We start from the raw sequence: 72,089 nt of genomic DNA, 5'->3' as shown, positions 1-72,089 counted from the left end.
AACCGGTGAGTAAGAAGAAGTTCGTGGTGATTGCTGGTCTGTAGGATTCTATGTGCTTTAATGTGTGTTTTGTTTCATGACCTCATGGAATGCCTTTCGAATCCACTCGGTTGGGTTTGAACTGCTTATTGGTTCGTTTTACTATGGCTCGCTGGCTTTAGGTGATGCGGCTGGTGGTGGTAATGAAAGATTGAAGCGCCAAAGCCCGTGGTTGTGTTTTATGCAGAAGGTTAATGTTTACTGCTACCACATGTTCTTTTAGCTAATGTGGATGTGAACCCTATATGTGTAGTCACAGGGTGTGTAATTTTTATCAATGTACAATTTCCTTTGTGTGAGCTACAGTTAATTAGAGAAAGTGCTTGTTTTCACCAGGAAATATAGTTTATGTTTTTCTTCATATTAAAATTAAGTTTCGTAACGCTTCAAACCGATCTAATAGCAGATGGAAGGTTCTTTGGTTTTAACCATATGGAACATTGTCAAGAAGTTGCGACTCACCCAGTCAGACTAGACGGTATGGGGTCGTCCTCCGGCGCCGCACCACCTGCCCACCCCCTCAGGCCCGTCACCGTTTTCAACGGCTTCCTGCAGCAATACTAATCAGGTTTGATTTCGACGTTCACGATTCTTGTTCGTTTTTCTGAACGATTTTGATTTTTTCGTTCAGTAGTTCACGATTCGTGTTCTTATCTGCACATTATGTTGTTCGACAAGAATTTAGGGTTCATCTTTTTCTTAGTTTGTATTTTTGGCTCTTTTATCCAAATGCTACAATTACATATAGAATGCAAGGATCGAGACTGTATTGACACAGGTGGTTACAGATATATGTTCATAAAAGATACTCAGAAAATTATATGGAATTTGATCTTCACTAGATAAACATTTTTTTTTATATCGAGCCGGGGGTCTCACTAGAAGCAGTCTCTCTATTCCTAACGGGTAGAGGTAAGGCTGTGTACATCTTACCCTCCTCAGACCCTACCTTAGCTTTGCTATTGATGGGATTTACTGAGTATGATGATGGTGATCATGATGATGATGATAGATAAACAATTTTTTTTAAAATAGGGGAACAAATCGAGAGGAATTAACGGAATAAGAACCACTGGTATGCTTTGGAATAAGCAATGTATTCTCATAAAAATATTCAAGTTTATAAGACCATGTGTAGTGGTAATGCTTTATAATGCCCCCATCATGGGGCATTATCCGACACGTGGCATCCTAGTCACACTTGGACATTATAGCAAAAAGTGGCGTAGTGGGGCATTATGCCAATAACCCCCATTCAATCATTTCACAATCATTTCACAATTATTTTTTTTAATTTAAAACATAAAAAACTTCATTAATTTTAAAAAAAAAATTACACTACTTGAAATTAAAAAAAAAAAAACTGAAAATAAAAAAACAGAAACATAAAAACTGAAAAAATAAAAGAAAGTTAAAAAAAAAAGAACATCATCTAGAGTCCATATTTTTCTCTAATTTTTTGGCGACGCATTTGAGCAAGGATCAACGCATCGCCTTGTAGGTGGTCGATAGGTTTGGACAAAAACTCAATGTCCTTTTCCATTTGCCTCGCCTCTTGCATCTCGTTGAACTTTTTGGTTTCGGCCACTCGTTCCTTCATAATCTCATAACGTTGGTGGCCGAGGTCGCGAATGTCTTGGAGACGACGGTTCATCTCCTCGAAATCTTCCTTTAACTCGAGATCGGAAGACGACTCGACCGTTTTTTTCCCGGTTCCCTTTCTTCTACCGGTGGGTCGGACCAACTCTTCTTGAATTTCCTCGTCAACGTCCACCGCCTCATTTAAATCAACATTGCGGGCATCCGATGTCGGAGTTGACGGGTCAACGGAGGATGATGTTTTTGACCTTTTAGCTCGACGTCTACTACTAGACGCCATTGGATTAACTACCGCCCACTTTGGACTTTTTCGTAGTAGCTCCCAACACTTATAGTACGTGAAAGGGCATTTCGTCCTCTCGAACTCCTCCAAAGTTCTCGTTAAAACCCCGACGTCACTTTCACCGCTCGGACGAGTATCGTAGTTACGTTGGTAAACTTCTTGGAACGCGTGAGACTTGTTGTTGATGTCGGTCCATTTGCTAGAAATGGAATCTTTGTCCCGATGTTCGCCTTGACCCCACGTGCTAAAAAATAGTGCACGAACCCTATCCCAAAAAACGGGACCCGTTTGAAAGTTTGCTACAAATTAAAAAAATATATATATAAGTTGTATGTTAAAAAATAAAGTAACAAAATAATATATATATATATAAAATAGTTACCGGTTTCTTCGTCCTCCGAAATGTCGAGCCACGCCCGAGTCAACGTGAATTCCTCTTCCTTCGTCCATTTAATGATATTTTTTGTACGCCGAGGTTCGTCTTTTTCCTTCTTCTTATGCGACCTTTTGCCGCGTTTCGATTTATCTTGCACCGGTTCGGGTTGCGTCTCCGGCACGACTTCGACATCGGGTTCGGATTCGGGTTGTGACGGTTGAGACCCGCCGGCTTGACCATAGCCGAAAGTGGGAGGCACAAACGGAGGGGCGCCACTCAAGTAAGCCGCGTACGTTAAAAAGCTCGGGTCCATGTCTTGAAGGTTATACGGGTTTTGCGGTTGGGTTGTGTTCGGGTTCGTGAGTCTTGCGGGGACACCAAAAGGGGGTCGGAATGGATGCATGATTGTATAAAAATGTAGGAGAAAGTGGGTGTTTTTTTTATAAAAAATAGAAGAAAGTAAGAGATAAAGTGGGTTTTTTATAAAAAATGTGAGAATGTGGGGTGATATATATATAGTGGGTAATATTTTAAATTAAAAAAAATAAATAAATGCATATGACCGTTTGTCAACGGTATAATTCTCGCCCCCCATACAATTTAAGCGTTTTAATTAAAACGCCGGCTTAATTTTTTTCGAATATAACGCCCTATAACGCCGGGTGTAGTGGCTTACGGGGCGTTATAGGGCGTTTTTTTTGAAAAATTTTTAAAAAACACGCCCCACTACGGGCGGTCTATACTATCACAATTTTTAACAACTTTCATATTTTTATTATCAGAATGCATAAGATGAAATTGATATGGATGACTAGTTTAAAGAAGATGGCAATGGAGATGAAACTCGTATATTTAGATGATTATCTTACTTGTGTTGATTAACATGATTTGATCAAATAAAAAGAATTAATAAGTTGGTCAGAAAATAAGAAAAAAGACCATGCTTTATAGACCGATAAAAAAAAGTTAATTGGATAATAAATAAAAAGATTTTTTTAATAATATGTTAGTGAAAAAAGTATAATAGTTAATTATTCCATATATAAGTTTACAACTTTTTTGTGCATCATCACTTGTACATTGTGCTTTGGGTGTTTTTCAAAAAAAAAAAAGTTGATTTTTTTACTTTTAACCCAAATGTTTTTATCTTTTACAGTTTTAACCCTACTTAATTTGTTTTTTAACTTTAACCCATAACTTCTCATTATTTGCAATTTAACTTCACAACTTTTGTCACTTATACTTTTTATCTTTCGCAAATTTTTGTTTTACGTATAGTTCTAAAATTTTTCGAGTTAATACGACGCAACGTGCATGTGTGGTTTAACGTTTTTACCTTTATTTTTTCATGTTTGACAGGTTCGTCGCAACACGCATATCCTAGGTCGAGTTAGTGTTGGTGGTCGATGACGGTTGTGTGCCATTAGTACTATTTGGCACCGTTTTACGCCCCGCTGCAACGCGGGGTGTGCTTTGGGAGGTTTTCAAAGAAAAAATTGTTATACATATGGTTGTCGTGACGTTGGCTTTGGGGGTTTCCCAAAAAAAATTGATTATTTTTTACTTTTTACTTAAAAGTATTTCATAAATTACTTTTAACTCAAAACTATTTGTTTTTTTTTTACTTTTAACCCAAAACTTTTTATCTTTTGCAATCTATCCTCATAGCTTTTTTTACTTTCAACTTTGGTCCTTTATAGTTTTCATTTTCCGCAAATTTTTCGCTTTATGCTCGGTTCTAAATTTTTGTGACTTAACACATCGCAACGTGCGTCTTTGGTTTAACGTTTTTACGTTTCTTTCTAAATTTTGCGAGTTAACACGACGCAACGTGCGTGTGTGGATGAACGTTTTTACATCGTCTATTTTCCCCGTTTGACAGGTTTAATATAATGTGCGGGTTCTAGATTGACTTAGTTATAACAATAGAAATTCCCGCCGTATTGCGGCGGGTCACAAATCCTAGTTGAATAATAAATAACAAAGAAAATAATTAATAATATATCAGTTAAAAGAAAGATAAATGAAAGAACACCTATTTTGATAAATACTTTTCAAATCATCAAGTGTCAACTACACCTCTTTAGAAAAATAAAAAATTAAAAAAAAAAAAACTCAACAATATTGCATCAAAAGTTATTTCACAGAGTAAAGGTTTTTTTAGAAGGTGACAATAAATCCATTAACAACCTCAAGGTGTGCGTTTGGGATTTTTAAGGTTACGTGGAGAACTTTTTTTTTTTTTTTTTTCTGAAAAACCTTATATGTGAGTATGGAGCGGTTAACATACAAAAGCCCATATCATACTTCACATACGCGACACTCGTAACCATCAGATCAGGGCTATAATCACGCATGGAACATTTAATAACGCATGGATCCGTTGGTTTTGTGATAATGACGCATGGGAGCCAAAAAATCACGCATGGGAGCCCTTATAATCACGCATGGGAGCCCTTATCATACAAATCACGCACGTTATATATTAATCACGCACGTTGTGTTCTTGTCGCGTGCGTTAACGTACGTTAAGCCGTGAAGTACATTATACTTTCTCTCTCTCTCTCTCTCTCTCTCTCTCTATATATATATATATATATATATATATATATACATACATATATATAGAGGCCGATTATCATACAAATAACCTAATCGTACGTTATGTACGCTTCATTCACAACCGTCAGATCATCTCATTTAAACAACGTGTTTTGCTATTAAATTTATCAAATTAAAATTAATAAAAGGAAACCGCCAAGGTTAAAATCGTCAAATGCGAGATCAAAACCCCTGATAATCAGCAAACAAAACCTCAAAAATCATAACGTAAGATTCTAAAAATCAAAACCAAAATCGAAATTATAACAATTAATCAAAAATCGATCGATTCCTATTCACCAAATCCTTCTGTGAAAAATGAACTTCTGATAAATTTAGAAATTCTGAACTGAAACAAATCGATGGACTGATTATCGAAGAAGATGATGCAGGTTGTGATATCATGTGCGAATTCATGGACAATACAAATGCGTTTTCAATGAAAAAAGAATTATTTGAAATTTCATATAGTGTGCGAATTAATGATAATTTACATGCGATTCCAGTAAAAAGTAAAGTATTCATTGAAATTTCATATAGTGTGCGAATTCATGATTATGCACATGCGATTTCATTAAAATGTTAAGTATTCTTTGAAAAATCATATAATGTGCGATTTCAGCTTGCACACATGCGATATCAGAAAAAATATAATTATATTTAGTTTTCTTAAAGTTTGCGAATTTGTTTCCCATTCAAATGCGATTTTGAATAAAAACCAGTGCAAAAAAATTTTAAAATTGCTTTATCCTAAAAATGAAAAAAAAAAACAAATTACGAATATTAAGAACTAAAATTAGTAGTATTTTATATAAAAAAACCTAATTTATTACCGATGTGACTGTAATTTGACATGTAATGATCATTTTACAATAAATACTACTGAACTTACCACTCTACCTATATAATAAATTTACTATATTAATATAAAAAACCTAGATATAACTACCTTCCATATTAAGACATAGAAGACCAAAAGAAAAAAACACACACACAAAAACACAGACCAACAAAAATGGCATCTGAAGATATAGAAAAAATAAAAAACATTGCAATAATAGAGCTATTGTCAACTCGCACGTTGACAGAAATAAGCACTGATGTCACCTCTTCTCATCTGGTTCTTGATGTGCAGGGCAAAATTCTTGAACAAATCAAGAAAAATCAAGCAGTATGGGAAAAGCTACTTCGAGAACCACCATCAAGTTTTAGAGACAGAGCTTTGGATCACATAAAAGAGCAATCTCGAGCTGATGACTTAGCCTTCTCTTTCCTGACAGATGCTCTGAACACTGTGAAGGAGAAGATGGAGTTCAGCTCTTTTGAACGTGACAAAATATTTGCTTCAAGTAACTAAAATCTCTTTTTAATCGTTTTGTGTTTGTGGCTGTGTTAGACAATAACTATTATTATATTTTGGGTATATGTTTTGAACACATATTATGTTTGCTCTTAATATTAAATCGCATGAATGATATAGCCATCATTGTCACATAACAAAAACAAGATAACTCACAAATCGCATGTAATAAAAAGGAAATCGCATGTAAAAATATTGTAATTAGAAGATTATAAAATCGCATGTTTAAAATCTATAAAATCGCAAGAAAACTGATATAAACAGATGAATATAAAAATCGCATGTGTTTGGTATAAATTCACATGTCCATTTAGAAAAAAACTACTCATCCTCATCATCTTCTGAAACCTCCTCCCACTGATCTTCTTCTTCGGATCCATCGTTACTACTGTAGTCTTCAAACTCATTTTCCTCTTCGTCGTCTTCGACCTCATTGTCTTTGTCTCTTGCAACATTTTCGATCTGGACGCCCTTCTTCGTCTTTTTTTGCTGTTTACCTTGTTGTTTGGCTTTCAGCTCCTCGCACGTCCGAATGTCATGACCTTTTTCATTACATACGCTACATGTCCTTGACCTTTTCCCTTTTTGGCTGATCATTTGTTCCTTCTTAGATTTAATCCTTTTATGCGATCCGCGACCTTTGTTCCTTATACCAGCTGGCACACGGACAGTAGGAGGAGCATTGGTTACTGGTTGTTGATAACCAATCAACTTTGAAAATTGGTCAAATTTTGGATCAAGTTGCTTAGTTATTTGACTCTGATCAACTCTCTCTTTAAGTTGCATCATTTGATCCCTCACTAAAACAAGTTGATCAAGGTCAGAAATCAAATTACTAACCAAATACTCCCCTGTATGGATGATTTCACGAGCAATCCGTTTAGCCCTGTGTTTCACATTCTTGCCACCCACATTTAGATTGTACTTCACATTTAACTCATTCGGCACAACATCCTTCGTCCATCTCTTCATAACATATTTGTTTGGTATTTCCTCAACACCAAACATCTTGAAAAGAAAATAAATGTGTTTGCATAGCAGCCCATACTGCTCAAAACGCAAACAGCTACACTGTGCATTTACATCATCTTCAAGGTTCTTGAACCACACCTAGGAAAAACCAAAAAAAAAGTATATATAATAAAAATTAAAATCGCTTGAGTAACATAACAATTACGCATGCCTAAAAATAATGAAAAATGAATAGATTTTAAAAGCATGATAAAAACCAAAATCGCATATTGCAAGATGATGAACTGAAAAAGAAAATTGAAATTCGCATGTATGTTATAAACAAATCGCATGTTTTAAATAAATATGCTATAATACCTCCAATAAACCATCTCCATGGGCTTTGAAGTCCTTCAACATTATCCTGATTTGTGGACCCTCTATTTTAGTATCCATGGGCAGACATTCAGAAATTGTACCATAGATCTCTATTTGCTGATAAAATAATATAGATCATGTAGTCTTAGCAGCATCTTTTTCCAATGTAGTTTCGCTCCAATCAGCAGGTTCGGTATATCTTGAAATATGATCGTTCTTTCTATGATTAAAACATTGGACATCCATTGCACCGCCGAAATGATTCATAAACTCTACGAGAGTGAGTTGGGAATTAGCAACCTGGCAGAAAAAATGGTTCTCACTCTCTGATCTTGAGGTTGTTCTCATAAGTCCAGACATTGGCTCGTGTCGGTAAAAAGCCGGAATCCACATGGATCTCATCACAAACATATCGTCGATCCATTTGTTTTCTGTGAGACCGAACTCAATCATCACCAATTTCCACTGTCTCTCGAATTCTTCGGGCTCAATCGAATCAGTCCATACAATGTCGCACATCCTCCTTTTAAACTCATCGTTATTGCACAACTCGTGTCCAACCTAAAACAATAAATGCTTTTTATATCAGCCTATAACAAAAATACATCATATAAAAAAAACGCTAACAGAAGACAATATAGCATGCTATACTTATCTGCCACTTTTTTCATTATGTGCCACATGCACAATCTGTGTCTGCTGATATGGAAAACATCCTCAATAGCCTGTTTCATAGCAGGGTCTTGATCCGTCACTACAACCTTTGGCTGCTGACCAAATGACTTTAAAAATGAATTCAGAAGCCATTTATATGATTCAATGCTCTCCGATGCCAACAACCCAGCTCCAGGTGTTACATTTCGACAGTGGTTGTCAATACCAGTGAACGGGACAAACACCATCTTGTACCTGAACAACACATGCGAAAACACGTTGAAAACATGCGAATTACAAAAACCACATGTGAATACAAAAGGTATTCACATGCGATATAGTCAATACCACTTTTACACATGCGATATGACAAGCTCATAAACACATATAACATGCGAAAAAAGAAAATAAAAAATGTTTGTCTTCAAACACAAACCTGTTTGTCTTGAAAGTTGCATCGAAGGATATCACATCCCCAAATTCCATATAGTTAAGCTTGCATAAACCATCAGCCCAGAACAAACCAGTTAAACGTTTGTCATCATCAACAGAGTATTCAAACGAATAAACAGCTAAATACTGTTTTTTGTCAGTCATCCTATTAATCACCATGTCAGCGTCATATTCTCCTATATAGCTGTTTATTCGGTTCCTAAAATTTTTGCAATCATCAACCGTGGCACCAACGTTCTCGAAACCACCATAACGTTTCCTCATTATATGGAAAGCTTTGACAGGACCAAGGTTTAAAGTGCCTAGTTCCCAAACCAACTCCTCCTGGACATCTGACAATTGTCTGTAAGCTGGTAGCATGTGAATATCATCTTGACAAACAAACTTATGATTATGGCCATCAACAAATCTCTTTACTGTATATAATCTACCATCCACAGTGCAAATCATAAGTTGAGCTTTGCATCCCGTTCTAATAGTCCCCCTGTTCCTTGTTTTGAATTGCTTCTTTGACTTCGAATAACGATCATTAATACACAGTGGCTTATGTCCCTCTTTAGAACAAACAAAATACTTAGTTTTGATTATACCACCAGTGTGCACTTCACCACCTTTCCGAATAGAAAAACCAGCTAACTTAGCATATGCTTGGTAAAACGCATATGCTTGTTCAATAGAGATAAATTGCATTCCAACCACAGGTGTAGCTGATGCTTGAACCTCCGGAGTGTAAACCCTTTCATCTAAATGAATCAAAATCAAAAAATAAAAAACATGCGAATTATGGAACTATTTACATGCGATATATTAATAAAAGCATAGTTTCATTTTACAGAAGAACAGCATATGCGGAATCTATGGAAAAAACATGCGAAATTGATGATTTGGATTAGCCTGTTTATCTATGCAATTTATTATACCATAACATGCGAAATACTTAAGGAAAATAAACATCAAGTGCGAATTGAAAAGACTCATAACATGCGAATTTGTACATGTTGATTTGATATGAAACAAATATACTCAACATTCAAAACTTCATACAGTTACAACAATGTAAAAAAAGAAGTACGATTAAACAAAAAAGATGTATACGAACAATTTAGAGATCTGAATTAACATAATTACCATTAAAACAATCGTTTAAAGCACTTGAACTTGCAATTGGATTTGGATTTGCAGATGGCGGATTTAAAACATCCTCAATAGAAACTCTCTGATATGCAGATAATTGAGCATGATCACCGATAGGTCGACTTTCTTCAACATCAACATTTGCTCGTCCAGTGCTGCTCTGTGGATCCATCGAAAAAATAATTGAATGAAACCCTAACACAAACGAACGATAACTGCAAATTGAGAATTATGAAAATTTTGAAATTGATTCGAATGATAATTACCGGGATATTAGTGTAACAAAATTCTCGCTCGCTGATTGAATGAAGAGACGAATTTACCCTCAGATGATTGAATTAATTGACTCGTCTAACCTTATGTATGAAAAAACGAATCAGGACACGTGTATGGCTATTATGGTAGTGTATGTAATGTACGATAAGGTAATTTGTACCATACTCTTTACCTATATATATATAAGGAGCGGTAAACATACAAAATCCCTTATCATACTTCACGTACGCGACACTCGTAACCATCAGATCAGGACTATAATCACGCATGGAACAGTTAATAACGCATGGATCCGTTGGTTTTGTGATAATCACGCATGGGAGCCAAAAAAATCACGCATGGGAGCCAAAAATCACGCATGGGAGCCCTTATCATACAAATCACGCACGTTATATATTAATCACGCACGTTGTGTTCTTGTCGCGTACGTTAACGTACATTAAGCCGTGAAGTACATTATACTTTCTCTATGTGAGTATTAGACACGTATTGTTTGGAAAACCTTGGGTGAATAGAGCTCTTCCTTTGACTTTTTTCTTTTTTGTCTTTTTTTTGTGTTTTTTATACTTTTACCTCTCACTTTCGGCATTGTCACTTACAACCTCTTAACTTTCTAAAAAATTTATAATCGAGTTTTACGTGTTTGTTTTCATATACGTGTCTCGGTAGAAATTGAAGTTGATTTACGTTTGACGTAAATCTTTCCCGGAAATAAGTTGGATCAAATATAATATGTGTTTATGCTTATCACTATGTACGTTTTCAGTTGGTATACGTTTTGAAGTGATTGAGTTGTTTCTTTTTTGGACTTTATTATTTTTATTTTTTTCTTTATGTTTAATGTTTTAGTTTTAGGTTCCTTTTTCATTAAAGTTATATTTTAGATAGCGATAAAACAATAACAAATTTAAGAAATTAATATAATATATTATATATACAAATAATATATGTATATGTATAGAGCGTCTAATAACCCGTGTCCCTCTCTCTACCATTCTCCCTCTCTGAACATAGGCCCACCACCAACCACCACAAACAACCGCCACCCACCCCCTCTCTCCACATCAGTTCTCCACTGCCCCACCACACCACGCGCAACCACCACCCACCGGCCCAGATATAAGGATGAGAAAAAAGGCGGCGGCGGCCACCACCAGATCACTGGTGGGGTTGAAACGGCTCTGATTTTGTTGTTCGAGTGAATAACTGCTCTGATTTTTTTGTTCGACTGAAGAATTGATTTGAATTTGTTGTTCGACTGAATAATTGGACTGGTTATGTTGTTCGATTGAATAATAGATCTGAATTTGTTGTTCGATTGAATAGTTGCTGTAATTTGTTGTTCGATTGAGTAAACGATCTGAAACTGTTGATAGATTGAATAAGTGATGTGAATTTATGCGATTTGATAATCGATGTGACACTATTGAATAACTGATTGAGTGAATGATAGTGTAGATGATTAAGGAAGCAATTGTGACGTTGATGGAGAGGAACATATCGAGTCAGTATGCGATAGCGAAGTTTATCGAATTGGTTTTAGATCAACCCGTCAAGTTACCCCGAGCGAATTGGTGTCCTTTATACCCCTTTTCAGCTTAGTTTAATAACATATTTGATCAGATTTACGGGAGACTACGAGGAAGATTCTGATGTATTTGGGTCTAGATTTGAATTTGAGATGTGGGATTTTTGGGATTTGATTGTTAATTGGTTGTGGGGTTTAGAGAGAAAGAGATAGGTGTATTTGATTGTAAATTGTTGCTGGTAGGTTACAGTTGGGAGAGAGAGACTGTAACGCCCTGCTTTTTCGTACTTTCCTTAATTAGAAAGTTTGTTTCGTATTCCTATTCTTGGAAATCTTGTATTCCTTGTAATCGTATTTTCGTTGTATCTCTGTAAAATCCGAGACTTGGATCATAAATAAAATTCGTTATTTTGTACAATTCATGCTTTACATATTCATACATGTTCGTACATTTGAATTCATAATACACTTGATACTTTATTCGTGATCCTTGAAATTGTGTGGTAAACTTGCAAATACGTGACATACGTGAATTATCCGCTTTCTACGCATGATTTGGACTTATACGATACTTATCCTCGATTCATATACTTAATCATACTTGTTTATACTTGTGCATATGTTATAGTTACATAATAACCCCTTATAATATGCCTTTGTGCTTAAAACACATTAAAATCTAGTTTATATAAACTTAAGGGACCAAAAGTGCCAAGTATCAAAGTTGTTTCCGGAACCACAACCCGTCGCACTGCGCGACTGGGACCTTCCACCTCGGTCGCATCTCGCGATCACCGGGAATCCGCAGAATGTTTGATCTGGTCGTCCATTGGCCATTGTTGTGTTAGTTTAATTGTGTTTTTCTCATTAAATACCACCTAACTTAACCCTAAATCTCTCCTATAAAACCCACTTCATTCTCACTGTGACAACCCGTAATCTCAATTGTCCTTGTACTGATTCCCGCTCACACCTTGGACGTTGATGTAGTCTATGTGTACGTTATTTGGTTCCATTCCCATCTTTATTAAAATCATTCTAATCTCTATTCTATTTAACCTATCATATATTTACCATCAAGAAAACGTGAACTCATAAATCAATTCTTGTTACACATTATTATTATTATGATAACAACACTTAACAACCAACGGATTACAGTTTCATCATCGAGTTATTGTTAGAACCCATTAATCAAGTCTTGTGCATACATCATGTAACAATCACACGACTCATATAATAACACACATCCCGAACATGTATATATATTACCATACCATCAGAATTAACAACCATCTAAATGATATCTTAAATCAAAGCATTATTTAATTGGTTCTGTTATTCACACTAGAAGTATTCATGTATTCATCTAAATGAAAGCATACTTAAGTGTTCTTTGGTTGCTGGGCTCGGCCCAAGACCCTTTAGAATGGTGTACTGATTTACAACCCAAACCAAGCCCAAGAACCAATCAGTCATATTATGTGTAAACGCCCGCATGCTCTCGTACACATCTTCTTCAAAACATAAAACATAAGGAAACCCTAGCACTCCTTCACCATGGCGACCGATGGTAGGAGACCCCCCTCTCTTCCGAAACTCCTTGTGCTTAAACACCTCTTCTCATCTCTCGGTTAGTACAGTCTACCATAATATAATTTCGTGTTTGCATGTGGTCGGATATAATCTATGTGATTATGTGTTGTTTGTGTTCGGATATGATCCAAGAATTTGGCAGGATTAGTGGTAAGAATTCTGCTGAAACAAAAGAATGATGATTACTGAATGATGGTTAGTGTGTTGTTTGATATCATGAACCTACTGTTTGTGCTTGGTCAAATTAAAGTGGCCCATTGAAATTGCAAACTCCAAATAATCAAGTCATAAATCAATAGTCTTTAAGGTCCAATAGATTTGCAAGTAAATGACGTAATGAAGTTGTTAACTTTGACTATAAGAAATGGCGGCCATGTGCTTGGTGTGATTGATCAATATAGATGTTTTCTTTTTGTTGTCAGTAAGCACATTAGGTGCATTAAATGTTGAGTTGAGGATATGATCACTAGATGATGATGTGGGTCGGTTATTATGAAATTAAGGGAAATTGGCATTCAGTAACCTAGAGTTCATGCTTTTTTTTAATCTTTATATTGGTAAATTAAGGTTCCCAAATTACTATGGTCATGGTTGATTATGTCTGATGTGTACAAATGTGTTAAATTTGCATGCCGTTAATTTATACTATGACACATCCGAATGGACTATTAATTCGGTAGATATATGGACCGAATAACTAGAGTAATGGATCACGGGGATTGGTTATATATGACTGAATTGTTTGTTGCTCTACGGGTTTGACATGACTTGATTATTCACTAGATTGCCTGATGTAATTAACTATCGGATCTCTGATATGAACATCATACACATGATTCGGGACTCCTTGTTTGGACCGAGTACATAAACAGATTTGATGTATACATGTTTGGGCTGATAATTGATTTAGGGAATTGTTTGGACTTATCGATTTGGGCCACATATGTTTTGAGAACCATAAAGAACCACATGAAATTGTATCATATATAATTAATCACACGAAGTCTGGTAGGTTGGTTTTAGGGGCCCGATTCAAGTCAATTGGTGAATCCGTTGAATTGGGTTAATGGGCGGGTGCATCAGTTGGGTTAAATGAATGGAACGGCCCAACCAAACGGGTTTAACGGCTGGGCCGGTTGACTTGGGAGCTATATGATGAACCGAATCTATATAACACATTGTGTGTTATTCGGAAATATGGCAACGTGGAACACTTATGATCCGAATGTGAAGTGAGTGTGATACATTAATTAGCATTGTGAATAGACTATGATCAGAGTACTTGCATGTCGTGTGTGTCAATATGTGTTACATGAATACGTTTGAACTTTATATGTGAACAAATGCGTGAATACATGGAACTAACTGCCTCTGTAAACCCGGTAGGATTTGATTGGTTAACTATTAAACAAGCACTAAGTCTAACCGAGCAAACCGAAGGTGAGTTCACTACATTCGAGCATGCGTCCCAGTGGTTGGGGACAGTCAGTGGATATCCCGTGGAGGGATAAGTCTTTTGGGTAAAAACGGGTATATTGGTTAATATTCACACCTATCATTCTTGTAAGTCCCTTATGTTGTTACCTGGAGGGTAACAGGTATTAGTTGGTAGCGCTACTTAGGTTTGGCACCCGAACACCGCTCCTAGAGAGGACGGATGTAAACTAATGACCCAGTCGGGCCCAGTACTGGATAGGAGTACGTGGGAAAGGGCAGTCATGTACTTCAGGAGCCGTCTTGTTCGGAATTGGGATATTAACAATATTACTTGCACTGGTTATTGAACTGTTTTACATTCATCTGGTAACAAATGTTTTCTTAAACTGTGGACTCGCCAGCTTTGTCTGATACACTTGTTACATGCTCGCAGGTCGTTAGGTGATTGAAACAGGAGCTTGCTGGCTGGAGAGCAAGAGTGGTCATGGTCATACCAATGGGATTATTTGTCAAATACTTAGTTATTATGATTGAATTCACATTTACCTTATGATACTTTAATGCTTCCGCTGAACTTGTGATTTTGAATAACTTATGATTGGAATTGTTATTACTTAAATGATGGAACTTTATTACAACTTGTGATTCAATGTAATTAGTGGCTCATTGCTAGTAGTCACACGCCTAACAGGGACACTCCCTAGGTGGTAATTTGAGGGTGTGACAGTTTGGTATCAGAGCCATTGGTTATAGTGAACTTGGTTTTAAAACGATTTTATAAAACCAGACTATAACTGAACAGTTCTGAAAACAAGAATACGACCATGACACTCAGCTCCAGATAGCAAGGTTCGTTTCTCGTTTACTATTGCATAGTATATCTAGTGTTTGCTTATGAATAACATCACACGTGAATGCACACTTAGCACTGCAGTATGAACTTCTATGTTACCAACCCATGTTATGTGTTTCAAGAGTGCGACTCTTCTTGAACTTTCATGATCTATGTTGTGGTGCCATCTTTTTATTGCTCGAACTCGGGGAAACTTTTAGCGCTAGTTAAGAGCACTGAGATAAACATGCAAATTGCCTTATTATTATGGGTGTACACATAATAATAAAGTGGGGTGCATGTGTGTCCCAGTGAGGCTTAGCGAGTGTGAGAGGGGTTCCGCCCTGTTAATTGATGTTATGTTAGAACTCAGCAGTCTATAGGAGTCATAGCGGTGATTGTCTCTTACTCGAACATGATCTTTTCACTCCTTTCTGAACCCTTACGAATCTCAATTGCTATCGAGTATTACTTGAACACACATCTGAACTCCTAGCGAAACGTGTAGAATGTTAGGTGCTTGCACGAACGTCCTTGAGTTGGTTTATACCCTTCTCGTTTCTCTTCGTTTGATGGAACTCTATGTATTGACGTCTTAGACTCCGAAGTATGATCACTTCTGCAACACTCTCGCCGCATACCGCGTATTACTCAATCGACTTGCTAGATCGATGGACAAAAGGGTGAGCGTAGTATTTTACCGACCTCACTAATTGGACAGCCCTGATTACCGGCAACTAACACCAGCAAATCGACTTCAATCGAATCCTTAACCCTAGTCAGCGACTTACGGGAGTCGAATCTTACGAATTAATCGGGGCATGAACGATAACAATTGACTATAGAGTGGAATGTGAAACTTCCCACGCGGTGAGTAGTGCCTTAGTACGTGACACGGAATGTGAGAGATGTACCATGTTGGTGAAAGGTCACAGGACCCCATTACAAGCAGCGACATTAGGGGAAACAGTCACGGCGGCATCGAGGCGCTCGTAATCGTAGTCTACAGTATGAAAACGAAGGTGACTCCGACAAGGAATGACTGCTGTTAAGTCAAGACGTAAACAACCCAGGGAACAATGACAGTTTTGGGAGTTCTAGTAACAGTAGCAACAACACTGGAGGTGGTACTCGTGAAGGGCATATAGGGTTGGCGTGAACGACACCAGGTATAACAGCAACATGGTAGCTTGTATAAGTAGCTAATCGCTTCGTCTCTGTTCTGTCTAACCCTGACGCTTCTTGAAGCCAAACCTCTTGTGGAATTGACTGAGAGCAAGACAATCGAAACCTCATAGGTTTGTTGGGATGCAAACTTGACCTTGTGGGACAAGTATTCAACATCGGCCTTCCTTCTACTACCCCTGATGGTTACAATGCAGTAGTTAGTGTGGATTGGTTATTCAGAAATCGCGCAGACATACCTTGTGAGGAGAAAATTTTGTGTGGAGGATCGTTATTTGTTCTAAAACAACAGAGTGGTGCAAAGGTTAGCGCCATTTCAACTATGAAGGCCCAGAAGTGTCTACGGAGGGATCACCCGCTACGTTAGCAACCGTTACTGATGTTGAGGCTAAGGAAAAGAGGATCGAGGATCCACCAATTGTTCGTGATCCCCCTCAGTGTGCTACCCGAGGAGCTTTCAGACATACCTCCACCACTGTTAGGCAGAATCTCAGTTTGACCTCACGACAGGGGCAACCCTGGTTACCCGTGCTAAATACCGTCTTGCACCAGGATGGTTGCAAGGACTATCTACAGGAACTGTTGGACAGGAGTTTTATTGGACATAGTTTTTGTTCGCTTTGGGGAGCCCCAGCTATATTCGGGAAGATAAAGGCTTTTCGTATGTGTACTGATTATCCAGAACTCAGCAAGGTGACAATCAAGAACTATTTTCCTCGACCATGTACTGACGGAAGACCAAGAGGAGAATGTTCCTACAACGACATATTAAACGCAGTGTGGCCTTTGCAAAGTTGTATTCCATGACCTTTGGTCTAATCATGACACCAGCAGCTTATTAATCACATGAATCCACCATGCTTATTGATGACGTGTCGAATCATTTCCAGGAGAAAGGAACATCATGGACGACATCTATATCATATTTTAGAGCTCCTGAGGGAGGAGCTATTGCGTGTGAAGTCTTGTTAAATGTAACATCTAGATTCGAGAGATGCAATTTGACCATGTAATCAACGAAGTGGGAGTACACGTGGATCTCGCTAAGATCCATTTTATTAGAAACTGATCGACGCCAAAGATTCCTTCGGGGATATAGCAATTTCTTGGTTTTGCTTGATACTATCGCAAATTCATCGGGGGATTTTCGAAGATAGTGCAGCTTTAACTTCATTGGCATAGCAGGGTGTTGTGCATTCGTGGGAGACAAAACGGGAGAACGTCTTTTCAGCTTTCGAACCCAAACTCTACAACACACTGAACATCGTCCTTACCCGAGGGTGCGGGTGATTTAGTGGTATATCATGATGGTTCGAATCAGAGTCCCAGTTATACGCCGATGCAACACGAGAAGGTGATAGCTTATGTAGCGGACTTATAAGAAGAATTGCACGAGTCACAACTGGCGGTGGAAGCCATAGTCCTTGGGATCAAATTGGAGGCATTTCTTGGGCGATACCAAAAGCACTACTTAGATCGACCACAAGAGCCTTCCGTGTACCCTGGTTTTGAAAGAGCTAATCAAATGATGGCCTCGCTGGATGGAACCTTCGAATGACTTCGACTACGGACCCTAAGCATGTATGAGTTTGCAGTTCGCTATCGACTCTAACTTACCTGATCAAACCCACTCTGTTCAAACTGGAGAACTAAAGGAAGAGAAATTGCAAGTTAAACCCATGCGAGGCATGGAGAAGCAACCTTTGGCAGGCCGGACGATATTCGCTACCTCGTGGAATAAACGTGGATCTCATTATACGGCAACTTTAGGGAATTTGTGTTGAGCAAAGCACACCGACTTCGACATTCTAGTCGTCTGGATTTTGATGAGAGATGTTAGGTTCTATGAATCTTGTGCTGATAATCGGGCATGAAGACCCACCTAGCAATGTATGTGTATGACGTTTGACTTGTGGGAAAGTCAAGGTGGAGTATCAGCAACCAGCAACACCCATATGGAAGATGAGAGCAGACTGGTATGGATTTCGTCGCTAATCTGCTTACAACTCGAAACGCAAACATCACTTGGGTGATCGTTAGTGGACTCCCGTTACCAGCACACTTTCTTGCAATCAAGAGAACTGACGAGTCTCCACAATTGTGAATGTTCCTCTGAGAGAGGCGACTTTTAGGCACGAGGTGCCAACTCCTGTTATCTCTGAAATTGATCTATGTCTGACAATGCACAATACCCTTGGCTCATGTCAGAACCAGAGCATTGCTTATCGTTGTTGGGCACTCAAAGACATGCTGCGAGCATGCGTGTGACTGGCTTTGGTGCAAATTGGAAGGACTCTTACCTATGGTTGAGTACTACTGCGACAGTTATCATCTTGGTAACCAGACAGCTCTGTCGAGGCATTACATAGACAATAATGCTAACCTTCTTGTTAGACTGAGATGGTTGACAACTTAATTACTGGTCCAGGACTGGTACTCGAAACTCCTGGAAAGATTGACCAGATCGGAAATCGTTTGGCGGCAACTAGTGACCGTCAGAAAAGTTGACAAGATTAGGAAACACTGGGAATTCGCTGTAGGCGATCTTGTCATGTTAAAAGTCTCACCCTGGGAGGGTGTGGCACGCTTGGGAAGCGTGGCAAGCTTAATTTACGATACGCTGAGTTATTCGGAATTCTGGAAAGAATTGGTCACGCCGCCTACAAACTCGAGTTACCCGACGGATTGGGTAATGTGCATGATATCATTTAAGTCTCGAATCTAAGGCAGTGTTTGTCAAATGAAACGCTTGTGATACCCTTATTAGAGTCTGAGGTTAACGACAAGTTGCAGTTGTTGCGGAATCTACTGAAATCATGGACTAGGACATCAAGATTTGTTAGCGTAGTCGAATTTCAAATCCTGAGAGTTCATTGGAACTCAAGACGTGGACCGGACTTCACGTAGGAACGCGATGATCGGAGTAAACTCTAGTATCCTCAGTTGTTTAAAAGGTTGTATCAACTTCTGATATCATTGACGAATTTCGGGACGAAATTTCTTTCAAGTTTGGGATGATGTGACAACCCGTAATCTCAATTGTCCTTGTACTGATTCCCGCTCACACCTTGGACGTTGATGTAGTCTATGTGTACGTTATTTGGTTCCATTCCCATCTTTATTAAAATCATTCTAATCTCTATTCTATTTAACCTATCATATATTTACCATCAAGAAAACGTGAACTCATAAATCAATTCTTGTTACACATTATTATTATTATTATGATAACAACACTTAACAACCAACGGATTACAGTTTCATCATCGAGTTATTGTTAGAACCCATTAATCAAGTCTTGTGCATACATCATGTAACAATCACACGACTCATCTAATAACACACATCCCGAACATGTATATATATTACCATACCATCAGAATTAACAACCATCTAAATGATATCTTAAATCAAAGCATTATTTAATTGGTTCTGTTATTCACACTAGAAGTATTCATGTATTCATCTAAATGAAAGCATACTTAAGTGTTCTTTGGTTGCTGGGCTCGGCCCAAGACCCTTTAGAATGGTGTACTGATTTACAACCCAAACCAAGCCCAAGAACCAATCAGTCATATTATGTGTAAACGCCCGCATGCTCTCGTACACATCTTCTTCAAAACATAAAACATAAGGAAACCCTAGCACTCCTTCACCATGGCGACCGATGGCAGGAGACCCCCCCTCTCTTCCGAAACTCCTTGTGCTTAAACACCTCTTCTCATCTCTCGGTTAGTACAGTCTACCATAATATAATTTCGTGTTTGCATGTGGTCGGATATAATCTATGTGATTATGTGTTGTTTGTGTTCGGATATGATCCAAGAATTTGGCAGGATTAGTGGTAAGAATTCTGCTGAAACAAAAGAATGATGATTACTGAATGATGGTTAGTGTGTTGTTTGATATCATGAACCTACTGTTTGTGCTTGGTCAAATTAAAGTGGCCCATTGAAATTGCAAACTCCAAATAATCAAGTCATAAATCAATAGTCTTTAAGGTCCAATAGATTTGCAAGTAAATGACGTAATGAAGTTGTTAACTTTGACTATAAGAAATGGCGGCCATGTGCTTGGTGTAATCGATCAATATAGATGTTTTCTTTTTGTTGTCAGTAAGCACATTAGGTGCATTAAATGTTGAGTTGAGGATATGATCACTAGATGATGATGTGGGTCGGTTATTATGAAATTAAGGGAAATTGGCATTCAGTAACCTAGAGTTCATGATTTTGTTTAATCTTTATATTGGTAAATTAAGGTTCCCAAATTACTATGGTCATGGTTGATTATGTCTGATGTGTACAAATGTGTTAAATTTGCATGCCGTTAATTTATACTATGACACATCCGAATGGACTATTAATTCGGTAGATATGTGGACCGAATAGCTAGAGTAATGGATCACGGGGATTGGTTATATATGACTAAATTGTTTGTTGCTCTAGGGGTTTGACATGACTTGATTATTCACTAGATTGCCCGATGTAATTAACTATCAGATCTCTGATATGAACATCATACACATGATTCGGGACTCCTTGTTTGGACCGAGTACATAAACAGATTTGATGTATACATGTTTGGGCTGATAATTGATTTAGGGAATTGTTTGGACTTATCGATTTGGGCCACATATGTTTTGAGAACCATAAAGAACCACATGAAATTGTATCATATATAATTAATCACACGAAGTCTGGTAGGTTGGTTTTAGGGGCCCGATTCAAGTCAATTGGTGAATCCGTTGAATTGGGTTAATGGGCGGGTGCATCAGTTGGGTTAAATGAATGGAACGGCCCAACCAAACGGGTTTAACGGCTGGGCCGGTTGACTTGGGAGCTATATGATGAACCGAATCTATATAACACATTGTGTGTTATTCGGAAATATGGCAACGTGGAACACTTATGATCCGAATGTGAAGTGAGTGTGATACATTAATTAGCATTGTGAATAGACTATGATCAGAGTACTTGCATGTCGTGTGTGTCAATATGTGTTACATGAATACGTTTGAACTTTATATGTGAACAAATGCGTGAATACATGGAACTAACTGCCTCTGTAAACCCGGTAGGATTTGATTGGTTAACTATTAAACAAGCACTAAGTCTAACCGAGCAAACCGAAGGTGAGTTCACTACATTCGAGCATGCGTCCCAGTGGTTGGGGACAGTCAGTGGGTATCCCGTGGAGGGATAAGTCTTTTGGGTAAAAACGGGTATATTGGTTAATATTCACACCTATCATTCTTGTAAGTCCCTTATGTTGTTTCCTGGAGGGTAACGGGTATTAGTTGGAAGCGCTACTTAGGTTTGGCACCCTCACACCACTCCTAGAGAGGACGGATGTGAACTAATGACCCAGTCGGGCCCAGTACTGGATAGGAGTACGTGGGAAAGGCAGTCATGTACTTCAGGAGCCGTCTTGTTCGGAATTGGGATATTAACAATATTACTTGCACTGGTTATTGAACTGTTTTACATTCATCTGGTAACAAACGTTTTCTTAAACTGTGGACTCGCCAGCTTTGTCTGATACACTTGTTACATGCTCGCAGGTCGTTAGGTGATTGAAACAGGAGCTTGCTGGCTGGAGAGCAAGAGTGGTCATGGTCATACCAACGGGATTATTTGTCAAATACTTAGTTATTATGATTGAATTCGCATTTACCTTATGATACTTTAATGCTTCCGCTGAACTTGTGATTTTGAATAACTTATGATTGGAATTGTTATTACTTAAATGATGGAACTTTATTACAACTTGTGATTCAATGTAATTAGTGGCTCATTGCTAGTAGTCACACGCCTAACATGGACACTCCCTAGGTGGTAATTTGAGGGTGTGACACTCACACTTTTCAATTTTGCAAACACACTAATCCCCACTCAAAACACTCTAAATCAACAGCTAAATCTCAGTTTAAAGTCTGTTTCAAGGCAGAAACTTCTAAGTGCAATAGTGAATTCAATCTCACATTTCTTCTACCTTTCTTCACTTATTCTTCCTCAACAAAGTATGGAACACTTTAGGATTGTTTCAGTTTAAAGTCTGTTTCAAGGCAGAAACTTCTAAGTGCAATAGTGAATTCAATCTCACATTTCTTCTACCTTTCTTCACTTATTCTTCCTCAACAAAGTATGGAACACTTTAGGATTGTTTTCACAAGGTTTTCCATGGAAAACCAAAGTGAAACATCCCATTTTTTAGGTCCAACTTTCTGTTTTAGAAGAAAACTTTATTAAACATTCTTTAATCTTATGTTATTCTTCAACAAACCTATGTCCTTATGCTCCTAATCAAGTCTATGATTAGTAAGCTTAAAAACAAGGTTGTTACATACAAAATCGGAGGTGTTTAGTCACTCCAAACTTTCTGTTTTGTAAAGGTTTTTACCCATAAGTGTTGTATCCTCCAAGCTTGTTCTTTTAACAAGACTTGAGATGGAAGTGTGTGATTATTTGGAAGCTTGGGCTATCCTACCTTTAATCCACCACCTCACTTGATGATTTGTCCCTTTGAGTAGTATGAACATTATATTCTTTTCATTTCCTTTCTAGTTCATTCATGACCATCCTTGTAGTCCTTGTGACAACTTGTGCATTGGTGAATATACAAAAGAGGTTTTAAAAGGAAGGTTATCCTCCTACCTCCTTGCATGACTTATATGAGATCCTTGTAATACGTTGGACTAAACTTATACAATATACACTATAGAATATATAGAACATATATAAAATATAATAACCCATCCCTCGATGATAATCAAGTGATTATCCGTCATGGTACTAGGTTACGTCATCTAAAGTACTTAATTTCTCGTTACGATTCTAATGGGTACTTAGCCCATGAAATCATTCTAACCCCTATGGGTTTTATAGTGTCAAGAACGAGTATTAAGTCTAGATGATTATTTTCTCGTATACTTACTTTTGTTATACTTTAAATTTCGAATCTATATCCCCTGTTATCATCCAAATTACTCACACACCTATGTTTCCTCGTGTAGAAGGACTCGGTGTTCTACCTCCAAACCAACAACTCTTCACGGATTAACAAGTGGAAGCTTGCAAAACCGTGAGTACACTCGACTCGTTTTCGTTTTACACTTTTTGGGTGCAATATGTTAACTTTATTAATATCACCACGCAATATTCTTTATGCAAATACACAAAACAATCCAAATACATGTAAACTACTTGTTATACTTGATACATATTCTTGGGTGATTCTTATGTGATACTATAGTCATTAGCTTCGTACGAGCCTCCATTTAACATGTGTAGCGCTATAGGATTAACGCACCACCCGTGAACGAGAGGTCATGTTAAATTTCATTCTTTATTGCGTAAACAGAGGGTTGACTTGAATATTGCATGCCATGATATGTTAATCTTGAATAACTTAGGTTGCCATGGGGATTCTTTTTAAACTTTTTATACTTATACTTATATACTTAAACTTGTGTACTCGCCAATGCATTTTTGTGTTGAACTATACTTTGTTAACATGTTGCAGGTTGATGAGGTTGATTATGACGAAATCTAGCAGAGACTACACTAGAAACGCATATCAAATTACTAGATTAGTTACTTATTTTGTTAAACTTGTTGTATCGTCTTTCATGTTGTAATTTGACAATTTGTTACGATATGAAATCGGTTTTGAATTAATTATTGTCACAAATAGTGTTATGTGTGATGAGCAATCTTTTTCGTCTCACTCCGATGATTCCGCCATCGGTTGGGGTGTGACAGAGACTTTAAATGGGTTAGGTTGGAGGTGATAGTAGTAGGTGGTGGTAAGTGGTGGTTGTAGGGTGGCGGTGGATGGTGGTGGTAGATCGTTTATGGTGGTGGCAAGTAATATGCAGAGTGGGAATGAGAGTGTAGATTTTTAGTTTAATTCATGAGTAAGCTGCCATTTTGGTCCCTGAGGTTTGGTCACTTTTGCTACTTTAGTCCAAAACTCAAACCTTTTGCATCTGGGCCCCTCTGGTTTTAGTTTTATTGTCATTTTGGTCCAAAAGTGAAATCATGTCATATCTGTCTTATAAAATTCTACAATTTTGTCCTTTTCCTCAGGGGCAAAATGATCATTTTTAATTAAAATAATAAAATAAAATCCGATCTACACCTGCCACCATTCACTTCACCCCACCACCACCACTCCATCACTACAGCCACCACCACTAGTCACAACAACCACCTCCCCCAACTCTCCCTTTCTCTCTCTCTCTCTCTCTCTCTCTCTCTCTCTCACACACACACACACACACACACAACAACAACAACAACAACAACCATATTCCCCACCACAACCACCACCGTGCACCACCACTACCATCGCCATTCACCACCATAACCACCACCAACGTTCACAACCACAACCTCCCATCTCCAACACCACCACCTCCCCCCTCATCCATCCACCACCATCACACCACAACCAACAAATAACATATAAATCACAATATAATAGAGAATATTACCTTTAAACTAAATCCCCTTCAAACGGAATTCCTATGCCAGGGACGAACCCCCTTCAAACGACCATCATCACCAGGAATCCCCTTCAAAATATGTTCTTGGTGGTGTATTTGGATCTGAAATTTTACCGCCGGCTTATCGAAATCTAAGCATTCCACAACTATCATTCTCTGTTCGTTGAAACGGTTATGGCGCTTAGATCCACCATCTTCTCCGTCTCCGATCTCAATCAAACGCTGTCGTGTCACAACCACTTCTCAACGCGAATCTCTTTGATCTCCAAACGCTTCTCAGAACGATGTGTGTAGCGGAGGTGAAGGTGCGTGGTGGACGTTGTGGTAAGAGGTAATGGTTGTGGGTGGTGTTTGTAGCGGGTGTTGCAGAGAGATGAGAGACGAATATGGAAGAAAGTTGGAGTAGCAGAGGGGTTGATTGTTGATTTGGTTTTATATAAGTCAAAGATCGAATTTTATTTAAAATAACCATTTTGCCCCTGAGGAAAAGGACAAAATAGCTGGATTTTATAGGATAAATATGACCTGACTTCACTTTTGGACCAAAATGGCAATAAAACTGAAACCACAGGGACCCAGATGCAAAATATTTGAGTTTTGGACTAAAGTGGCAAAAGTGACCAAACCTGAGGGACCAAAATGGAAGTTTACTCTTAATTCATACTTTATGTTTTTAAAGTTATATTTACATAATTAGTCCTTTTAAAGGTGTTTAATTCATACTTTATGTTTTTTAAAGTTATATTTACATAATTAGTCTTTTTAAAGGTGAATGACAAAAATGCCCTGTAAGGCACATGACCAAATTTAATAGAAAAACTCAACTGGGTTATGGTTAAAGGACATACAATGCAAGATTTTAGAAGATAAAGTATAAAAATCATCAATCTATCTATACTTTCTTGTAACACCTCGAAATTTTGTGTCCAATAATGTGTTAACACGTGTCATGAGTTTACACGTGCCATTAAATATTAAATAAAGGACTAAAGTTGACAAACCTTGAAAGTATGTAAATTCGAGGGTTATAAATGTCAACAAAGGGTAAATATACTGTATAGTAACCCAAAATGATGCTCGTACCTTCAAACGAATAAATCATGGATCGTACCGGGCGAAACGCGGGAGAAAGTGAGAGATTACAAGCTACAGGGGTTAATTGTGTCAACATGTTTAATTTATACCTCCGAGTGACCCTTTGACGAACCCGAGGCTTTGTAACAGTAAAATACGCTCACTAGAATATACTATGTAAATTTCGCGAAGTTCCGTTTTAAAACGAGAAAGTTATGATCAAATTCGTACGCGAGGGGTTAAAAGCGTCAACAATAAAAGTTAAGGCTTTTCGGATAGTAATTAAACTAACCGGGGACTTAAGAATGCGGGTAAAAGTCACGAGGCCCTTCATTGTAAATAATCGAGGGCCAAATCGCAAAGTTACCCCTTCGAAACCGAAAGGTCAGGTTAATCATTACAAAAGATTTGAAAATCTTGGAATTTAGCCCTCAGGCGGGCCGCGTTGAAGATATGCATGAGCTGATGCGGGCCGCGCGCCATCTGTAGATTTGGTTTCTGACATTAGGATCCAGGCGGCCCGCGTGTGAGTTGCTTGAATCCTAATGCAGGCCGCGTGAAAGTGCCAGATGCAGAATACTTGGACAGACTTGCTGTTTGAGCTTGTGAACGATCATTGAGGCAATTAATGAAGCATGCGCGCCCTCTACATGACCCCTAGCACCCAGGGCCACCTGCTGATCATCCATGATCCATTGTAGGGTGAGTTGTAATGATCCTAAGCCCAATTTTTCACTATAAAAGGCACTACAGTGCACACAATTGAATCACACCTCAAACTTGCATTCTAATTCACTTCTGGAGCTTCAAAGCACTCTTCTATCATCCTTAGTCGTGCACCAAGCTTCTGTAAGTATGCCAACCCTTTTATAGCTTAGTTTTTGCTTAGTTTAGCTTAAAAGTCAATCCGTCGTAATTTACGATTGACTTTGCGATAAATCACAAATGGTCCAATGGTTTGTCGAATCAAAGATAGTTGTATGTTGGTAATCATGTGGGCCTTAAACCCCTAAAAGGGCACCCTCTGATTCCCACTCTAACTAGTCCAAATGTCGAGTCAAACGTGCTTAGAAAAAGTCAACAGAAATGCTATTTTGCGATTTCTTGCATAATCAGTAATGTAGATGATATGTAACCTGTTTAAACATTCATAAAACATGATAATAAGTATATTAACTAGTCTAAGCTTGTTTGATCCGACCATTTACTGTTTTGACCCGGTTCGGAGCCGAAAGTCGCAAAAGCTTTGACTTTTGCTTTGACTTCAGTTCTGACCCGTTAAAGTATGATATAGATATGCCTTAGGACTCTCTTAGGAACAGGTTACATGATGATATAACCCTCTGTGACCGGTTCGTTGTTTGTCCGAGTCTTTTACACATTTCCATTAAATGCTTAAAAGTTGACCGTAACGTCCTTTTTGATTTAAAACGAGAATTTCGGACATGTGAAATAACCATAACCTTAGTTACTGACTTCTAAGCATGTCCCTAAAATTTCACGTCAATCTGAGGTCCAGAATAGGAGTTATGCTAAATAGCGCAAATTACGGAAACTTTAGTAATTTAAATGCGCAATTAGCATAACGCCTATCTAAACCCAGATTTCGACACCAAACCTTTTACTCACTGATGTAAAATAATATTTTGGGATTTTTAAAGATTTTTAATTATTTTTAACCTGCTCATAACCTGCGGTTATGGCAACGGTTCGGTAAATACCGAATATACCCTTTTAGGCCATAACTTGAGTTCTACAAGGTCTTTTGACCCGATTCCAATTGCTACTGATTTTAAATAATAAATAAAGTATTTTAGACATTATAAACTGTTCGGGAAACTCAGATTTCCTGTAGAACTCAGAAACCTCTTTTATGATCTTTAAAAAGACCAAAATACCCCACGGGGCATAATATGAACTTAAACTCGTTACGGGCATTATGGAAGGTATCCTACTGATACCACAACCTCTTTAAAGCATATTGACTTAGGAAACCAGTGTAGGACTCTTACAGTTACCCGTTACGCCTTTTGCGCGCACGGTCCGGCTTATGTAACTAGTTTACATAAACTAGCCGAAACGGGTCAAACCATATTGTTTTGACCCCAAAATCCAGAGTGTGATTATTATGCCCATATAAGACAAGTCTGCAAACTTGTTGGGTCAAAATCACATTCCATTCCCGGTTTTCGCCTTTCATGCGATTAAACCGTAACTATCTGTTGAAACTGACCAGTCTAAGCTACGGCTAAATTAAAGACCCGTTAGGATTCTAATAGGTTATATTTAAATCTTCGTTCCAGATTAGGAGACCAATAAAAGCTATCTGCAATTTATTTCCATTAAGGATTTATACTTGCAAAGGTAAATACTTTTAACTTTTTTTCCGTTATACGGGCTTGGGTTACGGTACATAGTATATCGCTTGATCGGGCATCAAATTCTCCACCGATTGAGTGGGTAATTGAATAAATTTGATCGGCTCGTTTAAACAGTCTTGTTACTTAAAAGCCTTTGGGGGGTTAATGACCATGTCCCAGATATCCCTGGCATCATTTTACGAAATGGCCACGACCTAAGCGCGGAGTGTAGGCGTACACTCGTCAGTGCATAAATAGATCGCTGTGGTGTGTCTATTGATCTTTAACCCGGACTTGATCCGGGCTACTGAACGCATAAGGAACATGTAATTCGTTCACAAGATTATATGTTTAAATAATTCTCCCAAGTTATAAAAGAGTTTGTTCCTTGTGCATTCAAATCAATTTTAATAAACATTTTTCAAAAGTGTCGGTTGAATGTATTTACCAGTGTAAACTGCCGTATTTTCCCAAAAAGATTAAATGCAGGTACTAAACGTAATTGGCTGGCTATATCTCCTTGGCATCTTAAAAGAGTCTCGCAAGCTTAAGGATGCCTTCGTCTGTTGAACAATACTTTTGTTATTATTATTGATCCCCTGTGGATTTTATTTCAACAATGGTGATACTTTGATATTACAGTTAATGTTGAAATATATTTATCTTTATGCTTCCGCTGTGCATTCATATATTGTGTGGTTTGACTATATTGTTGCCAACTACGTCACGATAATCCCCCACCGGGCCCACCGGTGAGACACGTGGAAATCGGGGTGTGACAGGTTGGTATCAGAGCCAACATTGAGTGAATTAAACACCATGCTTATGTGTTTAATCTCAATGACACAATTGCACATACTTGAGTCTAGACAAGAACATTGGACAAATTCGAATTGTTATTCCAGTTTGTCTTTTTATTATTTATTGTTATTTAAAGTTTTGAAAGCAGGAAATATGCCACCTGCAATCAGACGAGGAAGAGGAGGAAGAGGCAAAGGGACGATCATTACTCACAATGATCACGAGGCTGGACCTTCGAACATGCGAGCTCCTTCCAGTACAAGGAGTGAAGAACCACAAAGACGAAGAAGAAACCTCTTTGAACCTGCGAGACATTCCACCTCGCACAGTTCGACACCCTCATACCGTCATTCGTTTGGACCAGATTCGGAAAACAATCCCAATAACCCTCAACCATCCTTTATAGCTCTCCAGCGATCTGTTTCGCGCCGTTCTTATGGCGATCCTTCACCTTTCTTCGTAGGACAGTTTAACCCGGGGGATTATGTCCAAGAGCCAATAGGGTATAACCCTTCAGGACCAGAGGATCACTTTTCTGAAGATAATGCCGTGGATATGGACGAGGATACAGATCCCGTCGAGCCTGCAAGGGGTACTCCCAATCATCCAATCGAGATCTCTGATGGGTCATCCTTCCATGGAACACCCTATCAAGGTCCCGACAGCTACCAGGCGAGGTTTGACCAATGTAATTGGTACTTTACACCTTCACATCATTTCTCGCCTCACGACCAACAGCAACAACAGGATCCTTCTGAGGATTTGCGGTTTGTGGCCGTTACGCCACCGCCACCGCCACCGGTTCAACCAGTAATTCCAGATCCGCCAAGGCGTAGAAGATCAGGCGCACGGATGTCTACCCGAGGAGGGGAATTTCATTTCAGCACCCCTCGCCACTCGAGTGCAAGTCACTTTCCGTCAGTGCCTGAAGAAGAACCACAATTAGGGGAACCTTCTGGTCACCCTGCAGAGGTGAATTCTGCACCAGTTGCACCACCTCCGCCACCATTCGGATATGACAATCCGATACCAGCGTACGGCGCTTCCACCGCATACAATCCGTTTGAGCAGCCGACTCACACGCACTACAACTATAACTATGATGCCGATCCATATGTGGTAGCGGCTAATTATAATGCCCTCCATGGAACCTCTTGGAGACCAGATTACTCAGCTCATGGGTATCCAATACCTCCTAGACCTCCGATTCAGCAACCGTCGCAGCAGCCACGTTTTTCTCCACCGGAGCAAGAAGAAATACTCCACCGTTTAAACCGTGTGGAACGAGACTTCAAACAATAACGAAAGAGTAATCGTGGATTTCTCAAGGGCCTAGCAAACCTACTAAAAGGGAGGAAGAAACGAGATCATTAGTCTCCTTATGTATCATTATATTTACAATTTAGTCCCTGCGTGGACATTTATCGTATTTCAGTCCCTACGTGGACTTATCTTTTAGTCCCTGCGCGGACATCTATCTTGTATTTGGTCCCTGCGTGGATATGTTTTGCTATAAACCTCTGCGTAGGTAATTATTTATTTAAAAAAGTCCCATTTAGGGCAGCATGTAATCATATTTGAAGTTTATGGAATGTTATGTTATAAATTTCATTTTTGTTATTATTATATATGAAATAAATCAAAATCATTCCTTTTAAATTTAAATCTGCCTAAATAAAGAATCTTAAGAGTGAAACCTAGCCAGGTGTCTTTATATGATCCGGCCAAGATGGTAAGACCTGATTAAAAGATTCAGATTTCCTGTTAACCTCTGTAATCATGTTAACGTTCATGGCAGATGTGATTCGTTAAAAATCGCACGCGTCATTCTTATATAAGAATCCTTTAAGGATTCCAAAGCCCAAATTTATGATTTATAAATCATGGGTTAAATCGTCAATGAAGATGATCAATTATTAAACATCCATTAGCGATGTAGTGCCTACGGGCCAAACTTATTAAAACATCCATTAGTGGTGTAGTGCCTACGGGCCATAATTATTGTCATATAAGACAAAAGACAGTGGTAGTCTATGACTCCCTGTCAGAAAAAGGTAAAAGGACTACGGTTCAAACCTTCATGCCTTGATTCTCTGAAATCCCGGCTAATATTATAAAAACGTCCTCGTGACTAGGCTTTTATGCCACTAGCAATATTGTTTGTAATTAGGATAAGTTATATTCAAATCCTAAATAAAAGTGAGTAACAAATTAACCAGATATGGTCTCTATTTACCATGGTTAATGAATTGCCATAAAAGACAATTCCATAATAAACTCCTAAATAAAATTTTCGTTATCTTCTGTAGCAGATTCAAGTTACCATGGCTGATCCTAGTGGGGAGAATAGTCATTCGAAAGAAGACGAATACGATAACGCCCAGGTTCATTTGACGGGTGCAGAATTGAAAGCTCTTGTCGACAATGCTGTTAAGGCAGCCCTGGATCGACAATACGAGGAGTATACTGAATCCCGGAGCAGAACCATATCCAAACCACACTCAAAGCCGAAAACCCACTCAAATCTCACAGCAAACCACCGTCCAAGCCTAAAAAGGACGATGATAATCACTCGTCCAATGAAAACAGTGTCCGTCCAGAAAAAGTGTATACTGATGCATCTCGCGCCAGAGGCTGCACCTACAAGTACTTCGTATCATGCAAACCCCGAGACTTCACTGGGGAGAAAGGAGCGGTCGATTGTATGACGTGGCTAGACGAGATGGACACCGTGGTGGACATCAGTGGCTGTGCAGAAAGAGACGTGGTAAAGTTTGTTTCACAATCATTCAAGGGCGAGGCCCTGGCTTGGTGGAGGTCTTTGGTTCAGGCCTCGGGAAAGGCTGTTCTATACAGCATGACATGGGAGGAATTCATTTCTCTCATCAAAGAGAATTACTGCCCTCAACATGAGGTTGAAAAGATAGAGACTGACTTCCAGTCATTGGTGATGACAAACCTTGACTGTCAAGCTTACCTCACGAGCTTCAACACGATGTCCCGGTTGGTTCCGTATCTGGTAACCCCGGAGCCAAAGAGAATAGCTCGTTTTATCGGTGGGTTAGCCCCCGAGATAAAGGCAAGCGTAAAGGCCTCTCGGCCAGCGACCTTTAGATCTGTAGCCAATATTTCTTTGTCCCTCACTCTAGATGCGGTCCGACAAAGATCGCTGAGGAACAAAGAGGCTGAGAAGAGAAAGCGTGAAGATGATACTTCACGAAGGTCGGGCAAGAAGCACCGTGGAAACGGTGACAACAAGAGAGGGTCTGAGTCAAGGAAGGATGGGCAACAGTCCGGTGAGAAGCCCAAGTGCAAGAATTGTAAGAGACATCACTTTGGAAAGTGTAGACTCGAATCAAACTCGCAGACTCAGTCGAAGTCGTATGTTTGCGGGTTATGCAAGTCCAAGGACCACAAGACTGTGGATTGCAAAAAGATAAAGGATGCAACTTGCTACAGTTGCAACGAGAAGGGGCACATTCGAACCAACTGCCCTAACAATGCCAAGAAGCCTGAAGAGGCCAAGAAGACCAATGCAAGAGTCTTCAGGATGGAGGCGAAAGAAGCAGTGCTAGACGATAACGTGATCACAGGTACTTTCCTCGTAAATGATATCTTTGCAAGAGTACTTTTTGATTCGGGCGCTGATAAGTCTTTCGTAGATCATAAATTTTGCAAATTGCTGAATATGCCTGTCAAAACCTTAAATGTGAATTACGAGGTAGAGCTAGCAGATGGCACCATAGAAACCGTCTCCACTGTATTAGATGGATGTGTGATATCCATTAAGAACCACTCTTTTACTCTATCTCTACTTCCCTTTAAATTGGCCGGTTTTGACCTAGTATTGGGTATGGACTGGTTATCTCACAACCAGGCTCAAATCGTCTGCAACAGAAAGCAAGTGGTGATAAAGACTCCGTCTGGTGAATCACTTACCATTCGGGGGGATACCCAGTACAGATTGCCTGAGCAAGTGACTATGCTCAAGGCTTCAAAATGTCTAAAGAAGGGTTGTGTCATTTACATGGCACAGGTGATTTTTGATGAGCCTAAACCGAAGATAGAAGACATTCCCATCATTTCGGAATATCCAGAAGTTTTCCCTGAAGACCTACCTGGTTTGCCACCAGATAGGCAAGTGGAATTCAGGATCGATATCATCCCTGTAGCAGCACCTATTGCTAGAGCACCTTATAGGCTAGCACCAACCGAAATGAAGGAGTCGAGGACCCAGCTGGATGAACTGCTAGCTAAAGGTTTCATCAAGCCTAGCTCGTCTCCCTGGGGAGCACCAGTCCTGTTTGTCAAGAAGAAGGACGGATCGATGCGTCTGTGCATCGATTATCGCGAGCTTAATAAGGTCACGATAAAGAATAGATATCCCTTGTCGAGGATCGATGATTTGTTCGATCAGTTACAAGGGGCAAGTTATTTCTCGAAGATTGATTTGAGGTCAGGCTACCGTCAACTGAAAGTCAGAGATGAAAACGTACATAAAACCGCATTTAGGACTCGTTACGGTCACTATGAGTTCCTAGTGATGCCTTTTGGGCTCACTAATGCACCGGCTGCGTTCATGGATCGCATGGATCGCGTTTGCAAGCTGTACTTAGATAAATTCGTCATCGTTTTCATCGACGATATTCTTATCTACTCGAAGAACCGAGCTGACCATGAGAAACACCTTCGCTGTATTCTCAAACTCCTACATCATGAGAAACTCTATGCCAAATTCTCTAAGTGCGAATTTTGGCTTCGAGAAGTCCAATTCTTAGGACATGTTGTCAGCGAGCATGGTATCCAAGTGGATCCTGCTAAAGTTGAAGCTGTCATGAATTGGTAAGAGCCAAAGACGCCTACAGAGATTCGTAGTTTCCTGGGGTTAGCAGGATATTACAGGCGTTTCATCGAGAATTTTTCAAGGATTGCTGCACCCCTAACTTCCTTGACCAAGAAGAAAGTAAAATTCGTTTGGGGCCCTAAGCAGCAAGAGTCCTTTGATATTCTGAAACAAAGGTTGAGCAATGCTCCTGTGCTGACATTACCTGAAGGTACAGAAGAGTTCGTAGTTTACTACGATGCATCACACACTGGCATGGGATGTGTGCTCATCCAGAAAGGCAAGGTTATTGCCTATGCTTCGAGACAGTTAAAGGTGCACGAGAAGAATTACACCACCCATGACTTGGAGCTGGGTGCCGTGGTGTTCGCACTAAAACTGTGGAGGCATTATCTGTATGGTATCAAGTTTGTGATCTATTTTGATCACAAGAGCCTTCAACATATGTTTAATCAGAAGGAACTAAACATGAGGCAACGCCGTTGGATGGAGACTTTAAATGATTATGATTGTGAAATCAGATATCATCCCAGCAAGGCGAATGTAGTCGCTGATGCCCTGAGTAGAAAGGAAAGGGTAAAACCCATCCGAATCAATGCCAAGAGCATTGAAGTGAAGAATAATTTGATTGAAAGGTTGTTAGCTGCACAGAGGGAAGCTGTGTTGGAAGCTAACTATCCTAAAGAGAAGCTAGGAGTAACTGAGGAGCAGTTAACTCTTAGCAAGGACGGAATTTTATGATTAAATGGACGAATATGGGTTCCGATTTATGGAGGACTACGAGATGTTATCCTCCAGGAAGCCAATAGTTCCAAATATTCTGTTCACCCGGGAGCTGATAAGATGTATCAGGATCTAAAGGCAAATTATTGGTGGATAGGCTTGAAAAAGTCTGTAGCCGCTTATGTAGCAAAATGCTTAACTTGTGCGCAAGTGAAAGCTGAGCATCAAAAGCCATCAGGCTTGCTACAACAGCCTGAACTCCCCGAATGGAAGTGGGAATGTGTAACTATGGATTTTATTACCAAGTTACCCAAGACAAGGAAAGGAAATGACACAATATGGGTTATAGTCGATAGACTGACTAAGTCAGCTCATTTCTTACCCATCAAGGAGACTTATAGCTCCGACATGTTAGCCCAGTTATACGTTGATAAGATTGTAGCCTTACATGGCATACCTGTGTCTATTATCTCCGACAGAGATACTAGATACACGTCTCATTTCTGGAAAAGCTTCCAGCAATCTTTGGGCACACGTTTGAATTTTAGTACGGCTTACCATCCTCAGACAGACGGTCAGAGTGAGCGTACTATTCAGACGTTGGAAGACATGCTACGTGCATGTGCTATCGATTTGGGTGGTAGTTGGGATAAGAACCTACCATTAATCGAATTCTCCTACAACAATAGCTACCATACCAGCATAAAGGCTGCGCCTTTCGAGGCATTATACGGTAGAAAGTGTAGATCGCCTGTTTGTTGGGCGGAAGTTGGAGATGTCCAATTATCAGGACCAGAGATAGTCTTCGAAACGACGGACAAGATTGTCCAGATTCGAGACCGTCTCAAAGCTGCCCGAGATAGGCAGAAGAGTTACGCAGATCCAAGGCGTAAAGATTTTCACTTCGAAGTAGGTGAAAAAGTGTTACTTAAAGTATCACCCTGGAAGGGGGTGATGCGTTTCGGTAAGAAAGGCAAACTAAGCCCGAGATACATAGGACCTTTCGAGGTTATCGAACGTGTCGGGTCAGTTGCCTATAAGTTAAACTTACCGGAGGAGCTCAATGGAATTCACAATGTGTTCCACATCTGCAATCTGAAAAAGTGCTTCGCTGACGAATCACTGGTAATACCCCATACAGATGTGCATATAGATGAGAGCTTAAAATTTGTGGAAAAACCTTTGTCGATTGAAGATCGACAGGTAAAGAAGCTTCGAAGGAAGCATGTACCGATTGTAAAAGTCAAATGGGATGCCCGTAGAGGTCCCGAATTCACGTGGGAGGTTGAATCCACGATGAAAGAGAAATACCCTTATTTATTTCAGTAAATCTCGGGTCGAGATTTATTTTAAGGGGGTGAGGATGTAACACCTCGAAATTTTGTGTCCAATAATGTGTTAACACGTGTCATGAGTTTACACGTGGCATTAAATATTAAATAAAGGACTAAAGTTGACAAACCTTGAAATTATGTAAATTGAGGGTTATAAATGTCAACGAAGGGTAAATATACTGTATAGTAACCCTAAATGATGTTCGCACCTTCAAACGAATAAATCATGGATCGTACCGGGCGAAACGCGGGAGAAAGTGAGAGATTACAAGCTACAGGGGTTAATTGTGTCAACATGTTTAATTTATACCTCTGAGTGACCCTTTGACGAACCCGAGGCTTTGTAACAGTAAAATACGCTCACTAGAATATACTATGTAAATTTCGCGAAGTTCCGTTTTAAAACGAGAAAGTTATGATCAAATTCGTACGAGAGGGGTTAAAAGCGTCAACAATAAAAGTTAAGGCTTTCGGATAGTAATTAAACTAACCGGGGACTTAACAATGCGGGTAACAGTCACGAGGCCCTTCATTGTAAATAATCGAGGGCCAAATCGCAAAGTTACCCCTTCGAAACCAAAAGGTCAGCTTAATCATTACAAAAGATTTGAAAATCTTGGAATTTAGCCCTCAGGCGGGCCGCGTTGAAGATATGCATGAGCTGATGCGGGCCGCGCGCATCTGTAGATTTGGTTTCTGACATTAGGATCCAGGCGGCCCGCGTGTGAGTTGCTTGAATCCTAATGCGGGCCGCGTGAAAGTGCAAGATGCAGAATACTTGGACAGACTTGCTGTTTGAGCTTGTGAACGATCATTGAGGCAATTAATGAAGCATGGGCGCCCTCTACATGACCCCTAGCACCCAGGGCCACCTGCTGATCATCCATGATCCATTGTAGGGTGAGTTGTAATGATCCTAAGCCCAATTTTTCACTATAAAAGGCACTACAGTGCACACAATTGAATCACACCTCAAACCTGCATTCTAATTCACTTCTGGAGCTTCAAAGCACTCTTCTATCATCCTTAGTCGTGCACCAAGCTTCTGTAAGTATGCCAACCCTTTTATAGCTTAGTTTTTGCTTAGTTTAGCTTAAAAGTCAATCCGTCGTAATTTACGATTGACTTTGCGATAAATCACAAATGGTCCAATGGTTTGTCGAATCAAAGATAGTTATATGTTGGTAATCATGTGGGCCTTAAACCCCTAAAAGGGCACCCTCTGATTCCCACTCTAACTAGTCCAAATGTCGAGTCAAACGTGCTTAGAAAAAGTCAACAGAAATGCTATTTTGCGATTTCTTGCATAATCAGTAATGTAGATGATATGTAACCTGTTTAAACATTCATAAAACATGATAATAAGTATATTAACTAGTCTAAGCTTGTTTGACCGACCATTTACTGTTTTGACCCTGTTCGGAGCCGAAAGTCGCGAAAGCTTTGACTTTTGCTTTGACTTCAGTTCTGACCCGTTAAAGTATGATATAGATATGCCTTAGGACTCTCTTAGGACCAGGTTACATGATGATATAACCCTCTATGACCGGTTCGTTGTTTGTCCGAGTCTTTTACACATTTCCGTTAAATGCTTAAAAGTTGACCGTAACGCCCTTTTTGATTTAAAACGAGAATTTCGGACATATGAAAGAATCATAACCTTAGTTACTGACTTCTAAGCATGTCCCTAAAATTTCACCTCAATCCGAGGTCCAGAATAGGAGTTATGCTAAATAGCGCAAATTACGGAAACTTTAGTAATTTAATAGCGCAATTAGCATAACGCCTATCTAAACCCAGATTTCGACACCAAACCTTTTACTCACTGATGTAAAATAATATTTTGGGATTTTTAAAGATTTTTAATTATTTTTAACCTGCTCATAACCTGCGGTTATGGCAACGGTTCGGTAAATACCGAATATACCCTTTTAGGCCATAACTTGAGTTCTACAAGGTCTTTTGACCCGATTCCAATTGCTACTGATTTTAAATAATAAATAAAGTATTTTAGACTTTATAAACTGTTCGGGAAACTCAGATTTCCTGTAGAACTCAGAAACCTCTTTTATGATCTTTAAAAAGACCAAAATACCCCTACGGGGCATAATATGAACTTAAACTCGTTACGGGCATTATGGAAGGTATCCTACTGATACCACAACCTCTTTAAAGCATATTGACTTAGGAAACCAGTGTAGGACTCTTACGGTTACCCGTTACGCCTTTTGCGCGCACGGTCCGGCTTATGTAACTAGTTTACATAAACTAGCCGAAACGGGTCAAACCATATTGTTTTGACCCCAAAATCCAGAGTGTGGTTATTATACCCATATAAGACAAGTCTGCAAACTGGTTGGGTCAAAATCACATTCCATTCGTGGTTTTCGCCTTTCACGCGATTAAACCGTAACTATCCGTTGAAACTGACCGGTCTAAGCTACGGCTAAATTAAAGACCCGTTAGGATTCTAATAGGTTATATTTAAACCTTCGTTCCAGATTAGGAGACCAGTAAAAGATATCTGCAATTTATTTCGATTAAGGATTTATACTTGCAAAGGTAAATACTTTTAACTTATTTTCCGTTATACGGGCTTGGGTTACGGTACATAGTATACCGCTTGATCGGGCATCAAATTCTCCACCGATTGAGTGGGTAATTGAATAAATTTGATCAGCTCATTTAAACAGTCTTGTTACTTAAAAGCCTTTGGGGGGTTAATGACCATGCCCCGGATATCCCTGGCATCATTTTACGAAATGGCCACGACCTAAGCGCGGAGTGTAGGCGTACACTCGTCAGTGCATAAATAGATCGCTGTGGTGTGTCTATTGATCTTTAACCCGGATTTGATCCGGGATACTGAACGCATAAGGAACATGTAATTCGTTCACAAGATTATATGTTTAAATAATTCTCCCAAGTTATAAAAGAGTTTGTGCCTTGTGCATTCAAATCAATTTTAATAAACATTTTTCAAAAGTGTCGGTTGAATGTATTTACCAGTGTAAACTGACGTATTTTCCCAAAAAGATTAAATGCAGGTACTAAACGTAATTGGCTGGCTATATCTCCTTAGCATCTTAAAAGAGTCTCGCAAGCTTAAGGATGCCTTCGTCTGTTGAACAATACTTTTGTTATTATTATTGATCCCCTGTGGATTTTATTTCAACAATGGTGATACTTTGATATTACAGTTAATGTTGAAATATATTTATCTTTATGCTTCCGCTGTGCATTCATATATTGTGTGGTTTGACTATATTGTTGCCAACTACGTCACGATAATCCCCCACCGGGCCCACCGGTGAGACACGTGGAAATCGGGGTGTGACATTTCTATAAAATGAGAAATCCCAATGACATAAGAAAAGCTAATGTGTCAGCCAGAGAGGCTGTCCAACAAGGCTTTTCTTATGTCATTACTGCATCATAAACCATAATATATAAATCACTTTAAAATACATTTAATTTCAAAGCACTGTCGTGTATTCAAATGTTAAAGGTCTGGCCCACATCCAAAAGGGCAAAGCACTGCCCATCTACAAGAAAGTATAACTTAGCAGATGGTTCCTTTGGCAAACGTATACCTTAGCAGATGTTTTGAAATTGCGGGTAATTTCAAATTCAAAATGCATGGGGATATGTAATTTGCAATTAATGCATGTCACACACTCACTTCTGTCAATCATCTTCTTATATAAACTGATTTATATTCTCATTTCACTCTTTCTATTTACATTCTCGTATTCTCTTCTTTTGTATTTTCAAACCACATTTCTAATGTATCTCTCCCTCAAATCCCTTCTTCTCAATACTCGACATTTGTTCATAAAGGATAAGAGAAAACAGAAGCTCTCTCTAACCCACTTTCAGAACAAATTTTGGGGATATGTGGTTTGCCTTGATGATGGTAATGTGTTATATATGATTATGTTTGTTTTGGTTTTTGGTTTTTACTAAAGTTTTTTTATCTGAGTTATGATTAAATGATGATTGTGAATGATCTGAGCAGATGATGATGATGATTGTTCTACGGTTGTTTCTAGCATCATTGTTCCAAGATCGTTTAAAGTATGTTTTTTTTGCTGCTCTAATTTTGAAATTTTGAATTTTTAATTTTGAAGTGATATACTCTAATTCTCGCTTTATATTTCAGTCTAATCATAGTTGTTTGAAATTCATACAATCATCTGCGGGTTATTTTAGGTTTGTATTAAAGAGAAGCATAAAGTTAAACTAAACACAAAGAAAGATTATTAAATGTACATTTAAAATAATTTTTGCTTATGACTAAATGATGATTATATATGACTTGGGCAAATGATGATGATGTAGAACCCACAGTAGTTCCTACTAAACGCAAGAAAGGATCTGCTACTGCTGTAAGATAAGATTTTATTTTAATAGAGATTTGTTCTTTCCTGCCCTTTTTGTATTAAAAGAAGCGTAAAGTTTGGTTTAAAGCAGCTCTTTATGAATCAAGTTGAGGATTAAGTATATGAGGATAGGGCTACTCTTCAACAACTGAAGAAGTGTTTTCATGTACTGCATCTTGGTCTGTTCACGAGAGACTAGGTTTCCAGAAACCTGATGGTGATGCATTCAGTACTTCCATGGAGTTCATGGCGATTGTCGAAGATATACATTGAGAAGTTCGGTACTCGATGGAGTTGAAGCTAAAATCACTAAATTTTTGCTGTTAGATTCCTAAATTTCTTGGTGTTGTTAGATTTTAAAGTATCGTTGTTCAGTACTCGATGTAATTGTTGATCTTTTAATCCTCATAATTAAATTTTAATCCTATTAATGTTTGTGGAGCATTTTATTTTTACTAATTTTAAGGTGCATAAGTATTATTATGTAATTTTTAATATCATCTGATTATTGCAGATCGGTACTTTTGATGTACAAGTGAAATTGTCTCTGAGTTTAATTAGATTATGTTGATGTTGTATCAATTTCTGTTAGTGTATCTGTCAAAGTTAAAGTTTGCCAAAAGAGAACATCTGCACTAAATCATCATCTGCTGATCTAACGGCTGTTTGACTTGCTACTGTTGCCAACATCTGTTGTTGCCTAATAGTGCTTTTCGAAGAATTTCCTCCTCTCAATTGTAAATACTGATGCATTTGTTACTTTAACTCTCTGTCAAAGGTAAAGTCTGCCCAAAGAGAACATTTGTTTAGTGGTGATCTTCTGTTAATCTAACGGTTGTTTGACTTGCTACTGTTGGCAATATCTGTTGTTACCTAACAGATGTTCGCAATATCTTTGTCTGCTGGAGTTGCAAAAGCATTTGTTTACTATGTAGAGTATTGCTGGTCTTTAAATGAATAGATTTTTTATCTGGGTTATGACTAAATGATGATTGCAAATGAAGCGATTTTTTGTCTGAGATTTTTTATCTGAGTTAAAATACATTTAATTTCAAACCACTGCTCTATATTTAAATGTCAAAGGTCTGGCCCACATTCAAGAGGGCAAACCACTGCCCATCTCCAAGAAAGTATAACTTAGCAGATGTTTCCTTTGGCAAACATATACCTTAGCAGGTGTTTTGAAATTGCCGGTAATTTCAAATTCAAAATGCCTGGGGATATGTACTTTGTAATTAATGCATGTCACTCACTCAGTTTTGTCCTATGGTAAAGGCGTCTTATGGTAAATGAAGAGGTTAATTGTAATTATAATAACGTGTTTAATTTTATACTTTTCCCATCGAAACGCATTAAAAGCCTAACGAATGTCGCATCATATTCTTTCGTCTGACGATGTATTTAGTCATAACCGCCTTCATTGGGTATATAAAATACATTGGGCAGAGGTTTTCATCATTACCGTTTCCATCCATCTACTCAATCATTTTCAAAAGTTTTTTGTTTATCAATATCATTACAATTTCTTTTGCTTTCAAAGACGCATTGGTTCACCGCAAAATGGAAAACATTGGGTTTCAAGTGATTGTTGATGAAATTTTCACAAGGCTCTCTGTAGAAGATATTGGTCGTTTGAAATGTCTTTCCAAGAATTTTTATAGGGAATTGTCAAGTCATGGATTTCAGATGATGCATGGTCTCCGAAGTGGAGATTCACTACAAAAGAAACTACTCTCCTTTAAAGACACGTCAATTGTCGTTGACGACGTAGTTGCTGGTAATTTGGATGTTGTTAGAAGCAAAACCTTAAGTTTTCCTAACAATGTCCACCCTACCTTCTTACGTATTCTATCGTCATTTAATGGATTGTTGTTAGTTTGCAATGAAGGGATTTGCTGTGAGCTGATTCTTTGGAATCCAACTACCAGGCGCTATAAAGTTTTGTCTGGCGACTACTTAAATTACAATCATGATCAAAACTCTGATACTAGTGGAATTTATTTTGATCAATTCAATGATCTGAAAGTGCTGAACATCAGATGTTACCGTAATGTAGCTACTGCTCGTGTTTACTCACCACGTCGTGAGTCATGGAGAACAATAAATTTTGTTAGCGTAAATAATTATGGTTCAAGCGGTTATTCATGGTCTACAGGAGTTTATGCTGATACGACCATATATTTCATGGTTTCAAATTATTGGTATCCACTAGGTGAGAGGAACATCATTGCTTTTGATGTTCTTTCTGAGACTTTTAGAATGCTTCGTTTTCCAGAGAGTATCGTAGTCAATCCTTGCCAAGGGCATTTTTTGACCATCGCAAAGAGGCTGCATTTGATTGTTATTAGAAAGTCTGCGGAGCTAACTGCTGATTTGCTCAGATATGAAGAAGAAGGCTGGATGAAGGTGTTTGCTTTCAATAATCCTTGTGTAGTTGATTATATAGATAGGCGCCGAAGGACTAATATAATTGAAAACAACAAGTGGCTGATAACAAGCATCTGGGAGGATATGGTTGAAGTTGATCTGAGCAACGAACTTCTGAAATACCTCCAACATGTTGACAACTACAATGGTCCGAAAGGAGCTTTATTTATCGAGACTACTATTTTGCCCATTGATTAGAAATTAGTATGCTGTATTTTACTAAATGTTGTTTGCTGTTTTGCACTTTGTTTATTATATAGTTACCTCTGTTTGACACTTTCATTTTTAATATAATTAGTTGTGTTAAAATTATTAACCATGTTTGTTATTTAAATTAACTAAATGAATATTTAGGTTTGAGAGTGTAAAAGGTTGTAATATTGGCAAAGGTCTGTTTAAATGATCAAAGTTCTGTTATTGTGAACAGATGTTTGAAAATAAAACAGTGGTTGATACATCTGTTGACTTTGGTCAATAAATGGATGAAAACAGATGTTTGAAACCACTGTTGGGATAAAGCAGAGTGTTGTGGAGAAAACTGTGGTTGAAACCGCTGTTTGGTTAAAACGGTGGTTTAAAACCACTGTTGGGTTAAAATAGTGTTTTGTGGAGGTTGAAGGTGATTGAAACGACTGTTGAGTTAAAATATTATTTTTTGGAGGAGGAACATGCTTGAATGCAAATGTTATTTTGTTTACAAAAGATTAATAAATTGTATATTTTGTATTTTTTATACTGGAAATTTTAAGTATTTAAGGTTGAAGTTGAAGTTGTGGAGATATGGTTGAAGTTGATTTGTGCAATGAACTTTTGAAATACCTCCAACATGTTGACAACTACATTGATCCGAAAGGAGCTTTATTTATCGAGACTGCTGTTTCGCCCATTGATTAGAAATTATTATGCTGTATTTTATTGAATGTTGTGTGCTATTTTGAAGTTTGTTTATTATATAGTTACCTCTATTTGACACTTTCATATTTTATATAATTAGCTGTGTTAAAATTATTAACCATGTTTGTTATTTAAATTAATTAAATGAATATTTAGGTTTGAGAGTTTAAATGATGAAAGCTCTGTTGTTGTGAATAGATGTTTGAAAATAAAACAGTAGTTGATACATCTGTTGACTTTGGTCCACAGATGGATGAAAACAGATGTTTGAAACCACGGTTGGGTTAAATGTATTTGTTGTGGAGAAAACTATGGTTGAAACTGCTGTTGGGTTAAAATGGTGGTTTAAACCAGTGTTGGGTTAAAATAGTGTTTTGTGGAGGTTGAAGGAACATGTTTGAATGCAAATGTTATTTCGTTTACAAAAGTTTAATAAATTGTATATTTTTGTATTTTTTATACTCTAAACTTTAAGTATTTACCGACTGACTTATTTATTTATAAATCTATAAATATAACCATAGTCATCATTTATATTTGTTATGCATGATTTTCTAAGAAACGACCCGTGTTTGCACACAGGTCTTATCGCTAGTACTATATAATAAAAGAAATCAATAGAGCGACACATGTCATTCATTGGAGCCATTTATCTTTTAGTTTTCTCATCTTTATCTTCTACTTAATTATAATTAATATTAATTAAAAGATAATTATAAAATAAAATTTAATATAAATTTAAACAATTCATATAGAAGATAATATAATCTTTTGAAATATTTATTAGATTTCAAAATTATTTATCTTGAAATTAACAAAAAAACGTACACTAAATATAAATTAATATAATATAAAGAGTTAAATGTCAATTTAGTCCATGTGGTTTGGGTTATTTTGTCAGTTTAGTACAACGGTTTTATAATACACATGGTTTATAAAGATATAACAAGATATAACTTTTTATTGATTGGTATATAAAATTACATGTGCTCAACCCATACAATACATTAGGTTCTTAAAAATGTAACTTTTTTCATTATTTAATATATAAAATTAAATTTACTCAACCCACACAATACACGGGGTTCTTAAAGATATAACTTTTTTTTATTATTTAATATATAAAATTACATTTATTCGACCTATGTAATAAACGAGATTTTTAAAGATATATTGTTTTATTATTTGGTATATAAAGTTACATTTATTCAACCTGTATATTAAACGAGGTTTTTAGAGATATATTTTTCTTATTATTTAACATATAAAATTAAATTTATTCAATTTGTGTATTATATGGGGTTCTAACCTAGTTTTAAATATAAAAATCATATGTGAAAAGTAGTATAAAGATAAAGCTCAATTCTTACCATTACATTGTATTTTTTTAAAAAGATGATAATTATTTTTCAAATGAAACAGAAAGGAGAAGAGGTTGTTATGCGTGGCGCATGAGTCGTTACTGAAGCGTCTCACACTCCCATGCCCGTACAAACATTCAAACAAACCCATTACACACATCTCTCTCTAATCTCTCCTTCACCTCCTTTCTGAAAAACCGCCATTAATGGAGGTAAAACTCTCTCTCTCTTTCTTAATTTCTTCAATTTCATCTGCAAATAACTTACACATGCACTTGAACGTTTGCAGAGCATCAAATTCTCGTTGAATGTGTGCTTCGCAACTCTCATTGCCGCAACTTTTCTGTTCATAACGTCTTCTGCACTCAAGGTCAGTTCCCGAACTAATGATTAACGAATGTGCTCATCTTCACCTGTTTTACACTTCATAGATCTGTTTGTAGCTAATTTAATCGGATTAATTTTGATTCAAACCTAACAGGATGGAGAAACTTGCGTCAACGATAAGAGCTGTGATTCTGGATCGCAATGCGGAGCTTGCAACGGAAACGTCACTGTTCCTCCTCGATGTATTCGCATTCAGCCTCATAATCCTGTTCGTAAGGTATGTTGTATGTTGTATTTTGGTGTTTATGAGTGAAAACGAGAGTGTAGAACTGTAGAAGTGTTTATCGATGTGTTTGTGGTTTGATTGTGACTCGTTTTAGGTGAGAGGATTGCCATTCAATCGATACTCGTGGCTGACGACTCACAATTCGTTCGCTAGAATCGGTCACAAGTCGGATACAGGTGCTGTTCTTCTTGCTCCGATGAACCAGCAGGATTCCATTACTGTGCAGCTCGAAGTATGTTTTTCATCTCTCTCTCTCACTCACACAGATGCAGAAAGTTAATTGACATTGATTAGTTCATTATTGATTTCTAATCATGCATGATTGATTACTGTTTTGATCGATCTCTGTCCTTCGATTGGAAGCTTAATCGGCGTGTAACAAAAATAAGCTCTAAGAATGTACAATACTGTGAAAATTGTACTTAGGAAATGGTATAACATCGTATAGTTTTTGGTGGCAACTGAAATAGAAAAAGTGACCATAAATTACACTAGGAAACTTGACCTCAAAACAACTGCATCTATTTTCCAGCCTACATTGCAGAGGCTTTGAGTGCTACAGAAATCTGTATTTCCAAAATATTCTTATACAAGGGAGAGAATCTAAGTATCGATTTGACTTTATACATCGTTAACTCCTTACGTGTGATTGACTTTAGATTAATATGTAGTTAATAACCAAATCGGAAGACCATTAGAGTGGAAATTTTGCTTGGGATGACATGCAGGACACTACAAAACTGAATCTCTCAGTGGACCTACATTTGTTGCTTGTATCACTTTCTGTAGACTTGAATCCAGAACAGCATGTTTGTTGAAGTTAAGAAGATATATTAAATGCCAGAGGGTCGAAGGGTTCTACTAGTACAAGTTTTGATGTATAAAAGTCTTGTCTATGGTTTGTTTCTTAAATTCTTCAATTAATTGGGACCCTGGTTCAAATGGTATCTTATACATTAGACCCTGCTAGTCCATGGGTCCATGTAAAGGCTTCTGATGAGATAAACTTTTCCATCCTGTCAATGGTTCTACCCCCCTAAGGAGTTGATAGCACCTATATGATTCAAACTGAAAATCATATAAACCAACCTTCCAAACCTTGTGCATAAGGCACACCTCTTGGTTTCAACTTACTGGGAAAGATTTTGCCGGAACCAGATTTTGTATTTGTGTTTGAAACTTAATCATGTTATTGAAACCAATGGACATTCTTGACGATCCTGTTAAAAGCATATACTATGGGTTGATGAAAGTGATTATGCTATGCCTTGGTGAAGTGAACTTGTTTATTTTAACTCTAAATTGTCCTAGGCATACTTACCTTCAGGTAATGAGTATACGATACATAGAAAACACTTGTAACGATCTTAATATGATCATCATGCTTACGCAACTTGTTAGCTGTGTTTTTACTATTTTAGTATAGCTCACCAGGTGCTGGATTTAGCCTAGTTTAGTGGATCACACATATTGCGTAAAGCTAATTTGCACCAACTTTGAAAACGAGAAATTGTTAAACCAAAGTTTTCTGCAAATTTAAGAAATTTCACTTGCTGACAGGCTTCGGTTTATTCAACAGTGCCCTTTTCCTGAAATGTGTGTTGGAATGAACTAAAGCCAATTCAAATTAGATTGCTCATATTTACTTCTACTTTGCAGTCGAATCATTTGATATTTATATAGCAGTTTGATTTCCGTATATGCATCATTTATCCAACTATTCAAACCACGTATCGTTAATTAAAAGGATTTTTTTCTTACTTATTCTGCAGAATGGTGTGAGAGGTCTGATGCTCGATATGTACGACTTTGAGAATGATATTTGGTTATGTCACTCCTTTCATGGGCGATGCTTCAACTACACAGCTTTCGTAAGTATTTCTGTTACTAGTCTCATTGAGCTGATGTAACGAAATTGTGAAGTCTAAACATATTATTCTAACTTCATCAGCAACCTGCTATCAATGTTCTGAAAGAGGTTGAAGCTTTTCTAGAAGCAAATCCTACCGAAATCGTCACCATAATCATCGAGGACTATGTTACCTCACTAAGTGGCCTAACCAAGATCTTTAAAGCTTCTGGTCTGGGCAAATTTTGGTTTCCGGTGTCTCGAATGCCGACCAACGGTAGTGACTGGCCCACAGTTGACTCCATGATTGACGACAATCAGCGGTTGGTTGTATTTACTACTAAATCTTCTAAAGAAGCTTCCGAAGGTATCGCATATGTATGGAGATACTTGGTTGAGAATCAATGTGAGTTTTTACTTTAAAACTCAACTTAGTCAAGGCTGGATGTTTTATATTTCTTAATGAACTCTGAAAACTGCAGATGGAACTGATGGAATGAAAAACGGTTCTTGCCCAAACCGTGCTGAGTCAGCTGCTATGAACACTAAATCAAGATCGCTGGTTCTGTTCAACCACTTCCCCGACACCCCAGATTTAACCGAATCTTGCAATCAGAATTCTGGTCCACTGATAACCATGATGAACACTTGCCATGAGGCTGCTGGTAAAAGATGGCCTAATTTCATTTCTGTTGACTTCTACAAGGTATTTGCCATAACTTTCAATGATAATCTTTATTGAACACTGATGAAACTAAACTCACTCACACGTTATCGAAATTCTTAGAGGAGTGACGGTGAAGGTCCACGTGCTGCTGTAGATTTTGCTAATGGGCAGCTAGTTTGCGGTTGTAACAACATCGACTCATGCAGGGTATGCTTCTTTCTCCTTAGCTTCAATGTTTTCATAATTAGCATCAGCAATATGAAAGAAAACATATAACTAAATTATTATATTCTTGAATTTATTTACAGGCAAAGATGACATTTGGAGACTGCATTGGCTCAGAGGGCAGTCCTGCACCAGCCCCAGTTATAGAAGTATCTACATCAACAACAACAGTAGCATCAGGAAGAGGATTCAAGAAAAGGTTTGACAATTCTGATGGTCAACAGCTTCATTTCGGATGGTTGAGGCGGACAGGTTTGATCATCTTTTCTTTCTCAATAATTTGGGTTTAGTGAACTCCATCTGAAACGTTAGATTTCAAATGAAGATTGGTGTTAAGTCTCGTATATGAATCAATGGTAATCTTGTTGCTTCTACTTGCTATTCATTTTCTCCTAGACTACATATAATGTGCATCCCCTGTAAATAAATATAAATACATTAAATTGGGATTGTGTGTCCGCAGCAGAATCGGTTTTCACGAATTGAGAATTTTTGAAAGTGAATTTGAACTCGGGTTGATTCGAACAAACCTAAATAGGAGAAAAACATTATTTGGTTGATTCAAGCAAAACGCTATATTAAACACACACCACACACACATTCGGTTTAGTTCAAAGTTCATAAATTTGTAACTCAATTCGAAAACTGAATTCTGAATTCGAATTAGTATTGAAAAACCGAAAAAGAAAGTGGAATTTTTGTGTTTTCGAGTAAGATTATTGATCAGCCTTGTTCCAGGGCCTTTAAATATCACCCCAAAACTCCCTTCAAATAGTCACAAATCTAATCTAGGTGAAGTTTGACTTATATTTGTATGTACTATATGTAGTAGTTGACTACTGTTGAGAACAAATATTCCATGTGTGACGTGAGAGGGATATTATTACGGTCTGGTCTATTCGCACACGCTCTTGGTCTATTTAAACACCCCAAAGCGCCCCGCTATGGCCAAAGTGGGGCGCTTTGGTGTAAAGTCAACAGACAAGGTCTGACAGGTTCAGTCCTTGTCTGTTGACTTTACATCAAAGCGCCCCGCTTTGGCCTAAGCTGGGCGCTTTGGTTTTCTTTTTTCAAAACGCCCCGCTTTGGCCTAAGCTGGGCGCTTTGGTTTTTTTTTTTTTTTTTTTTTTTTTACATTTTGGGCGTATTTTTGACTGGTGACTGGTCTACGTTTAAGTTCAAATTTTACATTTTTGGTCCAAATTTTACAATATTTAATTTGTTTGTGCACATATATCTAAAGGTGAAGTCTCATCTCAATATTTAATTTGTTGAGGCATCTCACTGTCATGTACAACTCTTTCCAACTCTTTGACTAGTCCCATCCGTGCTATAGTATACATTTAGCAGTTCTTGTGGGCTCCACAATGCCACTTGCCACAATGAAATATAGTATACATTAGGGTGTAGGGAGTGGTTAGACACTTGAAAGTGGTAAACTTCAAAATTAACCAATGAGAGTGTGCCACGTCATTCAGTCATAAGTGTTTAAACTATGGTAGCGTTTGGTATGAAGGAATAGATGGTGGAATGGAATGGATCATTCTGATGGAATAAAAAGAAACATGTTTGGTTATCATGTGGTAATGGAATAGAGCATTCCAAAGGAATGTAACTCTTTCCATATATAACAATTTCTATTCCTTGTCTTTTTTGTCTATCAAATTGTACAAAGTAATAATTCATTTTATTATACGTAACCAAACATCATTCTATTCACGTATAAGTAACCAAACATCACAATGGAATGGAATGATCCATTTCATTCCATTGTCCATTCCATTACCTCGTTCATTCCATTCCCTCATTCATTCCATTACCACATACCAAACAAACCCTATGGCGAAGCTTGAGATTTCTAACTGGGGGGCGGAAGTCACCGTACCTAAAATTTCTATAAAACTAGGGGGTCGGAAACGTATATACCCAAAAATTTCTATACGAAATACATACTCTCCACTACTGAACGAAAAGTTAAATGTGTTTAATAATATTGACGTTAATTCTTTTACAATCCAAAAGTACGTTTGTGTTTGTTCAATATATGCGTTACATCACGTTAAAAACCGAATGTCACCGACACGACCCAATCAGATTCAATACGCACTTGTACGACCCAAAATGACAATATACATCATAATACTACAATTAATGAAAAAATACGTCATATACATGTACGGTAGGCGGCTGATACACATAAAACTACTCATAGGAGTACTTGTGCTTTCAAATCAAAATGATACGATATAATGGAATACGACATCACACGTAATCGATTTGATTCGGAACTTGCAGTATAGTCCATATATATTAAAAAATGATGTATAATGGAAAAAGCGTAAAATTTAGGCTATTATCGACGCGTTTGTGAATTAAAAACAATTTTAAAAAATTAAAAAAAGACCCTAGGCGCTGCGCTTTGCCCCAAAATGTAAAAAAAAAAAAAAAAAAAAAAAAAAAAAAAAAACCAAAGCGCCCAGCTTAGGCCAAAGCGGGGCGCTTTGATGTAAAGCAACAGACAAGGTCTGACCGGTTCAGACCTTGTCTGTTGACTTTACACCAAAGCGCCCCTCTTTGGCTATAGCGGGGCGCTTTGGGGTGTGAAAATAATTTTGGCCGTGTGTGATTAGCATGATCCATTATTACTTTTAATGTGCGAGGTTCCGCCAAGTGTGTGAAAGGGGAAAATACGTTTAGTAACACTTTTTTTTTATCCTTTCATTGAACATCTTATAGGTTACATAAGATCCTATAGGTCAAATAAAAAAAGACTAAACTACCTTTTAAACATTTATTTAGTAATTTAATTTTTCAAATTTAAGTACTAGTTAATATTAGTTCATCTCTAAACAATCGTAGATATTTCTTTTAATAACAATCCCCACTCATATCCATTTCAATACTTAGTTCCTTGCATGGTTGCATAAACTAAACTTTACAAAATTAGCCCAAAAACGGAGTTACAAAAGATCAGTTGCGGGCTTGCAACCCATTGCAAACACAAAACAACTAGAAACACGATCATATCACATGAAATCTTCATTCTTGATATAGATTTTCATGTATATGTCATGCACACACACATTTTGCAAGAATATAATTGAAAAACAAACAGGATTCTTTGACTCGTAATAAACAAATTCAAATTAATTACCTATAAAAAAGAGGTGGGGTCTATTTAAATCAACCCATAAAAAACATTTGGTTACAAGTTTTCTTAATTCTGTCAGTACGTAGTACGTACTGTCATATTCATACAACTTTCATTACTTTAAATCATTTGAATTAAGTGTCAGAACTTCAAAGATTAAACCCCAATACAAAATATAATGCAACTTTATTGATGAACTTCTCAGAATCACAATACAAGAACACTAGCCAGTCATCACAGATTGACAGGCTTTCTAAATGAATCAAATGATTAAAACAAGAACAAAGGATTCCTCACGAATGTACGTGTGAGGAATCAAAAAGATGATTTAAGGTTTGAGAAGGAGAAGACAAAAGAAAGTCGGTGCACATCATCCCGAGACAGCCCCCTCTTTTATATATGAGAAAGACATGAAACCCTTAGCCCAATATAAGGAGCAGCCCAGCATCAAACACAGCACATGTGACCAACGGTAACAAGCAGCCCACCATCAAGGGATCACACCTCAAAAGGAAACAAGATAAAATATTAGAAAACGTTAAAACTGAATATATAGAATATTTTTAACACCCCCCCCCCTCAGTTTTAATGTTTAAAAGGATTTGTGAGACCAAGAAACTTACACATTTCTTCATGATGTCTTGGTAATAACCCTTTTGTGAACACATCCGCAAGCTGGAATTCAGACTTTATACCAGATGTTTTGATGATACCTGCTGCTATTTTTTCCCGAAGGAAAAATAAGTCGACCTCAAAGTGTTTTGTTTTGTCATGAAACACAGGGTTTGCAGCGATGGAAATGGCTGCACTGTTGTCACAATTCAGTGTCACTGGTAAGGCAACATTGATCCTTAGTTCCCTTAGAACATTTATCAGCCACAAGATTTCGCAAGAGGCACTGCACATGGATCTATATTCTGCTTCAGCAGATGAACGAGAGACAACGCTTTGTTTCTTGCTTTTCCACGAAACTAGAGAGTTTCCGAGAAAGATACAGTACCCAGTGACAGATCTTCTGCTGTCAACACACTTGGCCCAATCTGAGTCAGCATAGGCTGATAACTGGAAGGAATCGCTCTGTTTAAACATAATGCCATAGCCAGTAGCATTTTTTAAATACCTCAGCAGCTAAAGGCTATCTGAGAATGAGCTTCTGTTGGTTTATGCATATATTGGGATAAATAGTGAACGGCATAGGCAATATCAGGGCGAGTGTGAGAGAGAAATAAGTTTGCCCACAAGTTTTTGATATTCAGTGATACTGACATCATTTAATTTCTCATTTTTACTCATTTTTGTCAAAATGTGGTTTTGCTCTATGGGACAGTTAACAGGCTTACACCCGCTCATCCCATATTCATTTAAAAGATCCATACAATATTTTCTTTGGGTGAGGCAAATACCCTCACTGCTTTTGATGACTTCAATACCAAGAAAGTATTTTAAGAAACCAAGGTCTTTAATTTGAAACTCCTTTTTTAAACAGGATTTTACTTTATTAATTTCATCAACATTGTTTCCTGTTAGTATAATGTCATCAACATAGACTAACAAGGCAATAAACACAGAATTATCAGATTTAACAAACATAGAATGGTCACACTTAGACTGAACAAAACCAATTTTAACAAGAACTTGGACAAGTTTTTCATTCCACATACGAGGGGCCTGCTTTAAGCCATAGAGGGACCTTTTTAACTTGCAAACTTTGTTTTTGTTATTTACATTTAGACCATCAGGAGGGATCATATAGACTTCCTCCCTTAGATTTCCATAAAGGAAGGCATTATTTACGTTAAGTTGATATATGGGCCAGTTATTTTGAACGGACAGACTGATGATGCATCTGACCGTGACCATCTTGACAACGGGAGAAAAGGTCTCCTCAAAATCGATACCCTCAACCTGACTAAAGCCTTTGGCAACAAGTCTGGCCTTAAATCTATCTATTTCACCATTAGATTTGTATTTGACTTTGTAAACCCATTTACTCCCAATGGGTTTCTTCCCATGTGGAAGATCAACTATATCCCAAGTGTCATTGCTATATAAGGCAGATAGTTCATCATTCATGGCATCTATCCACCTTTTATCTTTGCATGCTTCTTTATAGTTAACAGGTTCAACAGTTTTGTTTAAGTTAGCAGCAAAGCACATATTTTCACTAAATAGATTAGCATAGTTAACAACTTTATCATAACTATATTTAGCATTTCCAACAATGAAGTCACTAAATCTCTTAGGAGCAGACACATGTCTAGTGGACTTTCTAAGACTAGGTTGGTTACCCTCAGGAAGGACTGATTCATCATTTGTACCACTTGACTCAACCCTCACAGACTCACTTTGAGACTCATCATGATGCTGAGCATTAGCCATGTCACCTGAAGCAAATGACTGCTGAGTGTCAGCAACATCAACTGGCTCCTTTGAGCTACTGTGTTGCTGTGTCTCAGGTACAGAATCGGGAGACTCCTTCTCTTCATCATTGGGATTTGTATCACTTGAAGGTTCATAGATATCAAAAAAATTGGAATGATTTAAAGTATTTGTTTTGTCAAGATCGAGTTCAGAAAAAAGTTTGGTTTTAAAAGGAAAAATGGTTTCATAAAAACTGACATCTCGAGAGAAGGAGAATGTCCTTTGATCCAAACTCCAAAGTTTGTATCCTTTTTAAAGTTTGAATATCCCATAAAGACACATCGCTCAGCTCTTTCTTCAAGTTTATCGGTATTAGTTAAGACAGTAAAATAACATAGACATCCAAAAACTTTCAAGTGATCGAGAGAAGGTTCAAAGCCATAAAGCAACTCATAAGGGGTTCTACCACCTAACACAGACGAGGGTGTCCTGTTAATCAAATAAGCAGCAGTGAGAACACATTCAGACCAGAATCTTAAGGGAATACCAGATTGAAATAATAAAGCTCTTGTAACATTCAGGAGATGCCTATGTTTCCTTTCAGCAATCCCGTTTTGTTGGGGGGTGTAAGTGCAAGAGGTTTGGTGAAGTATGCCATGTGTTTTAACAAAATTTTCCATTTGAGTGTTGATAAATTCGGACCCATTATCACTTCTGAAAATTTTGACTTTTGTTTCAAATTGAGTGAGGATCAGGTCATAGAAGTTTTTAATATTTTCAAACACTTCAGTTTTGGACTTCATTAGGTAGACCCAGACAGATCTGGAGTAGTCATCAACGATGGTGAGAAAAAATTTATACCCATCAACTGGGTCGTTTATATGGACCCCAAACATCAAGATGAACAAGGTCACCAATATTTTTGGATTTATGGTCACTTAAGGGAAAGGGAACTCTATGTTGTTTGGCCTTGTGACACGTGTCACACGACTCAACTTGTCCTGTTTCATTTTTAAGTTTTAGAACATGTAGGACTTGGTCTGCTGGATGACCAAGTCTGGAATGCCAGAGCTTTATTGTTTCATTTTTATTAAAGCAAGCAATCACAGGTTTACTAGAATTACCACAGAAATAAAGACCATCCATTTGCCTACCAATCACCAGGTTTCTCTTTAAGGAAACATCCTGAATATAACAGTTATGCTCGTCAAAAACTACTTTAACTTTGTTATCTTTAGCAAGTTTATGAACAGAGATAAGATTCACACAATATTTAAGGACAACAAAAACATCTTTCAAGATCACATCTTCAGAGAGTTTAAAACACCCTATTTGTTTAACTTTAGCATCAGTTCCATTTGGATGTTTGATAGTAATATCATACTCAGATACATCAACTAGATTAAACATGTTGTCATTGTTCATGACCATATGTGGATTAGCCCCTGAATCAACGATCCATTTTAGTTTATTTTGATGAAAAAAGCTAGAGTTGAAACAATAGGTGTTTTTATAAGACCCTAAAGGAGTAAAGGCACTAAAGCACTCACCACCCATGTTAGATTTGGCAGAATCTTCCAGCTTATTTTCATTTAACAGACCTAGCAGCTTGGAAAATTGATCAGCGGTTAAAGCATTCAAGTAAGAATTAGCAGATTGATCATTATTGGCAACAGAACTATTAGCAGACACATTTGCTTTAGTCCATTGAGAATTGTTTTGATTTGGTTTATTTCTATAGTTTGGAGGATAACCATGAATCTTAAAACATTTCTCAATCACATGACCAACCTTATTGCAGTGAGTACATTTTAAGTTAGGATTAGGACCTTTGTTAAAACGCTTTTTATTATCATTAAATTGTGTTGCCTTGGCAACAAAACCAACATTTGGAATTTTAGAGGATTTATTTGAATCTCTGTGTGATTCTTCTCTAGAAATGATAGAAAAAGCAGTTTTGACAGTAGGTAAAGGATCCCTAGTTAACAGATTTGTTCTAACAGGTTGATAAATATCATCTAATCCCATTAAGAACTGCATAAGTTTGATCAGTTGGCTGAATTCATTGTATTTAATAGAAGCATCACAAGTACAGGAAGGTAGTTGAACCATGGCATCAAATTGTTTCCACGAGTTTATGATAATATTCTGAAACACTAGCCCCATTTTGATTAACAGAATTGATTTTTTGGTATAACCCAAACACAACTGACCCATCAACCCTGTCATAAGTGTCCTTTAAATCACTCCAAACTTCACTAGCAAGCCTAGAATAAACTTGACCAACATATAATTCTTCAGACACAGAATTGAGAATCCAGGTTAAAACAACAGAATTGCATCTATCCCATTGACTTGCAAGAACATCATCTTTAGTTGATTTGGTACAGGTACCATTAATAAATCCTAGCTTATTTTTTGCAGTTAAAGCAAGTTTCATAGCATTTGACCATACCACATAATTCTCAGTTCCTTTCAACTTAATATTAACAATAGTAAGACTACTAGAGTCACTAGCATGTAGGTATAACGGGTCACTTGCATCTAATTTAATAATCAAGGTGACAGAGGATTCCCCTTGATTTTCTGTATCAGGCATAGTAACACACAGTCACAGAGAAGCAGATAAACACCGAATTCAGAACAGCACACCAGAGAAACAGCAAAAAATAAGGGACAAGAGGTCAGGGACGAAGCGAAGCCTGAACAAAGGTCCGATCAGAGGTTCATCACTCAAAAGGTGTCACACCCCGAAATTATCAGAGCATTGGCGTGACTGGACTGGTATCTTCATTGCACAGCGGAAGCAAATAAGCTAAGTTTTTTCTAGAAACTGAACGCCCACTAAGTACTCGAGTCTCCAATGGTCCTCCTATTCCAACCGTGCCTTGACTTTGAAAAGCAACCTGAGAAAGAACATGCGAAAAAGTCAACATAAAGTTGAGCGAGTTCATAGTTTGTTTGTAAAAGATTTGAAATAAATCTTTTGAGTTGTGAAAGATTTGAATTAAATCTTTGGAATAACCGGTTTTCGAAATAGTATTGAGAAAACGAATCAAAAGTCATTTTCTTGTCAAGTTAGATGGAAACGTTGTGTTTGTAACACAGTATGTTCATAAAAACCATGTATTTATAAAGTCTTGTATTTGTAATGTTCGTATAACCGTCACTGCCCACCCTGACTTTGACTCTATGCCCGTATAATCCAATACTTTGAATTTGTATAAAACATGGTTTTTATTTTGTATTAATCAAGCATTTTGTAAGTGTGTACGATAAAAATCCCTGGTATGTAGCAAATAAGGAAAAAGAGATCACCAATGGTTTGCAAGGCCATTGATATGTGTGAAGTGCAAGTAGGAAGACTCAAACCTAGCGGATTTTGCGTTGGGCACAAAGTCACCCCAAGGTCCGTTCTGCTGGGCCTGGGATTGGGCTCGCTACACCCAGATAGATCTACCGCTTACGTCCCTCGGTCCTACAATGAGGATTAATGGCCTCCAGTTCCCGCCTACCCACTCACATGATCTAAATAGTAACCCTCCTTACGCTAACCATACCATGTAAAAAGTATTCGTAATTACTGTAACATATATTCCACCCCAGCCACCCTGGCTGAACCTCCCCAGCCACCCTGACTGAGCCTCCCCAGCCACCCTGGCTGAACCTTCCCAGCCACCCTGACTGAACCTTCCCAGCCACCCTGACTGAACTTCCCCAGCCACTAAGGCTGACTCCTTAGTTATGAAAAATCATTCATATTTCGAAAATAAGCATTCGTTTTGTAAAAACCGGTATGTTTAGTATAAACCTTTCGTAAATCATTTGAGTTCCTCGAAATCCATTCGTGATATGCTTTAGAAATACGAGTTTTACGTTTGTTCAAAACTTTGTATGTTTCTGAAAATCGTGCATGTCTTTCCACCCCGAAAACATTTACAAAAAGAATGTAAAACAGTAAAACGTGGGGGTTATGAACTCGCCTGAATGTTCCTTGTGCAAAGCTAGCTAATTACGACTTCGTGATGTCGTTCCCAAGACTCGACTTGCTAGCGTGCATTCTACAGTGTTCCTAACACGGAATATCTAATAAGTTTCGAATAATGTGGTAACTAATCTACGTGTTACCGAGCTTTACCGAATCGTTGATCGAACGATTTGACGAAAATAGTTAACTTAATGATAATGACTAAGTTAAATTGCCGCGAGAAGTCGTTTGATTATGTAGGAATATTCGTATGAAAATATATAATAAACTTGTATTATATATGTTGCGTCTTGTATATATTTGCCAAAATACACGTATATGCCGTTTCGGCGTTTGAAATAAATATAAAAGTTATATTTATAAAAAAAATTTCATCGAGTCGTTGTATGTTTAAAATAAATATATACTATATTTATTTTTATAAAAGGATTCGTTGAGTTTCCGAAGTTCAAAACAACTATGTTTGTTGTTGTAAATAGTTTTCGAATCGTTGTTTTTCGTTATATAATAAAACACGTTATTTTTACGGATTTTCTCGAAAAACGGGCAGAGTTTCCTCTGTTTTTGGACGCCCCGACGACACAAGTTGTCGTTATTATATCAAAATTCAACAAAACTTTAACGATATAAGCACTATATATGTGATTTTGCCAAATGTATCAAAAGTAAAATTTTATTAAATCTATTCGGGTCGAGCTCGTTCACGAAATAATTAAAATTATAAGGATAATATAGCGAAATAAATACGCCGTTAATTTTTACCATCTTCTCGTGTCGAACAGCTGAGCTGACCGAGTCAACTCGCTGAGTTGACTGACTGGTCATGACCGAGTTGACTCGGTTGACCGAGTCGGACCGAGTCGAGCCGAACTTCACTGAGTCGAACCGAGTTGGACTGAGTTGAGCCGTTTGACCGAGTTTAGCTGAGTTGGACTGAGTCGCTGAAATACACCGAGTCAGACCGAGTTGAAGTGAGTCGAGCTGAGCCGACGCTGAAACAAGACTCGAATCTGACCCGAGCCGAGTTAACCCGCTGTTCACTAGCATTCCGAGCCTAGAACCGGTTCTGAGTTGACTGCTGCCGTTGACTGTCTTGACCGTTGACCCGGGCCGACTAAATCTGAAACCCGAACCGAGATGAAATCCAAACTAAAATAATATTGAGTCGGGACCGAGCATACCTTGAATCTGAACCGACAGAAGTTAAAACAAGATTAGCTGGCAACAATCACCACCACTACCGCCGTAAAGTTTTCCGACACGGCTCCGGTAGCCGTCGGTCACCACCGCCGCCCTTTTGTTTTCTGAAACCGATGCACTACTGTTACGGAGCCACCATCATCATCATCGCTTCATCGGTCGGAGGTCCAGCTTCAATATCAGAACAACCCGAGCATCAATCAAAAAGAAATGAAAGAAAACAAGGGGAAACCGAATCGGAATTCTTACCGGAACTCATTGGACAACAGAACCACTGTCGCCGGTGCTGCCCCATCTCCGGCGCTCTCTCCCTCATCTCGATCTCTCTCATCTCGATCTCTCTCTCTGCTCCGTCTTTCTTCGTCGTCTGGCCCCACCGCCGCCGCTCACCACCACCCAACAATGGTGGTGGTCCGTCTTGCTGCTCGCCGGAGAGGGGGGGGTGTTCGGTGTGCCGGTTGACCGGCCCTGTGCTTGTCGCCGGCTTTGGAGGGGAGATCGAGGGTGTTTGGCTGAGTATGTTGTGTTGAGAGGGGGAAATGAGATGCTCAAATTTTTGTTGTGGGTGAGCAGAAGGAATCGAGAGAGAGAGGAGATGTAATGGTGTAACACCTCGAATTTTTCGTCCAATGACGTGTTAACACGTGTCATTTGATTACACGTGGCATCCATAATAAATAAAGGACTAATTTTGACAAACCTTGAAAGTATATATATAAATTCGAGGGTTATAAATGTCAACAAGGGTAAATATACTGTATAGTAACCCTAAACGGTGCTTATACCTTCAGACGAATAAATCATGAATCGTACGGAAGCGAAACGCGGAAGAAAGTGAGAGATTACGAGCCACAGGGGTTAACTGTGTCAACATGTTTAATTATACCTCTAAGTGACCCTTTAACGTTCCCAAGGCTTCGTAACAGTATTATACGCTCACTAGAATATACTGTAAAAATTCCGCGAAGTTCCGTTTTAAAACGAGAGAGTTATACTCAAATTCGTATGAGAAGGGTTAAAAGCGTCAATAATGAAAGTTAAGGCTTTCTGAATAATTAATAAACTAACCGGGGACTTAATAACGCGGGTAAATATCACGAGGTCCCTAGTTGTAATTAACCGAGGGCCAAACCGCAAAGTTACCCCTTCAAACCCGAAAGGTCAGGTAAATCATTACGAAAGATTTCGTTATTAATTACCAGATTTTGTCATCATTACAAAAAGATTTAAAAATCCTGAAATTCTAACCTCAGGCGGCCCGCGTGAAGTTTTGGGTTAAGTTGAGGCGGGCCGCGAGCCTCCTCTTTTTCTCGCCTGATTTTTAAAACTCAGGCGGCCCGCGTACAAAAGCATGGATTCTCCATGCGGGCCGCGTCAAGCGCCCAGATGCAGAAACATGTTTAAATAGCCTATTCAGCCTTCTAAAAGACATTTGAAGCCTTTAAAGCCTTCCAAGAGGCCCCTAATTGACCCCTAAACACTAGGGACACATGTTGATGAGTTGTGGTGAGTGCTAGACCTTGTTGTCAAACAATTGTGGTGAGTGAATTCACTATAAAAGGCCACAAGTGTTCAAACAATCCCACACACCTTCATCTGCATTTGTGGAGCACTTCTGGAGCTCAAGCTTCCTCCCAAGTGATCTCTGGTCGTTCATAGGACCCTTGTAAGTATGCTCGACCTTTTCTTGTTGAGTTTTCGTTTAGTTATAGCCTAGAAGTCAAACCGTCGTAATTAACGGTTGACTTAAAGATTAATCACAATTGGTCCAGTGATTTGTTGAATCAATGATAGTTATAAGTTGGTAATCATGTGGGCTATAAACCCTTAAAAGGGCACCCTCTGATTCCCACTCTATCTAGGTCGAATGTCGGGTCAAAGTTGTTTATAAAAAGTCAACAGAAGCTAGATTTTCGATTTAACGCATAAGTAACAATGTAGAAGGCGTATAACCTATTTTGTCATTCATATAGCTTGATAATAACTTTAAGAACTGATCTAAGCTTGATGATCCGACAATTTATTGTTTTGACCCGGTTCGGAACCGAAAGTCGCAAAAGTTTGACTTTTGCATTGACTTCAGTTCTGACCCGTTAAAGATCGATTTAGACATGCCTTAGGACTCTCTTAGGACCAGGTTACATGATGGTATAAACCTCTGTGACCGGTTCGTGGTTTGTCCGAGTCTTTTACGCATTTCCGCTAATTACTTAAAAGTTGACCGTAACGCCCTTTATAAATTTAAACGAGATTTTCGGACATGTGAACGGATCATGACCTTGGTTACTGAATTCTAAACATGTCCCTAAAATTTCATGTCAATCCGAGGTCCAGAATAAGAGTTATGCCAATTAGCGCAAATTGCGAAACTTTAGTAATTAAATAGCGCAATTAGCATAACGCCTATCTAAACCCGGATTTCGACACCAAACCTTTTACTCACTGATGTAAAATAATATTTTGGGATTTTTAAAGATTTTTAATTATTTTTACCTTGCTCATAACCTGCGATTATGGCTACGGTTCGGTAAATACCGAATATGCCCTTTTCGGCCATAAATCGAGTTCTATAAGGTCGTTTGACCCGATTCCAGTTGCTACTGATTTTAAATAATAAATAAAGTATTTTACACTTTATAAACGGATCGGGAAACTCAGATTCCCTGTAGAACTCTAAAACCTCTTTTATAATCTTTAAAAAGACCGAAATACCCCTACGGGGCATATTATTAACTTAAACTCATTACGGGCATTATGGAAGGTATCCTACTGATACCACAACTTCTTTAAAGTATATTGGCTTAGGAAAACAGTGTAGGACTCTAACGGATACCCGTTGCGTCCTTTGCGCGCACGGTTCGGCTTATGTAACTAGTTTACATAATTTAGCCGAAACGGGTCAAACTATATTGTTTTAACCCCAAAACCCAGAGTATGATTGTTATACCCATATGAAACAAGTCTTGAAACTTGTTGGGTCAGAATCACACTCCATTCACGGTTTTCGCCTTTCACGCGATTAAACCTTAACAATTCTTTAAGACTGACCGGTCTAAGCTTAGGCTTAATTAAAAGACCCGTTAGCATTCTAATTGGTTATTTATGCCATCGTTCCAGACTAGAGCCTTCCAGTAAATTGTACCTACGCTTACTTAAGTGAATACGGCTGAGTTATTATTCTTGCTATTTTAAGACAGGAGCTAGCTCAGGTAAATACTCTTAACTTATTTCCCTATACGGGCTTGGGATACGGTATAATAATACCGCTTGGTCGGGTATTGAATATTTAATCGGATTGTGATTAAGTTATTGAGGTAACCCGGTTTGATCTGTATTGTTTGAAATAAAAGCCTTTAGGGGTTAATGACCATGTCCCGGATATCCTTGACATCATTGTATTATAAAATGGTCACGTCTTATGCACGGGGTGTAGGCATACACCTGACAGTGGCATAAGGGAAACGGTATCTCACGCTCAGTGGGCCTATACTTGTGATGTGTCTATTAATCATGACTCGGTTTCTACATTGGGCCCTGAACGTACAACGAACATGTAAATCTGTATACAAGATCATAATTATGATTGTCTCAAGTTATAAAAGATTAATTTTGCCTCTGTGCATTTTAATCAAAGTGTCAAAAATAATTTGTGCCTGGTGCATCTAAATCAATTTTCCTAAACTCTTTTCAAATGAGTCAGTTGAGTGTATTTACCAGTGAAAACTGACGTATTTTCAAAAGTCTAAGTGACAGGTACAAGTACGTAATAGGCTGGAAGCTGCTCAGGACATTAATAAGGAATCTTGCAAGTTCTAGGCGTCTAAAGTCTGTAGAACAATGTTTATAGATCTGCCTGTGGATCCCTTACTTTCCGTTGTAATACTTGGATATTACTTTTATTCGGAATATAATATACTTATCTTTTGCTTCCGCTGTGCATTCATATATATTGTGTGGTTTGACTATATTGTTGCCAACTACGTCACGGAAATCCCCCACCGGGCCCACCGGTGAGACACGTGGAAATCGGGGTGTGACAGGTTGGTATCAGAGCCAACATTGAGTGAATTAAACACTATCCTTATGTGTTTAATCTCAATGACACAATTGCACATACTTGAGTCTAGACTTAACATAGGAATGTTCTAGATCCTAATCCGGAATTTACTGCTTCCAATTATTTATTCTTATTGGATGCGTCGCCAAGCGAAGAAGCCGTAATAAGAGTTCTCCACACCGGAGTCTTGAACTGCTGAGCTTCGTACCTCGACCAGGATGAAACGTGCAACCAAGGAGAAAGCATTCAGGAAATGAATGAAGAAGAAACTCCTCTTGCTGAAGATCGTTTCCTTAATAAGTCTTTATAAGAACATAATTACCTTTCAGTCCCTTCGAGGACAACATTATTATTTTCGAGTCCCGCTTAGGGCAACCTTATATTTTTATTTTCATATAGTGGAATGATTAAATTTAAACTTTCATTCTAAACAAGAATATTAAATAAATGGAAAATAATATTTCCTATTGTAGGATCTGCCATTATAATAAAATGGCAAAAATCTAAAAAGGGCAAGACCTAGCCACGTGTCATTGTAAAGATCGGGCCAAGATGGTAGTTCCATAATTAGATTCAGATCCATATTTAACACCTCAATTTAAAATTGATCTGCGATAGTTATTAATTAAGAATCTTAAGTGTGAAACCTAGCCTTCGGGTCAATTATAAGACCGGGCCAAGATGGTAAAACCTGATTAAAAGATTCGGAATTCCTGTTAACCTCTGTGATCATGTTAACATCCATGGCAGATGTGATTCGTTAAAAATCGCACGCGTCATTCCTATAAGAGAATCCTTCTATGAATTCCAAAACCCAAATTAATGATTTATAAATCATGGGTTAAATCGTCAATAAAGATGATCATTATTAAACATCCATTAGTGATGTAATGCCTACGGGCCAAACTTATTAAAACATCCATTAGTGATGTAGTGCCTACGGGCCAAACTTATTAAAACATCCATTAGTGATGTAGTGCCTACGGGCCAAACTTATTAAAACATCCATTAGTGATGTAGTGCCTACGGGCCAAACTTATTAAAACATCCATTAGTGATGTAGTGCCTACGGGCCAAACTTATTAAAACATCCATTAGTGATGTAGTGCCTACGGGCCAAACTTATTAAACATCCATTAGTGATGTAGTGCCTACGGGCCAAACTTATTAAACATCCATTAGTGATATAGTGCCTACGGGCCAACTTGTTAAACATCCATTAGTGGTGTAGTGCCTACGGGCCAACTTGTTAGACATCCAATAGTGATGTAGTGCCTACGGGCCATGCTAATTGTCATATAAGACAAAAGGCAGTGGTAGTCTATGACTCCCTGTCAGAAAAAGGTAATGAAATAGGTTCAAACCTCAAGACTTTGATTCTCTGAAATCCTAGCTTATAAATTATAAATGTCCTAGTGACTAGGCCTATTGTGCCAGAATACCTTCATGCTGTGATTCTCTGAAATCATAGCTTATAAATTATATATGTCCTTATGACTAAGTCTGTTGTGCTAATAGATTTAAGGGCCTTGATTCTTTGAAATCATGGCTTATGATTTAAAATTTGTCCTTGTGACTAGGCCCTCTGCGCCACCTTAATATCCTTGATGTTTTATAACTAGGATAAATTATAATGAAGATGATAATTAAAAATAACTAACAAATTAACCAATATGGTTTATATTACCATGGTTAATAAATCGTTTAAGACGATAAAACTGTAAGAGCTTCCATATAAACCTTGCCCTTGTTTGATTTTATGTAGCATATAAAGCTACATGGCTAGGTCAAAGGAAGAGAACAGTCACTCTCTGGGAAACCGCGATGATGAAAGGGTTAATATAACCAGAGGAGAGCTTCGTACATTGATTGATTCAGCGGTATCTAAAGCTGTAGAGGAGCGATTTAGGGAATATAGTGAGACTAATAGTAAAGCCTCATCTATACCTCACTCTAAATCTGTCCCTAAAACTCATTCAGAGCCTCATAACGAGCCGCCCTCTAAGAATGAAGGACCAAAGAAGGATGACGATCGTCATTCATCAAATGAACACAGTGTTCCATCCAAGAAGCAAGTGTTCGATAATGAACCACGTACCAAGTCTTGTACCTATAAATACTTTGCTTCCTGTAAACCCCGAGATTTCACGGGGGAAAAGGGAGCAGTAGATTGTATGACTTGGTTGGATGAAATAGACACGGTGGTGGACATCAGCGGTTGTGCTGAAAGGGATGTAGTAAAGTATGTATCCCAATCGTTCAAAGGAGAGGCACTGGCATGGTGGAGGTCTCTCATTCAAGCTACTGGGAAGATTCCGCTCTATAACATGACATGGGAGCAGTTTGTTACTCTCATTAGGGAGAACTACTGCCCTCAACATGAGGTCGAAAGAATCGAATCGGATTTCTTATCGCTGGTTATGACAAACTTAGATTGTCAAGCTTACCTTACCAATTTTAATACCCTGTCCAGACTGGTTCCTTACCTAGTAACACCAGAACCCAAAAGGATTGCTCGCTTCATTGGGGGTTTAGCCCCAGAAATCAAAGCCAGTGTTAAGGCTTCGAGACCTACTACATTCAGGTCAACAGCAGATCTGTCGCTATCTCTCACACTCGATGTGGTTAGAAACAAGGCTGCCAAGGCCTCTGTAGATGGAAAGAGAAAAAGGGAGGATGAGAATTCTCATCGCTCCGATAAGAAGAGTACCAGATTTAAAAGAGACAGCCAGCAGTCGGTTGAGAAGACCAAGTGCGAAACCTGTAGGAAATACCACCTCGGGAAATGTAGATTTGAATCTCAGCCCCTACCATGTGGAATTTGCAAGTCTCAGAAACATAAAACCTTGGAATGCAAGGAGTTGAAGGATGCGACCTGCTACGGTTGCAACGAAAAGGGGCATATCAAGACCAACTGCCCTAGGAATCAGAAGAAGCCCGAAGAAGCCAAAAGAACAAACGCCTGAGTTGACAGGATGAACTCCCGGGAGATGGTGCAGTATGATAAATATATAGCAGGTGCCTTCCTTATCAAGCAGTTATGCAGAAATTAGTTATTACTGGCACATATAATTCTTTAATGAATCATAGTTGCTGAGAACTGTTGTCTCCTCCTGTTAGGACTCCGATCGTTTAATACGAGATGGAAGTTTGTCGTTGATACTTAAGAAAACGTTCCAACAAATCCTAGATTGATGTTTGTATCTACTAGGAATCACTTTTTTCTGATATCCTTATGGCAAGCTTTCAAGCTATCCAAAAATTCATCAATGTAATAAAGACAGATGTGATGTTTTGATCCCCTGTCAAAAAGATGATGAACTAGGCCCAAACCTTAAATGCCATTGATGGTCTTTCGTGACCTAGGCTAAACATAATGAATATATTAAATAACATTCGTTGAGAATGTTAGTACTATATGCCCATATGGTCTATAAATACCATGGTTAGTATATGTTAAGGCCATCAGGATAAAGAATAGCGGTTGTTGGATTGCAGCTAAGAAATTATTTTTATTGGTGTTAGGGACCAATATCGAAAATGGCAAACTCAGATGAGACGGCTGTCGATCGTATTATGAATGATGTGACACATGCAGATGATGCTACGATTGTGAGCCTTAGAATTTCCAAAAGCGTTCTCCAATCTATGGTAGACGCAAGTGTTGGAAGGGCTGTGAAGAAGGCTATGAAAAAGTTCAAGGAGCCCCAGGCTACTCGTTCCCAATTTTATCTGGGACCACATTTCCTTACTCATAAGGAGGACCTTGTTCATACCTCAAATGCCAAAGATAAGCTAAAAAGAAAAAGGGAGGAAAAGAACTCCCAGAGCTCTATAAAGAAGAACAGGCGAAAGTCCAACCAGAAACCGGTATGCAAGACCTGCAAGAAGTGCCACTATGGGAAGTGCAGGTTCGAACCAAAATCCCGATCACAACCAAGGGTATGTGGGATCTGCAAATCGGGGGAACATACAACGTTGGACTGTGGAGACATGGAGAATGCAGTCTGCTTCGGCTGTAATGAGAAGGGCCACATCAAGACCACGTGCCCTAAATATGTCAAAGGAAAAGCGGCTAAAGAAGGAAAGCCTAAGAATGAAAGCGCCTAAATACCTGAGCTAGTTCATAAATAATGGTCTCAGGTACTTTCCCTATCTTTTTATCAAGAAATTTAAATGCTAAAAGTTTTATTTTGGATCGGATACCAATAAACCTTTCATAAACTATAAGCTTAGCAAACTTTTATATTATCCGCAAGATATAACTTACCAAGGAAACCAAATTAACCGATTCTTCTAGTATCGGCAAGAAATCCTTCTGAAAAATCTTGAAGTACTCTTTCTTCGCATAGAGTACAACAACATATGTTATTTTCATATATTTTTCTCATTTGTTTTTCTATCGCCTGCGAATGCCAAACTATGTTTAATAAAAGTGCCATATGAGGATTGGCGTATTCTAGTGTGTCCCATAGATTATTTCCATGCCTGATCAGTATGGAAGTTTAATACATGGAACACCTGAGATATCCCAATGGTCATATTGTACTAATGTCGACTAGTAGTATTCAAAGAAGATATCCAGAATGGTATTGCCCAAGTAAATACTCCCGAATTGGAAATTCATGGACTTATATGTGTCACTTGTTGGCACAAACAATAATGAATGAACTGGAGCCTGAGATATGAAAAATCTCGGTAGTCTCCCTGTATCTTGATTATCTTCACAAGAGTTTTCCCTGCTAACCTCCTGGAAGGCAGGTAGAATAAATATTAACATCCCGCTGTGGGCTGGAGCATTGTGAAAACTCCATATTGCCATAAAACAATCGAAACCTTGATTAAGTAAGTTTTAAGATATAGGCTCATATAGCCTGACTCAATATTCTGAAGGTTTTATATTATTAAATAAGAAAGACGGTTCATATTGCTTATATATTAATGACCGCAACCCCAATTAAACAACAACTAAAAAAAAAAAAAATTGCCATAAGATGCCCTGGATCTAAAGGCAAATTGTTGGTGGATAGGCCTGAAAAAGTCTGTAGCCGCTTATGTAGCCAAATGCTTGACTTGTACGCAAGTCAAAGCTGAGCATCAAAAGCCGTCTGGCATGCTACAATAGCCTAAACTTCCTGAATGGAAGTGGAAATGTGTAACAATGGATTTTATTACCAAGTTACCCAAAACGAGGAAAGGAAATGACACGATATGGGTTATAGTCGACAGACTGACTAGGTCGGCTCATTTCTTACCCATCAAGGAGACTTATAGCTCCGACATGTTAGCCCAGTTATACGTTGAAAAGATCGTAGCCTTGCATGGCATGCCTGTGTCCACTATCTTTGATCGGGACACTAGAAACACGTAGTATATCTGGAAGAGTTTCCAACAAATCTTTGGGCTCATGTTTGAATTTTAGTACGGCTTACCATCCTCAGGCAGACGGTCAGAGAAAGCGTACTATTCAAACGTTAGAAGACATGCTACGTACATGTGCTATCGATTTGGGTGGTAGTTGGGATAAGAACCTACCACTAATCGAATTCTCCTACGACAATAGCTACCATACCAGCATTAAGGCTGCGCCTTTCGAGGCATTATACGGTAGAAAGTGTAGAGCGCCCGTCTGTTGGGCGGAAGTCGGAAATGTCCAATTATCCGGACCAGAGATAGTGTTCGAAACAATGAACAAGATTGTTCAGATTCGTGACCATCTCAAAGTTCCCGAAATAGGCAGAAGAATTACGCAGACCCAAAAGCGTAAAGCTTTTCACTTCGAGGTAGGTGAAAAGGTGCTACTAAAAGTATCACCCTGGAAGGGGGGTGACACGCTTCGGTAAGAAGGGCAAACTGAGCCCGAGATACATAGGACCTTTCGAGGTTATCAAACGTGTCGGATCAGTTGCCTATAAGCTAAACTTACCAGAAGAGCTCAATGGAATTCACAATGTGTCACATCTGCAATCTAAAGAAGTGCTTCGCTGATGAATCATTGGTGATCTCACACACAGATGTGCATATAGATGAGAGCTTAAATTTTTTTTTGAAAAACCTTTGTCAATTGAAGATCGACGGGTGAAGAAGCTTCGAAGGAAGCATGTACCGATAGTAAAAGTCAAATGGGATGCCCGTAGAGGTCCCGAATTCACGTGGGAAGTCGAAGCTACAATAAAAGAAAAGTACCCCTATTTATTTGAGTAAATCTCGGGTCGAGATTTATTTTAAGGGGGTGAGGATGTAACACCTCGAATTTTTCGTCCAATGACGTGTTAACACGTGTCATTTGATTACACGTGGCATCCATAATAAATAAAGGACTAATTTTGACAAACCTTGAAAGTATATATATAAATTCGAGGGTTATAAATGTCAACAAGGGTAAATATACTGTATAGTAACCCTAAACGGTGCTTATACCTTCAGACGAATAAATCATGAATCGTACGGAAGCGAAACGCGGAAGAAAGTGAGAGATTACGAGCCACAGGGGTTAACTGTGTCAACATGTTTAATTATACCTCTGAGTGACCCTTTAACGTTCCCAAGGCTTCGTAACAGTATTATACGCTCACTAGAATATACTGTAAAAATTCCGCGAAGTTCCGTTTTAAAACGAGAGAGTTATACTCAAATTCGTATGAGAAGGGTTAAAAGCGTCAATAATGAAAGTTAAGGCTTTCTGAATAATTAATAAACTAACCGGGGACTTAATAACGCGGGTAAATATCACGAGGTCCCTAGTTGTAATTAACCGAGGGCCAAACCGCAAAGTTACCCCTTCAAACCCGAAAGGTCAGGTAAATCATTACGAAAGATTTCGTTATTAATTACCAGATTTTGTCATCATTACAAAAAGATTTAAAAATCCTGAAATTCTAACCTCAGGCGGCCCGCGTGAAGTTTTGGGTTAAGTTGAGGCGGGCCGCGAGCCTCCTCTTTTTCTCGCCTGATTTTTAAAACTCAGGCGGCCTGCGTACAAAAGCATGGATTCTCCATGCGGACCGCGTCAGGCGCCCAGATGCAGAAACATGTTTAAATAGCCTGTTCAGCCTTCTAAAAGACATTTGAAGCCTTTAAAGCCTTCCAAGAGGCCCCTAATTGACCCCTAAACACTAGGGACACATGTTGATGAGTTGTGGTGAGTGCTAGACCTTGTTGTCAAACAATTGTGGTGAGTGAATTCACTATAAAAGGCCACAAGTGTTCAAACAATCCCACACACCTTCATCTGCATTTGTGGAGCACTTCTGGAGCTCAAGCTTCCTCCCAAGTGATCTCTGGTCGTTCATAGGACCCTTGTAAGTATGCTCGACCTTTTCTTGTTGAGTTTTCGTTTAGTTATAGCCTAGAAGTCAAACCGTCGTAATTAACGGTTGACTTAAAGATTAATCACAATTGGTCCAGTGATTTGTTGAATCAATGATAGTTATAAGTTGGTAATCATGTGGGCTATAAACCCTTAAAAGGGCACCCTCTGATTCCCACTCTATCTAGGTCGAATGTCGGGTCAAAGTTGTTTATACAAAGTCAACAGAAGCTAGATTTTCGATTTAACGCATAAGTAACAATTTAGAAGGCGTATAACCTATTTTGTCATTCATATAGCTTGATAATAACTTTAAGAACTGATCTAAGCTTGATGATCCGACAATTTATTGTTTTGACCCGGTTCGGAACCGAAAGTCGCAAAAGTTTGACTTTTGCATTGACTTCAGTTCTGACCCGTTAAAGATCGATTTAGACATGCCTTAGGACTCTCTTAGGACCAGGTTACATGATGGTATAAACCTCTGTGACCGGTTCGTGGTTTGTCCGAGTCTTTTACGCATTTCCGCTAATTACTTAAAAGTTGACCGTAACGCCCTTTATAAATTTAAACGAGATTTTCGGACATGTGAACGGATCATGACCTTGGTTACTGAATTCTAAACATGTCCCTAAAATTTCATGTCAATCCGAGGTCCAGAATAAGAGTTATGCCAATTAGCGCAAATTGCGAAACTTTAGTAATTAAATAGCGCAATTAGCATAACGCCTATCTAAACCCGGATTTCGACACCAAACCTTTTACTCACTGATGTAAAATAATATTTTGGGATTTTTAAAGATTTTTAATTATTTTTACCTTGCTCATAACCTGCGATTATGGCTACGGTTCGGTAAATACCGAATATGCCCTTTTCGGCCATAAATCGAGTTCTATAAGGTCTTTTGACCCGATTCCAGTTGCTACTGATTTTAAATAATAAATAAAGTATTTTACACTTTATAAACGGATCGGGAAACTCAGATTCCCTGTAGAACTCTAAAACCTCTTTTATAATCTTTAAAAAGACCGAAATACCCCTACGGGGCATATTATTAACTTAAACTCATTACGGGCATTATGGAAGGTATCCTACTGATACCACAACTTCTTTAAAGTATATTGGCTTAGGAAAACAGTGTAGGACTCTAACGGATACCCGTTGCGTCCTTTGCGCGCACGGTTCGGCTTATGTAACTAGTTTACATAATTTAGCCGAAACGGGTCAAACTATATTGTTTTAACCCCAAAACCCAGAGTATGATTGTTATACCCATAT

The 72,089-nt window shown here is 38.2% G+C and overlaps 3 protein-coding genes across 4 annotated transcripts in view; all 3 read left to right on the top strand.

Annotated features, from left to right (window-relative positions):
- LOC110885653 overlaps positions 1-400 on the top strand; it is a 2,338-nt gene extending 1,938 nt beyond the window's left edge. For both annotated transcript variants that reach the window (XM_022133353.2, XM_035978904.1), the window contains exon 2: positions 1-400. This exon is cut by the window's left edge. In XM_022133353.2, coding sequence (XP_021989045.1) covers positions 1-44 — 44 coding nt within the window. In that variant the 3' untranslated portion in view covers positions 45-400.
- A 41,868-nt stretch (positions 401-42,268) lies between these two features.
- On the top strand, positions 42,269-43,949 carry LOC118482699 (F-box/LRR-repeat/kelch-repeat protein At2g27520-like). The gene is made up of 2 exons (XM_035978313.1): positions 42,269-43,267; positions 43,893-43,949. Exons 1-2 carry the CDS (start codon positions 42,269-42,271, stop codon positions 43,947-43,949), a joined length of 1,056 nt encoding a protein of 351 aa, XP_035834206.1.
- A 1,512-nt stretch (positions 43,950-45,461) lies between these two features.
- On the top strand, positions 45,462-49,127 carry LOC110885668 (PI-PLC X domain-containing protein At5g67130). Its single transcript, XM_022133371.2, has 9 exons — positions 45,462-45,602; positions 45,680-45,760; positions 45,872-45,994; positions 46,098-46,235; positions 47,776-47,874; positions 47,955-48,258; positions 48,335-48,558; positions 48,640-48,726; positions 48,828-49,127. The coding sequence occupies exons 1-9, from the start codon at positions 45,597-45,599 to the stop codon at positions 49,032-49,034; spliced, it is 1,269 nt and encodes a 422-aa protein (XP_021989063.1). The 5' UTR covers positions 45,462-45,596; the 3' UTR covers positions 49,035-49,127.
- The last annotated feature ends 22,962 nt before the right edge of the window (positions 49,128-72,089 follow it).

The sequence above is a fragment of the Helianthus annuus genome, chromosome 10, assembly GCF_002127325.2.
Source record: "Helianthus annuus cultivar XRQ/B chromosome 10, HanXRQr2.0-SUNRISE, whole genome shotgun sequence".
In the NCBI taxonomy this organism is placed as follows: Eukaryota; Viridiplantae; Streptophyta; class Magnoliopsida; order Asterales; family Asteraceae; genus Helianthus; species Helianthus annuus.
The sequence above is the reverse complement of the archived record's forward strand: the minus strand, read 5'-3'. Positions and strand labels throughout refer to the sequence as shown.

What these genes read in the sequence shown, in the direction of transcription:
- LOC118482699 (XM_035978313.1), top strand. Translation starts at nt 42,269, where the DNA reads ATGGAAAACATTGGGTTTCAAGTGATTGTTGATGAAATTTTCACAAGG. An exon ending in TTCTGAAATACCTCCAACAT is followed by an intron (nt 43,268 to 43,892) that starts GTTGACAACTAC and finishes TAAGTATTTAAG; the next exon opens with GTTGAAGTTGAAGTTGTGGA.
- LOC110885668 (XM_022133371.2), top strand. An exon ending in TAACGTCTTCTGCACTCAAG is followed by an intron (nt 45,761 to 45,871) that starts GTCAGTTCCCGA and finishes CAAACCTAACAG; the next exon opens with GATGGAGAAACTTGCGTCAA. An exon ending in ACAACATCGACTCATGCAGG is followed by an intron (nt 48,727 to 48,827) that starts GTATGCTTCTTT and finishes ATTTATTTACAG; the next exon opens with GCAAAGATGACATTTGGAGA.